Raw genomic sequence first — 63,864 nt, 5'->3', positions numbered from 1 at the left:
TTTTTGTACCAGTGATCGAACTCCAGACCTTGCGAGGCAGGCAGCAGAACCACTGAGCTAAATCCCCGGGCCTTGTGGCATCATTTTTAATAGCAGTATAGCATTCCATTGAGTGGAGCTGCCATGATTTGCTTAGCCCATGGCTTATTCCTTATTTAGATCATACAGGCACACACCTGTGATCCAAGGACTCTTCAAGGCTGAGCCAGGAGGATCAACAGCTAGAGCCCAGCCTGGGCAACTAAGCAATTTAACAAGATACTCTCAAAATAAGAAATTATAAAAGGACTGGGGATGTAGCTCCGAGTGAAGGTACTGGGTTTTAAACTATCTTTTCACTATTATAAAGATGAGCTGAACATATTATCTCTGATTATTTTGCTATGAGGGAAATCCTAGAAATGGAATTGCTATGCTCAGGGGACCCGTCCCTCCTCCTTCCAAGCCCACAGCTAGGATTTGGCCCTGTGGGTGGCCCTGATGCTGAAAGAAACTGCTTCCCCTCATCCAAGCCAGGCAGGGAAAGAATTGAGAGATCTCCGAGTGGACCATGGCCCTCAGATGACCGGATGGTGAGGGAAGGTGGGACCACCAGGGACTTCAGGACCTTCATCGCCTCTCAGCCTGCAGGAGATGGACCAGCCCCCTGGGTACTTCGTCTCCGTAGGACGAGGAGGATGGAGGCCCAGGATAACCACAGGGACAGGCTGTGGTGGAGGCGGGCAGGGCTGCTAATGCACTTTGCCAGTATCTTTGGTTTCTCCGATATCCAGCCAGACTATTAGCAGCTCCCCAAGGATGGCCTTGTTCTTCACATCATCCCCCATTTCCTATAAATGGGAAGTGGCTAGGGAGTAGGGCGTGTGTGTGTGTGTGTGTGTGTGTGTGTGTGTGTGTCAGGGGTGGGGAGAGGGAGCACTAGAAAGGATCATGGTGGTTTTCCTGCTGCTGACTTGTGAAAACTCGGAGAAGTTATTTGTCCCGAAGGACACAGCATCTCGGGGAGTAGTAAGGGTGTTGTGACCCTGAAGTCACTGGCGAGGTCAGACGAGGGTCTGCTCCCTCTGCCGAGTTTCTGGAGTGTTTGTGTGGTTGGGATTTGGGGCGATTGCCTCCAGTTCTCTATCTGAAAATAGTACCATCTCTCGGGTTGTCCTAAGTACTGAGTGAACTACAGTAATACTCAAGAAGCACTTAGAAACAGTGCAGGACACAATCAGTAATGGCTAATGATTATTATTGATTATCTACTAGTATTATGAGGGAGTTTCAGGGCAGAGGATCCCATAGCACCAAGTGGATCCACCTGGCTTGGCAGGGAGGTCATCTTCGCTGAGGACGGTGACCGGGCAGCTGCCCAAGTGCCAGGCCACTGGGCGGGGTGGGGATCTCATGACATGCGCTCTGGGGCCTGCTTCCTCTTCCGGGTCATGAGGCACATAGACCCTGGCAAGAAGTGGGGTCCAGGGGAGGAAGAGGAAGACACCCAGTCCCCGGAGGGGGGACAGCTGTCTCCAGCTCCCAGTGCTCCTTCCCAAGCCTGGAAAATACCAACGTCCACTCTCTGGGCTCTGTAATTTTCCAGCTGACCTGGAATTCCCCCTGACTCCTGCCCTTGTTCCTGAGGCAGAGGGGGTACTGGCTCGGGACTCCACCTGGTGGCTCTGCTGGCCAAAGACTGGGACGCCAGGTTCCCCAGCTGGAGGTCCGTCCTCCCAGGCCGGCCATGCCGAGCCAGTTTTCAAGTTCAGCTTGTTTAGTGACTCAGAAAGTGGATGCCTTTCTTCTCTTCTCTGCCTTCCCCTGCACCCACTCTCTCTTTCCCACACCATCAGGGCCTGTCTCCTCTCCCCTTCCCTGCTCTTTCTGCTCTGTTTCCCTCTGCCTCCCAGCTGGCCGTAGGCGCTTGTCGGGGGATCATGTGGCCAACTGCCTGTTCTCAGGGAGGCCCAGAAAATGGAAAGGACTTAGCTTGTGTCATACAGGCGGCGACACAAGGTCAGCACTGGAACCCATTGCCCCGATGCTCAGTCCCGACCTAAGGACAACTAAGTCCTCTTGGAGGCATCTTCCGGGATGGTGCAGTGCAGACTGGAGCCAGGACCGACCACCCATATCCAAATCCACAAATTCCAGTCCCTTATTTAACATGGTGTAGTGTTTGCATATCAATCTACACCCGAAGACTTGAAATCATCCTAGATTACTTATAATACCCAATGTGATGTAAATGCTGTGTAAATAGTTGTTATACTGTATTGTTTAGGGAATAAGACAAAACGTCTGTACATGTTCACACAGGGGCAAGTAAAACCACCATAGGCCTCCTACTTACGGAGCAGAGGCAAGGTAACATTTCCCTGACGCTGCTGGGCTGCCTGTATAGGACAGGCTCTGCCCCAGCAGACAGGACGTACACTGCGATTCGAGTCAGCAATCTGCTTCAGTCGGGTCTTTCTGCACCCTAATAAAAATCCACGGGAGAAGAAGACAAAGTGACCCCTCCCCACCACTCCAACCGTGTCCTCTGGCCAAAGACATCCTGTAAACAGGTAACTGTTGGCACCTGGGTCAACGGCTGAGGCAGGGAACACTTTTTGGCAACGCATCAGCCATTCTTCCCCATACACATCCTTAAGGAGAAAAAAAAATTCGAATTTGGCTTCAAAGTGTAGAAAGAGGGCCTGAGTTAGCTCTGGGTCGAAGAAGAGCAAGCAGTAGGGCAAGTACCCAAACGGGAAGAATGTGACGCGCCCCTGCTCTTCACGGACCGCCCTGCAAGGGAGGGCGCGGCTGAACCTGGAGGAGCTGCCCAGGGCTGGCGGGCGGGCAGGGGTCTCGGAAGGCAGCCGAGCGCGGGAGGGCGGGGAGGCGCGGAGGGAGGCCGAGCTTCTACCTAAATGTTTAGGTGGCAGTGGGAGCGGGCGGAGCACGGCCCCAGGTAATGATAGGGCGGCCTGAGAGCCACGCAGGGGGGGCTGGGCGTCACGGCCCCGGCTACAAAGGCAGCTCCGCGACCTCCCGCTTTCTTCCCTCGGGTACCAGCCCCACCCCTCCACCCGCTAGCTCGCGCGCGCAACCCCCCCATCCGTCTGCCTCGCCCCGCCCCCTCCCGGCGGCCCAGCGCGCATGCTCCCCCCCCCACCGCCCCGAGTAACCTGGAGATTTAAAAGCCGCTGGCCGGCGCGCGTGGGGGACCGCGGGGACGAGCTCGCCCGCGCCGGCCGGGGTGACAGCTGCGCGCGCCTCGGCCAGGTAGGAGTCCGCGCCTGCCCTCCCGGGGCCCGGGCTCGACTCGGTGCGGGGAGGGGGGCGCGTGCCTGGCGCCCTGCGGGACGGGCCGCGTCGTAGGGTCCCGGAGCGGCGCGCGAGGCGGAGGGCGCCCCAGGCGCGGTCCCCGCTCCGCCAGGCGGGGGCTGAGTGCCGGGTGCCGGCTCGGGTTCCCGCCGGGCTGCGCTTTCTTCCGTGGGGCGCGGGGGTCCCGGGCCGGGCGGCGGTGGGCGGGAGCGGCCCTCCCGGAGCCCGGCCGCGCGCTCCAGAGGAGGCTCCCGCATCGGAGTTTTCTTTGGAAAGTTGCATATATTTTCTTCCCGGAAAGGGGCAGGATGAGTCACCGCGGCGCGCACGGTCGGGTCTTCGGGGAGCCGGGCAGGGGCCCCGCCAGCTTTCGTGGGGAAAGAAGGGGACGCAGTCTTGGGGCGAGACTTCGACAGAGCCGGCGCTGGGGACGTGCTCCTGGGCCCTTCCCAGCCCCTGCCCGGTAGGGCAGGGGGCAGCGCGCCGCAGAGGGCCCCCACCCCCACCCCCGTCCCGAGCTCGGGCTCTCCGACGGCCGGCAGGCGTGAGGCGATGACCCGGCGCCCCGTGGCTTCCAGCCCCCAGGAGCCCGCAGGTGCCGCCCCTTCCTCGTCTCTGTCAGCCCGAATCTGTCTCCATCTTCCTGACACACTTTCTTGACCTACTCGGCCTTACTACCTGGCCAGGGGCCTTCCCTGGTGCTTCCTCTTTGCTCCGGGGCCAGAGTGGGGTGTGGAGGGGTTTGGCGTGGGGGACGCCCGGGGCGGACTTGCCAGGCCAGTCTCGGTGGAGCCCAGCTTTGCTGCCTGGAGTCTAGCTGGGCGTTGCCAGCAGCCCGGGTCCAGAGTGGCCCTTCCTGGCGTCCTGGGAGCTGAGGTCAGGGTGGGGAAGCCCTGAGGCTCTGCTTCGCTTTCCTGAAGTTCTGGGCAGATCTTTCAGAGCGCCAGCAGCCTTGATGTGGACACAGGCTGGAATGTGGAGGTGGAGGGTGCAGGCCTAGGAACTACAGGCCGGCAGGGAGTGTGAGAAAACCCCGGGAGCACCACCTTCTAGGGCATCGGTGGCGAACCTTTTAGAGCTGTCGAGCATACAGACGGCCCGCTGTGGCACGCGTGCCATAGGTTCGCCACCTCTGTCCTAGGGGACTCAATTTGAGGTCATAGGTCCTTCTGTTGGAACAATTCATCCTCTCATTCCTTTCCTATCTCCTCCTCCATGCCTGTCCTGGAGCCAGGACTCTGTTCTAAAAGTGCCTAGAAAATGGAGCTTGAGTCAGCCGGATGAGTCTGAAGATAAAAATACAGCTGTGGATGAATGTACAGCTGTGGAGACACAGGCCCCGGTCTAGAGTGTGTGTGCCGGGGCAGATTTCCTATGCACTCCTGGAGTGAATTCCCCTGCCCTTCCTGGCTCTGCGGCTAACCGTGTGGTCAGTGAGCCTGTGTGGTCCATGCCGGCCCTGTCCGGCCACTGGGTGGTGGAGGGGTGGTGTGCAGGTCCCGGGGGAGCTCTCAGCTTGGGCAGAGTCTGGACAGAAAAAGCAGAAAGGCAGCGAGGGCTGGTCAGAGCATTAGGGGAGTGAGGTTGACTAAGCACTCTGATCTGGACCGTTAGGACCTGATAACACATTGGGGATGGAAATGCAGGCTGTCAGAAAGATGGGTTTTATTTTGACTGATCCACTAGCTTGGCAAGTTGCTCAGCCTCTTCCAAGCCGCAATATAAATAATATTTGTAAACATATAACTATAATAAAGTAAAATTATAGCTTTAGTAAATAATTCATGTAGAACACTTAACTGTATGCCTGAAATGTAGTACATGCTCAATAAAAGTTAGCTAGCATTAACTGTGTTATTTTTTGTTTGTTTTTGTTTTTTGAGACAGAGTATGTAGTTAAGGCTGGCCTGGAACTTACTGTGTAGCCCAGATGGGCCTCAACCTTGAAGTGGTCCCTGGTTGCAGCCTCCGGAGTGCTAGGGTCACAGGCGTGCACCACCGTGCCTTGCATCGCTGACTGTATGATATCTCTCAGCTGTGATTGAATGCAAAGGAGCACCCAGCCTTCTGGGGCCCTGCTCTTAAAAAAAAAAAGTCTGTTCTAGACTTCTTGAAACCCTGTTTCCTCTTGTGGAAGTTCTTTGGCCTCTGTGTTACAACTTTTTTTTCTGTAAAATGAGGGAAATAGTACCTACCTCCCAGTATTTCGAGGATTAAATAAGCTGATGTAGGTAAACGACTGAGCAGCTGCTTGTAAAAAGAGCTTGATAAATGTCAGCTGCTGCTGTTTGGTGACAAGGGAGGCAGTCATTGTGGTTTAACTTAGAAACCAGTTCCTTCAAGAAGGCTTACACCACATATAACCACATGTAAGCTGTGAGTAACATCCTCAGTGGAGCTATGGTCCGGTTGAAGAACACCCCAGGACTGGACATCTGATTCTCTCCCCTGTCCCTGTCAATACCACAGAACCTGTTTTGTTTTGTAATTAGTCTGGAACCTGCTTCTCTGCTCACCTCCCAAGAGTGGCTGCTGCAGGTTGGAGGAGGACAGGGAGGGGTGATGGAGGTGAATGTATACCTGAAAGGTGAAGAGCCTTCTACGTGGAACGGTTACTCGGAGTCATTTTTAGGGAAACTATCTAGGGAGGGTGTCTTGAAGTGGAAACTTGGCTCCATCCTTCCGCTTGTCCTTCCTCTCCAGCCCTTGGGATCTTCTGTGCTGCCCTTAGGGTCCAGAAGAAAAACCCTGCCTCCCTTTCTTTGGCCAGTCAGTGGCCTGGTGGTTGGACAGCAAGGGTGAAGACTAGATCTCTTGGTACCAGGCCTGGTGTCTCAAATGCTGATGCCGCTTGACTCCCAGCAACAGAGCTGGAGTGTTGAGCTTTGTCCAGTGTATTAAGTGTCCCTGCTTGGGGGCAGGGACTGGTGACAGAGCCATCACGGGATGGTCCTGATCCCTGGCCAGAACTTCCTGTTTAATCCCGTTTTCTACTATGCAATCTGTGTTTCTCTCCCATGGGAGAAGTCCACAGTTTGCCACTGGCTCTGAATGACTATGGGGCTTCTGGATTTGAGATAGGGCTGCCCCGTTGTTGGCTTTGGGTTCTTTGTGAAATGGACACACTACTCACCTGGAAAGGTTATGATGTGGAGCAGATGGGGTATGCATATTTAGCAAAGTGCCTGCACGGACAGGCACTTCGGGTGTTTGCTCCCCTTTCCTTCTTTGTTACTTCCAGAGGTCACCTTCTCTGGGGGTCTGGGACAAGCCAACCGGAAGGGGGTTGCAGGCCATTTCTTGGTTTCAGTCCCCTGTCACTAGATCAGGCCAGACAGATCGTCTGGCCAAAGGGGGTGCCCTGGGGGAGCAGCTGCCCACAGCAGCTGTCCTCCCTCCCCAGTGTGTATCCTGTCAGCCCTCAGCCCCCCAAGTTCTCTGATCACAAGTGTACTCTGAGCTGGCAAATAGTGTCCAAGCTAGGAGCCCCTGGGCCATCCCTGGGGATGTGGCAATGTAGACTCCCACTCTGGCTTCTGTTGCTGGAGAGAGCTGGGGACCCGGGACCTCGAGTGTGGCCTTGTCTGTGCCTGGCCTCAGTGGCCAGTTCAGCTCCACCCATAGGTCTGCTGTTGAGCAGCCCACCTCCTTCAGGCCTGGGCAAGCCTGTGTGTCCTCCTTTCCAGGAGCCAAAGGGCTTTAGTTAGGGAGAAGGTGGTCAGGATGGACTACAAACCAGAGCCCGGAAGACGCTGTGCAATATCCAGCCCTGGGGGTGCCTGGCTCATGCAGGAGAGATTTGGAGGAGAAAGAGATGTGTACTTGACTGCTTGGGTCCCACGAAGCCCTAGAAGAGGTGCAGGACTTGAGCTGGACTCAGGTGCAAGGCAGAGGCCATTCAGGACAGGAAGTAACCAGGGCAGGTGACCACTTAGGAAGCAAAATCCAGCCCAGTGGATGAACCTCCCACCTGGGTTCAGGAAGGCATGGGGATTCATCTAGGACACAACAGCTGGGCCAAATCTGAGATTAGAACCCAGACCCATGGTTTTGGATCCCATAGTCATCCAGCACACCTGTCTGGGGAGGGGCTATTAGGAGGGGTAGATGAATTTGGAAATCCTAGCCTCCAGGGCTAGTTTTATAGACATCAGCCCTTTCTGCGTGCTGCTTACCTGCATATCTCTCAGGATCCAGGAAGCCCTGACCATGTCCCCACCTTGAGCCCCCACTCTGGATGTGTGTCTGAGCACCTTCGTCACCTCCTGGCACACTGATTGCATTTCCTCTCTTCTGCTAATGGGAGCTGTGACCAGTTATTTCTGTATCACCAGCATCTTCATAGTAGGCTTGAATGAAATTGGGGCTCAGTAAGAGCAGGTGGGTGGCTTTAAGTGCTCCTGGGTATTCCTTTCAGCAAGGCTGGTTGCATACTGAGGTTGCTTCTTCCAAGGGTGGGCCCGGTCAGGCTCCTTAGCAGTCTTTGCAGGGTCTACTCTATCCTTGGTCCCCAGGAAGTGACCGTTTGATTGAGTGACACTTCCAAAGAACTGACTGCTTAGATTAGAGATGAGGCTGGCCACACTCTTGAGGATGTCAGGGCTGATAACTCCCGAGGTCATCATGTCCGCAGCCCTGGCAGGCCCCCAGTCTGGCCCTCCGCCCTGGGCATTGCTGGGCTGCGGTTTGCCCCACACATGTAGGCCGTTGACACCTTTCCTGTGTACCTTACCTCCCGAGAGGGAGAGGGCTGGGACTGGCTGTGCATGGGCAGGGAGAGCTGCCTGGTCCAGCCTGGTGACTGCCAAGGGTCAAGTTCACCAGGAGGAGTGTGCTCAGGTTTCACTGAGCAGGGGTGGAGGAGGAGGAGGAGGAGGAGGAGGAGGAGGAGGAGGAGGAGGAGGAGGAGGAGGAGGAAGGGGGTGGAGAGAGCTCCCAGCCCCTGGAGTCTGAGCCCAGCTGCCCTTTCCTCTTCATAGTCTTCTTCCCCCAGCCCCAGAACACAGGAGTTTTTGATACTCTGAATTTATTGTGACCCAAGGAGAGAAAGAATTTAGTTACTAATTTCTTCCAGGAGCAAAGTCCAACTGTGGGAGTAGGGAAGAGGGCAGTTCTGTCCCCAGACACCCTGCTCACTGGCTCAGTTTCAGGCAACCCTTGGCACTCCATTGTGTGGGGTAGGTGCGGCTGGGAGCCCTTCTCCCCCAGGTTCCACTTGCCCTTCACTGGTGGGAGACCTGGAAGCCCCTTCCTAATGCCTCCAGGCCTTGGCAGTGAGCTCTCAGTGGGCCCCTGTCTGTGGAAAGCACTCCACCCACAGAACCTGAGACGTTATCTAGACTGGTTTTCATTTTACACCTGTGGAAACTGAGTCCCAGAGAGGTGAAACGGCTCGTCCAAGCCACACAGCTCTAGGTGTTGCTGAAGCAGGACTGCACTCTCCTGGCTCCTGGTTCAAAGTGCTTTCCAGAATTTTCAAATGGTTCCAAACTCTGTTTTGATTTGTGCAACCTTGGGCATGCTAATTCAGTTCCCTGGGACAGAAATTTTCATCCTTGTGAAGAAGAAATGTTGAGTGTCTACTTTGAGGGACAGCGTGCATTGTGTGGATTATTAGAAAGCAGTGAGGTCCTAACAGGTGCCAGCCATCTCCTGAGCAGTCACGCTGGATCACTGTCCCTGGGGGTGGGAGCCACCCTGTTTCATACCTGCAGGGCCTGCCCCACCCCACCCCTAACCCCTCTGGCAGGTCTGTGGCAGTGATCTCTCCTCACCTGTTGCGGCCAGCACCTGGGGAGGCCTTGGTGTTTCTCCTGCAACCTGGGTCTGAACTGGCAGCTTGTGTGGTGCACAGACACCGGGGCACCGGGGTAGTAGAAGCAGAGAGGAAAGTCAGAGTTAGCTCCTCAACCACTATGTTTGGAAAGGCGAGATCCCCCTCCCAGGAACCTTCACACTCATCCTGTGTCTCACACACTGTGCCTGTGAAGTTGGTGGGGAATCTTTGTTGGTTTGTTTTGTTTTTCTTGTGCTGGGGATAGAACCCAGGACCTTGGGCATGCCGGGCAAGCCTCCACCACCGAGCTCCACCCCCATCCCGAGGTCAGTGGTATTAATTGAAGTTTCCTTGGCTATGAAAATCACACCCACATCCAGTGAATGGAAGATTAAAACACTTGGAAGAGGACTGGGGATTTAGCTCAGTGGTTTCACCGCCTGCTTCGCAAGCGCAAGGACCCGAGTTCGATCCCCAGTACCAAAAAAAAACAAAACCAAAAAACGCTTGGAAGAGTGCCTAGCACGCACATAGTAAACGTCGCTGTCATCTGCTGTTATTAATTGTAGAGGAGTAAACTGGGGCTTGGGAGGTCAAGTAGCAAAGTCCTGCTTGCAGCCGTAAGTGGTAGAGCCGTGTGCAGACTGAGTCAGGCCAGCTCCCAGACCTGGGTGACTGTGGAACCTGCCCGGTTCAGAGGCCGAGGCTGGGGTGGAGGAGGGCTCCTGCTGCTCCCCTTGGTGACCCGGGGTGGCCGCTGTTTACCGAACCAAGTCTGCTTGGGGAGCCCAGGTGCCCAGAACGGAATGTGTCTGGGTTGGCTGTCCTGCAGGATGGCCAGGTGACCTTGGAGAGGTGTCTGCGTCAGCTTAGACTGGCCGGGACCATGGCCAAGGTGAGGGTCAGGCCAGCCGCGTCCCTCCCTGTCACTGGAGGGGCGGGGCGGGAGAGGCGGTGCCTGCAGCTGAGTCCCTGCCCTGCCCTGCCCTCCCCTGCTCGGCCAGCATTTGTTTCCTTTCCGAAGCTGACTGGGGCTCTTCCACGGGGCAACAAAAGCAACTTTCCTCCAAGCCACTGCCACCTGTTGGGTTTTCACACATTGGGGGTGAGTGGGGGGAGGCGGCCGTTGCCCTTTTCCCAGTATTTGTGGTGTGCCCCTCTGCCCCCCCAGGGCTGAGATCCTCTTTGCTGCCCGATGTGACAGGGCTCAGGAGCCAGAGGGAGTGGGGGCCAGCAGCAGCTGGAAGGGGAATTGAGTGGGAAGGGGCTGGTGCTGGCAGCCGGCAGAGAGTTTGATGGATTACTGTGCAGGCCGAGAGGTTTCTCCCTAATCCCCCTTTGTGTCCCGGCCTGCAGCCCCTCACTCTCTCTGACAAGCTGCTAAGCAGAGGGAAGAAAAGGCCGCTCAGCGGGGTGAACGCTTAAATCCCCAGCCTCCAGGCCTGCAGGAGGCAGAGCTAGGGAGCAGGTCTTAGGGTGGGGGCTGAGGCTGGGCCCCTAGTTCTTTCCCAGGAGTGCCTCAGAGGTGGAGAGGTCGCAAGGGATGGTGTCCTCCAGCCACGGGAGCCCCATGAGGTGTTGGGCCTGACATGTGTGCGAGTCATGGTTGCAGTTTGCTAAGGTGGGAGTGGTTAAAGCAGAGACCTCACTGCTTTGGAAATATTTGGGTCCCGAGAATCAAAGACCAGTGGGTGGGGAGCCCCAAGCCCGTGAGTCTCCTGCTTTGTCCCCTCCCAGCAGCCAGGTGCCAAGTGGAGAGGCGCTCCATAGGGTGGGGAATTTCAGCTTCCAGCTGAGGGGAGCCGAGCCTGCGTTCAGGCCCCCTGGCGGGTTGTTCTAGGGTGACCCAGGGCTCCTGTTGAGCCACCCTGAAGGGGAAGTGGGGCGTGGTCCCTGGCACTGAGGCCCAGGGAAGAGCAGTGGGGATTTGGTTGGCAAACTCTCACCTGAGAGGTCCTGGTCTATGCCCCAGCCCAGAGGGTCTGAGAGCCTGGCTTAGGAGGGAGCAGGGGGTCCATCCACGGCTGGCCGGGGTGGGGCAGCCTTGGTGGGGTGCTCGGGAAGCTGACAGGGTGAACCCACCCCTTTCTTCAGCTGAGTCACTGCTCCCAGAGGCCAGCCTCCCCTTGCCTGTCGACCACCTGGGGGAGAAGGGTGGAGGAGCACACTCCTCGAGCCTGTGAGAAAGCAGCGAGGCCTTTGTGAGTGTGGAGGGAGAATGCCGGTCCCGAGCTGAGGGTCAGGGCGGGGGCTTCATCCGTTTGAAGTGCCTGGGTGGGGTGTGGGCGCGTGAGGCCTGCATAAAGAGCCCATAGAATTGCAGCCTGACACTGGCCCGGGGCGGGGGCTGCCCCTGCCGCTCCCTATGGCCTCTTTCTGTCAGCAGGGAATCTGCTCCCCCAGCCCCACCGTGGCCGCCTGGCCAGGCCTGGCCTCGCGGGGTGGCAGGAGCCTCTTTGAAAGCCCTCAAAGGCCTCTTTATATGTCCCCGTGACCCTCCCTTCCCTCAGGGAGCTACCAGGGAATGGGCTCCGTCGCCTTTTCTCCGCCTCCTCCACTGTCTTTTGAGTTTTGCACAAAGTTCAGGCCAAGTTTGTTCCTGTTGCTCAGTTTCATTTCCCAAATTGCCTGCTCCGGGTCCAGTCTGAAGAGGGGGTGTCCGAGCCATCTCCACCTTCCAGCCCAAAGAGCCGCCACCGCTGAGGTTGAGCTAGGAATTTTCCTGGGTGGGGGTGAAATATAGCTCGCAACCTGCCAGATGTCACATACACTCAGTTTGTGTCTTCCAGAACTGAAGAATGAATTCTAAGGAACAACAGAGGTTAAGAATAGGGAAGATTGGGCCGGGGATTTAGCTCAGTGGTTTCGTCGCCTGCTGCACAAGCGCAAGGACCTGAGTTCGATCCCCAGTACCAAAAAAAAAAAAAATAGGGAAGATTTATTGAGAGGTAGCTGCTGAGAGACAGGAAGGGGCCTGAAAGTGGCTGCCACTGAGGCCATTTCTCCAACAGTGTATTATAGAGTAAAATTCTGAGGTGAGTACAACGTGGGTCACACTGTAATCAGTCAGTAAGATTACAAGTATAGCCGATTAGCTAATATTGATCTGAAAGAGAAGCGGGTCTCATAGCAGGGGTACATGGAAAGAACAAAGGCATTTTTGGGAAGGGATGGCCCAGATGCTCGGATCACCCAGCTGGGCGACTGATGTCTATCTGGACTTTACTGGACCAGATGACACCAATTATAGTGCAACTCCTAGTTGCTGTTGGGAGGCATACAGGCCTGGTCACTGCATCTTTATCTTGTGCCTTGGCCTTCTTCAGATGCACCTCCAGCCACAGTTCTGATGTCTTTATTTTTTCTGCTCTCTTCCTTGACAGCCCAGCCCCTCTCTGACTGTATATTCATTTCCATCTAACTTAGCTGCCTGCAGTAGGAGGCCACCTTAGGTCTTCTCCCATCTCTTACACACCTGCTCAGTGGCTCTGGTCCATTTGGTCATCAGGCAGATGTGTCCCGGGTCCTTTTACCTGCTGGGCCTGGTGCCCAAGCCTTGTGATGGAGCCCCAGCCCGCCCAGGGGGTGAGGAAGGCTGTTGCAGGGTGGAGTCCCAGGAAAGCTCCCGGAGGTCTTGGTTTTCTTCTGCTTTCTCACTGTTGGGCCGTCAAGGGGCCTGGAGAGGAGGGGAGCGGTTTGGAACTTGAGAGGGGCTTGCTCCCCTAGAAGGCTGCCGCTCTGCTCCTTAACTTTCCTAGAGGTCACCCCTCCACTTCCCTCCTCTTCCTGCCCCTCCTCTCCAGGTGAGCCTTCAGGCGGCTCTCCTGATTGAGCTTCTGTTTGCCAGCTACACAGAGTGCTCCGGGGGCACCGGGCAGGAGGATTTGAGTAGGGAGAGTTAGACCCTGTCCCCTGGCCCTTGCTTCTGCTCCAGAAGTCAGAGGAGGGGAGCTCCCCAGATCTGGCATGGAGGAGTGGCCACTGGGATCTGTCACTCTCAAGCGTGGATGAGAAGTGCACCTTGGGGCTTAGGACCAGCCGAGTCAGGGAAAGTGGCACCGAACCACTTCTTGTTCCAGGGCCTCCCTGAGTCTGGGGACCAGGCCCTGGAGGGAAGGGCTGGTGGCTGGAGTTGGCATCATGGGAGTCCAACCCCACCCTGGGCACCTGGAATGGGCAGTGGGGGAGACTGAGGCATGGGGGATAAGACAGTGGGGCTTAGGAGGACGGGGAACTCCTCAGGTTGGGCTGGGCTGGGAATGCTAAAAGGTAGGGGTGGCAAGAGTGCTTGGACCCCCAGGACAGAGTGGACTGGAAAAGAGGGGGAGTACGGGCTCCACAACCTAAGAACAGAGGGGCGGTGGGCGGGCGAGCGAGCGAGCGGGCTGCTTCCTTCCCAACTCCTTAACTCCTTTCAATGAATACTTCCTTGGCCCAGCCCCCAGTTACCTGGCTGAGGGCCTCCCGGACCGGGGAGGCTGCTCCACAGTTCCGGGGTTGTGGGAGGATGGGGAAATTCCTCTCCCCGCCTTAGAAGGTCTTGCTCCTGCTAGAGAGAACTGAGGAGCCTGGGGAAGGCAGGTGCCATGACTGATGGACGCTGGAGAGCTGCAATTAATTTTAAACAAGGTTGCCTGGACTTGGAGAACAAGGGCAGGTCATGGGTGAGGCTGGGCTGCCAAAGTCTCTGTTTGCCCAGGGAGGACCTGGTCCCTTGAGTACTCACAGCAGGTGAGTGTCCGGCCTCCCACACTGAGGGTGGGGAGTGGAGTGGGCTGGATGCCTTTGCCCCAGAACCCCTCCCTCCAGGCTGCGCAGCCCCACCCTGGGGTCTCTCCTTTCCCTCAGGGACCCTGGGAGATGTGGCAGTGGGGAAAGGTCACCTTGAACCCAGGGCAGGCCAGCTCAGACTAAGGTCTGGTCCCGGAACCTCCCTCTTGGGACGGTGGGTCCCAGAGACCCTCCCCTTTCCAAAGGGTGGGGATTTGGGGAGAAGTCCCCTCTGCTGGTCTAGGGACTGCCAAGCCGCACAAGGTGGCCCTGGAACACCTGCAGCTGCTTTGTAATCCTCAGGGCCCCTGGGCTGAGTGCTCCTTGGAAAGATAAAGAAGTGCAGGTGCCTGCCTCTGCTTGAGATGCTTCGGTTGGCCTCGGATGAGTGAGGGGTGGTGTCGAGGGGCACCAGAGCCAGCCCTTGGCCTCTGTGGTCCGTGCAGAGGACCAGCTGGTGTTCGGCATGCCTGGGATGAGGGGGAGGAAGAGGAAGGCTCCGCAGCTCTGAGTGGTGCGAAGTTCTGTCCTCCGCTGTCCCTCCTCTTTTTCCTCTACCTCCTCCCCTCCTCCTTCGCTCCTCCTCTTCTCCTCTACTTTATTTTAGTTTTGGGTTCTTGAAGCGGGGTCTCAGTGTAGCCCTGCTGGCCTCCAGCCCCATCCCTCTGCCTCCGTCTCCAAGTGCTTGAGTGATTACGGGCCTGGGCCACCATGCCGACCCTTCCCCACCTCTTCTGATAGTTGACTTGATTTTCCCTGGTTTGTTTTTCATTTTTGTTTCTGTGTTTTTGTACTGACAATTGAACTCGGCCCAGCACCTTTACACTAAGGTATATTCCCAGCTGTAAAAAATTGTTTTTTAACTTTCATCTTGAGACAGTCTCACTGGGCAGCTAAGTTACGAAGAAGGCCGTGCTGGGATTTACAGTCCTCTTGCCTCAGCCTCCTACAGCGCCGAGATGACGGATGTGCACCATCACACCCGGCTGAGTTTCCCTTTCGTAGTCGCCTCTCAGCAGAGCTCACTGCAGTGGGAGCCGCTGTCAGGAAGCGAGACCCGGAGGCCGCTGCTGGGCCCAGCAGTGTGGGCTTTGCTGCCTGTGCGGACCTCTCTGCCGAGAATGGAAGCCTGTGGGGATGTGGGGCAACGGAAAGGCCGCCCAGGACGTGGCGGGGTCATTGGCTGGGCGGTGCAGTTTGAAGCCCCTGTGAGACCCGGACCTGGGACTCCCCCACTGCTCTGAGAGAGTTGCAGTGGCCTGTGGGGAACCCTCTTCCCCCCTGAATGCTGGGCTCGGGGAGAAGCTCTCAGGGGAGGTCTTCAGACCTAGGTCACCAAGGGTTTCAGGGACAGATTGAACCCAGCCTGGCAGAGTGCAGCGTTTTCCTCCCTTCGCCTCTGTCCCTGCCCTGGGCTGGGGGTTGTGGCACAACAGCTCAGGAGCAGGAGGTGGGAGTCGGAATCGGAAGTGTCACTCGCAGCAAAGGGGAACTGAGCCAGGCCGGGCAGAGGCCTCTGGATAGCCAGGCCTGCGCAACAGGGGATTTAGTCGGTTAGATTTTGGCTTTCCCTACTCACAGGCGAGGGCAATTGCAGAGATATTCCAGTGCAGAAAGTAGCTGGCATCTGTTTGGTTCTGGGGTGTGCTGAGGTTTAAAAGTCATATTTACCTCATTAATTATGTCAGCCTTCAGCTAATATTAACCTGCATTTCCTGACTGGGCAGCCAGGGGTGGCACCGAGGGGCTTGGGCCACATCACTGGGCTGTGAATGAGCAAATTCAGGGCAGGTCCTGGAGACCTGGCCCCAGGACTTAACGCTCCGTGCGCCTGTCATTGTCCTGCCCTTTCAGGATCCCAGCGACAAGATGTGTCCCCACCGAGGTGCTGTGCGGCCAAGGGCGTTTAGCACGGGCTGAGACACCGGACCTGCACCACAGAAGGGCTGGTGCAGGGAGATGGGTGCCTGGCTGAATCCTAGGCCTTTGGTGGCAGCAAGAAGGAGAGGCCTCTGCAGCAGCATCTGGAGCAGGGCTGAGAGCAAGCAGCTGTGGAGTGCGCGCCTGTGACCGGCCGCCATGGGCCAGAGGCTGTGGGGGAGCCGCCTGCTGCGGCATCGGAAGGCCCAGCTCCTGCTGGTCAACCTGCTGACCTTCGGCCTGGAGGTGTGCCTGGCTGCCGGCATCACCTACGTCCCGCCCCTGCTGCTGGAAGTGGGCGTGGAGGAGAGGTTCATGACTATGGTGCTGGGTGAGTCTCTCCATCTGCCTCTGGCTGCCCTGGTTCTGTGCACCCGGGATGTAGGCAGGCAGCTCCAAAGGGGAAGTGGCTGCTGGCCCAGGGCTGACCCTGGGCTGCGGGGTGCTCTGGAGAGAGGAGCTCAGGGACATCATACGGGGTTCCTCTGAGCCCTGGGTACTGCCGGGCTCCCGGCACTGGAGACACTGGAGAAACTGCTCCTGCCCTCTGTCTGCCTTGTCTGTCATTCACCCCTCACAATGCCCCCATGGGTGATTCATCTTACAGGGTAGGAAATGGGCCTGTGAGGAGTTGGGTGAGTAGTCAGCCCTGGTTTGTGGCTGCTGATTAGCAGAGCTGGCACTTGACCAGGGTCTCCCTGCCAGGGCTCTCATCCCCTGGCACAGGGCAGGGTGGACTCAGTGTGCAGGCAATTTGGGCAAAGCTCCAGGGGACAAGTGGCTGCCGCTGTGTGCCTCCTCCCAGCCCCGGAAGAGGGGCCCTGCTGGGATGCACTCTGGAGTCCGCTGGACCGGACACCCTGCCTCCTGTCCTGCCTAGCTCTTCCCCTCTGCACGAGTGTCATTTCTGTCACTGCTCAGGTGCTCTGTGCCTCAACTTCCCCGTCACACTGAGAGCCAGAGAGTCCGGTGAGACTGTGCCCGGGTCTTCTAGTGCAGAGCCGCCCCAGCATGACGTGGCCGCCTCCGCCTCTGTTTCCGTCCTTCCCGGGGAGCAGCTCCCCTTGCCTCTACCTCTTCTCTGTCCCAGCCCTGACGCTGTCTACGTGCCCTTCCTGCAGGCATCGGGCCCGTGCTGGGGCTGGTCTCTGTGCCACTGCTGGGCTCGGCCAGTGACCAGTGGCGTGGACGCTACGGCCGCCGGAGGCCGTTCATCTGGGTGCTGTCTCTGGGCGTGCTGCTCAGCCTCTTCCTCATCCCGAGGGCAGGCTGGCTGGCAGGGCTGCTCTGCCCGGACGCGCGGCCCCTGGAGCTGGCCCTGCTCATCCTGGGCGTGGGGCTCCTGGACTTCTGCGGCCAGGTGTGCTTCACACCGCTGGAGGCCCTGCTTTCTGACCTCTTCCGGGACCCAGACCACTGCCGCCAGGCCTTCTCGGTCTACGCCTTCATGGTCAGCCTGGGCGGCTGCCTGGGCTACCTCCTGCCCGCCGTGGACTGGGACGCCAGCGCCCTGGGCCCCTACCTGGGCTCCCGGGAGGAGTGCCTCTTCGGGCTGCTCTCGCTCATCTTCCTGACCTGCTTGGCGGCCACGCTGTTTGTGGCGGAGGAGGCTGTACTGGGCCCCGCGGAGGTGGCAGAAGGCCGGTCGGTGCCCTCAGGGCCACACTGCTGCCCAAGCCGTGCCCGCCTGGCCTTCCGGAGCCTGGATGCCCTGTCTCCTCGGCTGCACCAGCTGTGTTGCCGCATGCCCCGCACGCTGCGCAGGCTCTTTGTGGCCGAGCTGTGTAGCTGGATGGCGCTCATGACTTTCACACTGTTTTACACGGACTTCGTGGGCGAGGGACTGTATCAGGGCGAGCCCAGAGCCGAGCCAGGCACCGAGGCCCGGAGACACTACGACGAAGGTAAGGCCTCCAGCCCACACAGGGTCCACCAGGGGACAGTCCAGGGTTGGGTTAGCCTGAGCCCCAACTTCTCCATCAGGAGAGTCAGTGGGACCCCATCTGCAGATGGCTGCTGCTCTGAGTTCAGTCAGACTCATGGCCCCATTTTGACAGAAGGAAAAGCTGAGCTCATTCCAGGTCCAAAGGGAGTGGAGGAGTCTAAGCTGGACTTCAGGTCTGGCTGGCTCCAGCTTCAGGCTGGCCCCTGCCTCCCTGCTGACTTTCCTGATAACCTCCGGAAGTGCTCTAGAGCTCTGTCTTTCCTTGTTTCTGTTTGTGGTGCAGGGGGCCAAAACCAGGGCCCTGCACCTCCCTGGCAGGCGCTGTCCTACTGGCTGCACCCCTAGCCCCAGAACCATCTTGAAGCCTGCACTGTCTTTGTGCTCCCTCCCAGCCTGCTGTCCCCAAAGCTCACACCCCCTGAGAACAGCTTTCCCTGCCCTTCGGCATCTGCTGAGGGTCCAGACGACCCTCGGCTCCCACCGCTGCAGGTGGAGTGGACAGGGCTGGGGCCAGGCACTCGGGCTGCAGTCCCAGCTCCCAATGCCACTGGCAGGACCCTGACCCACCTCCCACCCCCAGGTGTGCGGATGGGCAGCCTGGGGCTCTTCCTGCAGTGCGCTACCTCCCTGCTCTTCTCTCTCGGCATGGACCGGCTGGTGCAGCGCTTTGGCACCAGGGCCATCTACCTGGCCAGCGTGGTAGCCTTCCCCGTGGCCGCCGGTGCCACGTGTCTGTCCCGCAGTGTGGCCGTGGTGACAGCCTCGGCCGCCCTCACCGGGTTCACCTTCTCAGCCCTGCAGATCCTGCCCTACACTCTGGCCTCCCTCTACCACCGAGAGAAGCAGGTATGAGACGCCGTGCTCGAGCCCGCTGCTGGCCAGTGGGGAGAGGGGCCTTTCTCTGCTCCAGGGAAGCTCGTCTTAGTCGGGGGCCAGAGGCTTGGGCTGCGGAAGGAGAGTGCCCTTCCGATTAGTCTGGAGTGACCTCCTGGCTAGGATGTCGAAGCTCGGTGGGTGACGGCAGGAAGCTCAGAGTCCTTCGCCAGAGGCACCCGTGGCTGTGCCCGGCTGTGTGCCTCGAGGCAGGCGAGGGCCTGGGTGGACTGACTTGGGGCCACCCGGCTTCCGCGATGGCACTGGGAATGGTGTGGCCACTCCTGTCCTGGGCAGGGAGTGCTGACGTCACCACCCCTGTCCTCTTGGTCTGAATGGGGATGGCCTCCTCCAAGCCCCCCATTCTTCTAACCCTTCCTTCTTTCCCTGCCTCCCTCCTTTGCCCTGCCCCTCGGTAGATAACTGAGCCTGACATTGTGTCATGTCTGGGCACAGGGCGTGGTGTATCGGGCCTCCTTCCTGCTCAGCCCCAGGCTGCCCACTCCTGCAGGGATCCCCTTCTGTGGGAAACCTCCCGCCCCAGGTAGCGTGGTCACTGTTGTCCCCTCCACTGACCTCACTGTGAGGGGCTGCGTGTAGAACCCCCCAGAGCTCCCCGAGAGTGGGCAGACCTGTCCCTTCCCTGGCAGGATGTGAGTTGGTCGGCCGTGAACCCCGTAGCTGGCAGGCTGGTCTGCTCAGGTGTGGGTAAGGGAGCCTCGCCCCTGAGGCCCCTGCGGGTGGGTGCCTTCATCACTGCTTCTCTCCTGCTGCTCTGGGGTGGCAGCTTGGGGCCCAGGCCCCAGCACGCAGTCGTGCCAGGGGACAGGTGGAGACTGGTCCTTTTCTGTCCCCAGGGCCTCACCAGGCTTCAGCCTGACAGGACCTTCTGGGGGCGGCAGTCGGAGAGGAGAGGCCCGCGAGGCCCGTTCCGATGGCGGCTGCCAGTGGACTTGGCCTTGCATGCCGCCCGCTTGTCCTGTGCCACTTGTTGAGCTGAGCGATGAGCTGGAGGCTTTCTTGGTATCAAGCTGGCGCCCGGCCATGGCTCCCGCCTCGCTAAGGCAGCCGACTCAAGAAGCCTTCTGTGCTAGACGCTGCCTGGCACCGGGGACAGTGTGCATAAGGCCTGGCCTTGTCCTTCAGGAGGAGCCCTGCTCACTGAGGCAGGCATTGTGGGGCGGGTCGAGCGGATGGGGTCTCTGATCTAAGCAGACTGCAGGGAGGAAGGGAGAGGGGCCACAGCATTAGGCCCAAGACTGGGGCAGTAACTGCAGCCAGCCTGGGACTCTGGAGGGCCAGGGCCTCTCCCTGGCAGTCGATGAGGATTTCTGACGGCGCGTGGAGGACCGACACACGGGGGCGAGGACAGGGAGAGCCGGGTAGGGTTTGGGCCACCAAGAACCCTCCTTTGGATTTTGTCCTCTGTTCTATGACTCCTCCCACGACGGGATGGAACCCCAGCCTTCACACTGGGCTCCACCCTCGGCCCTTTTTTATTTTTTAGTTTGAGATAGGTTTCACTAAGTCATTACGTAGCCCAGGGTGGGCTCGAAACGGGATTCTTATGCTCCAGCCTCCCAGAAGGAGTGCTGGGTTCAGAGGTGTGCGCCACCGCATCTGGCAGTTCCGGTTTCTGATTTGTCCCTCCCTGTCCCGCCGTGGTCTCCCACTCCGGAGGAGGGGCTGCCTGGACTGGCCCCAGCCCCAGCCCCAGCCCCAGCAGGCTATCCCGCGTTCCTGACCACCGCCTCCTCCTCCTTCAGCCAGGCCCGGGCTCCTCCAGCCGGAAGCACGTGGGCAGGCCGGTCCCAGGGGCTGGCTGCACCCCTGTCCTCACCCTTTCTCTCCCCCAGGTGTTCCTGCCCAAATACCGAGGGGACCCTGGAGGGGGCAGCAGTGAGGACAGCCTGGCGGCCAGCTTTCTGCCCGGGCCCGTGTCTGCAGCCCCCTTCGCCAACGGCCTCGTGGGCGCGGGCAGCAACGTGCTGCCCGGCCCTCCCGCGCTCTGCGGCGCCGCGGCCCGTGACGTCTCCATGCGAGTGGTGATGGGCGAGCCGAGCGACGCCAGGGCCGTCCCGGGCCGGGGCATCTGCCTGGACCTCGCCATCCTGGACAGCGCCTTCCTGCTGTCCCAGGTGGCTCCGTCGCTGTTCATGGGCTCCATCGTCCAGCTCAGCCAATCTGTCACTGCCTATATGGTGTCGGCTGCAGGCTTGGGTCTAGTGGCCATTTACTTTGCTACACGAGTAGTATTTGACAAGAGCGATTTGGCCAAATATTCAGTGTAGAGCGATCTCAACACAGGGAGGCCCTGCCTCAGGGGGCCCCAGCCGGAGGCCGGGTGGCCTACCCGGCCTCCCCGCTGCCAGAGTGGTGTCGCTCTCTGCTGCCACCCCGTGGCAATGTGGTGCATAGCCTCACCCATAGTGGTCTGAGGCTTCCCTGGCCTCTTCCCAGTCTCCAGGGCTGGCCGGCAGCTTCCCGGCAGGTTTTCGCTCTGGACTTCTTCAGGGACCTAAGGGCGAGCATGTGATTAGCTCCTTGCCCTGGAATGCGGGACTCCGTAGGTGGGTCACCAGGCTCAGGGTTAGAGCCAGCACCTAGTTGAGATAGCCTCAGAAAAGTGTCTGGGCAGCTGAATAAACTCAGCCACCTGGTCTCCCACCTTCAAGGCCCCTTGTCCTGCAGCCCTCCAGGTGTTGCTCTTTCTTGGGAGTTTCTAGCTGAAACTGTCCGCCACGGGATGGAAGGTATGAAACCTACTTGCAGGAAGAGCCCATGTGGTCCACAGCACTGTCTCTCTGCTGATTCCTCTGCCTCCACCTTTTATTAGGACACGGCTGGTGGTCTCTGGGTTGCCATCATGAGGACACAGGACTTTAAGTATTTAACTTATTTATTTAGCAAAGCAGAAGGGAAAGAAATCCATTCCCGGCTCCTCTGTGTTGGTGCCTAGGAGGTGGGTAGAATGAGAGCCTCAATAACTAGGTCCCCCAAAAAGCTGATCATTGGCAGAATCCTGTTCTTTTGGGGTGACAGGTCTGGTCCCCCAAACTGCCTAGCCTGGGACCTTGGGAGCTCTGCTTACCTGAGGTGAGAGCCCAGATGTCCTTACCCAGAGCTGGGGACTTCGAGTGTTGGCGTCCCCAACCCGATGCCCCTGGCTCCCCTCTGCCCCATGTAGGGCTGGGCTGATGAAGATGCTGCCCGTCCACTCCACCCCAGCTCTCGCCACTGGCTCCTCAGCCCGTCTGGGAACATCGCAGGACCAGAAGCATATTGAGGTCGCTTGAGCCTCTGACCGCCTCCGCCCCGGGCAGATCTGTGCTGGGCGGATCTGTGCTGGGCGGATCTGTGCTCGGGAATCCCACTCCGACTCAGGAGCACCCTGCCGAGCCGAGGAGCTCCTAGCGCTCTCGCTCAGGGTTTAAGTGCCGTTTGCAATAATGTTATGTCTTATTTATTTAGCGGAGTAAATATTTTATACTGTACGTGAGCAATCAGAGTATAATGTTTATGGTGATGAAATTAAAGGCTTCTTATATGTTTAATTGCATGTGTTTGTCTTTTCTAAGGGGGAAAAACCAGATCTCCCTCAAATCATCTTCAACTCCCTATTCCTGGGGACCTTAGCTTTTGGTAACCTCAGTTCCCAGATCCTACCACCAGATGGAGCCCTAGCACAGCACCCTCGGTGATTGTGTGGACTGGGAAATTCTTTGGGAATGGGATGAGGAGACAGGAAGAATTCCCAGTGCAGAAGAGCAGGGATGTTTTCTTTTTCAGAGGGCTCACAGAAGAAGATGGAGCAAACGCCCATCACCAGCCACAGCAGAATAGAGAACACGCCTTGCAGGTGTCTGGTGAAGATTTCACCACCACTCTGTCTTGGTCCCACGCTGTACACTGGCCCACATCTTCCCCATTTCCCAACCCTCCGTACGCAGGTCAGGGTTAGAGTCTCCCCTGCCTTGTCATCTCCCTGATTTCTCCAGCCTTCCCAGAACTTCAATTCCAGAGTAGTTCAATATAGTTAACAGCTGGCCAGGGCTCATTTTGATAAAGGGGAAATAATCAAACTCCAACCTGTTAGGTGTCAGGTATGCTGAGTACATGTCCCCCAGAATCAAAGGATGGTAAGGAACAAATGGAGGTTAAGAGTAGGAAATATTTATTGAGAGAGAGAGAGAGAGAGAGAGAGAGAGAGAGAGAGCTCCTGAGAGGAGGGGACCCAAAAGTGGGTTACGAATGAGCAACTTCTCAAAGGAAGTTTCATAGAACAAAATCACGAGGTGGGTACAACATGGGCCAAGACTATGATCAATAAGATTACAAGCCTAGGGCCGGAGATGTAGCTCAGTGGCACCGTGCCTGCCTTGCAAGCACAAGGTCCTGAGTTTGATCCCTGGTACCAAAAAAAAAGATTACAAGTCTGCCCACGTAGGTAATATTGATCCAATGGGGAAGCAGGTCATGTAGCAGGTGTGCATGGCAAGAACAAGGGCCTTCTTTAGGAAGGGATGGATCAGGAGTCTTCAGGTCATCCACCCAGGTGACTGAGGTCTGTCTGTCTAGATTTTATTGGGCCAGGTGATACCAGTTATCTTACCCCTCGGGGAGCCATGTAGGCCTGGTCATGCCATCTTTATCTTGTGCCCTGGCCTTTACCAGATGCGCCTCTGGCCACAGTTGTGATGTGTTCTCATCCCCTGCACTGACTTCCTCAAGGGCCTAGCCCTGTCTGACTGCCTAGAACATTGCTACCTAACTTAGCTGTCTATAATAATTTGACTCTTTAAAACTATTCTACATGTTATTTAACTTTTATGAAAAATTTCAAACATACACAGTTGTGAGATTGCTATCCTGAGCCCAGTTTTACAGTTAGTTAACATGCTACCTTTTTTTTTCCGGTTCACCTATTTCCTCCCTCCTCCCCCTCGGCTTCCTGCTCCCCGCCTTCTTTGGGCATTTTTAAAGCAAGTGCCAAACAACTTTATGTCACCTATAAATGCTTAAGTGTGTCTCTAAGAAACAAGTTATAACACAAGGGTATCCAACAAAATGTGCAACAATCAGTTTTTCAGTGCTTGTACAGTTTTCCCCAGTTGACAAAAGAACAGTCTTTTTTTCCTGTTAGTTTCATTCAGGACCCAAATGAGATAGACAAACTGTCTTTAGTTGCTGTGTCTAAGTTTCTCTAAGTTCCTATCAGCCCCCACATCTCTACCACTCTCTCTGCCGGGTGTCAAAATCAGGACCTTGCACCTGCTCTCCCATGAGCTCCACCACTGACCCACATCCCCAGCCCACCCCTACTTTATTTTTTATTTTTTAATTTATTTTTTGGTACATGGGATCGAACTCGGGTCCTTGCGTTTGCGAGGCAAGTGGTGGAACCACTGAGCTAAATCCCCGGCCTGACCTTTTTTTTTTTTTTTTAATGCCATTCATTTGTGAGCATTTTTTCCACAGAATTAAACACACCCTGTATTTAGCAGACTGTACCCTCAGTGTTTCGGTTTGTTTTGTCTTGGTACCGGGCTCTCTGCAGTACCAAGGGGCACTCTGGCCTGAGCTACATCTCCAGCTGGTTTATTCATTGATTTATCTGGGACAAGTTCTTGCTCAGATCCCCAGCCTGGCTTCAGATTTGCAATCCTGCTGTTCAGCTTGCCTGACTGGGATCCCAGGTCTGCACCACCACACCCAGTTTATCTGCTTTGCTCTGCAATCTGCAGCAGTTGAGATGTGATAACTGATCTGGCTGCGAACTAATAACAACATTGCTAAGTACAATTTAAGATTTCTTTGTGGTCAGCTTTGTCCTTAGGATATTTCCAATTAGGGATTTTTTTTTTCTTTTATCATGGTTTTTTGTTGGTTTTTGGGATCCAGCTTGGGACCTTCCACTTTCAAGGCAGGCAGCCGCAGAACCACTGGGCTAAAATCCCCAGCCTGTTGTTTTTTGGAGACAAGGTCTCACTAAGTTGCCCAGACTGGACTCAAACTTGCCTCACTCATCCTGCCTTAGCCTCCTGAGTTCTGGGATCACAGGCATGCGCTGCCATGCCTGGCTAATAATGTTTAATACCTACAGAAGCAGAGACTGGGACACTGAATTCCAGCATGCCGGTCACCCGGGTTGGTAGGGTTCACCAGTGGCTCCACACTTCTTCACAACTTCAAAGCGAAGCTCAGGCATCAGATTTCAATAGGAAGTTTTCCAGAATTTATCTCTAAAAGATAAAGTCTTTTTAAAAGGCAACATTTCCATTATCACATTAAAAAATAATTCCTTAATATAAACAATCATCCAGTTACTGTATTTTCCACTCTTGTAGTGTGTTTGTTTTGGTATTTTTTTCCAGATTGAGACCAATGTAAATTTTATACATTGCAGTAGGTTGATATCTCTTACATCTCTCATAATCCATAGATACCGCCTCAATTTTAGTTGGGTTTTTTTTTCTTTAAATTTGTTAAATAAACTGTGTGACTTATCCTGTAGACCATCTGCATTCCTATGGTCATAGTTTTTGTTTTTATTGTCCTTGTGTTTTCTGTAAATTGGTATCTAAAGTCATGGACCAAATCAGATTTCATTCGTTTTTGCAAAAATACTTAATAGTATGCATGTATTGTCTGGTGTTTGTTTTCAATGATTTAATGCATGTTTTGCTTTCTTTTTCTTTTTTTCTGAAATGGAGTTTCACTGTGTTGCTCAGGCTGGCATTGGCTCTGGCCTCCAATTCCTGGGCTCAAGCCATCCTCCTGTCTCAGCCTCCTGAGTACCTCAGACTGCAGGTGCCCATTTCTGTGCCTGGTTCATGTCTGTTTTGTTAGTGGTGGTGGTATGTGCTTTGCTTTGTTTTTTGAGGTGCTGGGGATCGAACCCAGCAGGGTCTTGTGCATGTTAAACATGAGTTCTACCACGGAACTGCATCCCTAGCTCTTCATTTATTTATTTATTCATTCATTTATTTATTTTGGTACTGGGGATCGAACTTGGGACCTTGTGCTTGCGAGGCAGGCGGTGGAACCACTGAGCTAAATCCCCGGCCCAGCTCTTTATTTTATTTTATTTTTCTCCAGCTCTGTATTTTTTGATGTTGGTAATCAATGATATCTTTACTTATGTTCATTACAGATTGATTCTCCCTTATCCAAAATGCATGGGACCAAAGCTGTTTCTGATTTGGGATCTGGAATATTGGCATATCTATAATGAGGTATCTAGAGGGTAGGACCCAATTTTAAGCACAAAATTCATTCACATTTTATGTGTACCTTATACATATAGCCTGCAATTAACTTTATGCAATATTGTAAATAAGTTTTTGCATCAAACAAAGGTTTCATGGTGTGAAATTTTTTATTCATGGGATCATGTTGGTGCTCAACAAATTCAGATCAAAAACTTTCAGATTTTTGGGTTAGGGATGATCAACCTGTATTTCCTAGTGTTGTAAAGTGATGATACTCTGTCATTTCTTTAAGAAGTGCTTGACTTTTTCCATCACTAGCTTAAAAAATCAGTTCCCTAGATTTCCTAATGATGACTTTTCTCCTTTGGGGTCATGATGTAGTCATGGACTTATATATATTTGTTGTGTCTCAGTCCTTTGCAGTTGTTACCATTATTCAAATTCAAATTATCTGCCAGGCATCGTGGTGCACACCTGTAATTCCAGCACTGGAGAGGCTAAGGCAGGAGGATCGCCACAAGTTCGAGGCCAGCCTGGGCTACATAGCGAGACCCTGTCTCAAAAAACAAAAACAAAAAAACCCTTCAAATTATCTCCATTTCTGGCCAGCGGGAGCTTCTTCATGTTGATTTCGGAATCTTTTTGACACCTCCCTCCATGGTCTTGGCCAGCCTCTTTGCTTCCTGTCATGGGTGAGTGTGGAGGATCGTCTTGTAAAGCCGAAGTGAGCTAATTCTTCTAAGGGACTTTGCTTGCTTCTCTTGGAAATGGAGACTGTGAATACCATTTCAGGCATGGAGGGCATTGTGATTGAGAGGGCACCTTTTCAATGGACAAAACTAGAAACAGTTTCAAAATGTAAATTGTGGGTTTGTATTGGTACTTCCAGTGCACGCTCAGGGCTGTCAGTCTGGTTTCTACACGTGTTCTTTCTGTGTGTTTTCTCCCATGTTTGAACAGACTGGTGGCCTGGCCCGGAGGCTTCGGTGTGCATGCATGCACGCGTTGAGGGTGATGGGGGAAGTAAAACGAACAGACAGAGACATTAACCTCCGCCTGCCCGAGCTCCTAGGGGTGCTTACTTCCTCCTTGCCCAAACCTTGTCAGGCCAGAGCCTAAACAGGACAAGCAGAGGATGCTGGGAGGCCTCTGGAACAGGAAGCTCAGGGGCACATTTCCAGCACATGTTAGTTGGGGCCAGCTAACCCGGCCCTCCTGGTAATTGGAGCCTGCATCTCGTGGGGTAGCTCGGGGGCATGGCATTTGCCTGGCAGACTCCTGCACTGCTTGAGCCCTGTCCAGTCTGACTCTTGCCCTCAAGGACCACTGCATTTGGGTAGAAAAGAAAACATGTGTGAATCTAATGTACATAGATCTGCCGTGCAGGTTATAAGTGGAAAATTTAGAACATGAAGCACAGATACTAACAGAATGTAGAGGGCCAGGTGTGGTGGTACACACGTGTAACCCTTGCACTCAGGAGGCTGAGGCAGGGGGATCGCCATGAGTTTGAGGCCAGCCTGAGCTACCCAGTAAGTTCAAGGCCAGACTGAAGTACATAAGCAGAGCAGCTCAAAAAGCCTGTCTCAACCGGTACAGCCCTCCTCTCCCGTGCTGTCTCTCAAGGACAGAATGGAGCACTGGTCCTGGCTTGTGCTTGGAGCCGGGAGAAAGAAGGGCCGGGCTGGGGCCCTGTGGGCAGTAGGTATCCCATTCTGCGTCCATTCCTAGATCTTCCTTTCTGGCCCCTGCAGCACCAGTTACAGTGAGATGGGCCATCTGATCTCCTTTACTTCTTTTGCTACTAGGCAAAAAGCCCTGGTTTCCGGGGCCAGATTCGGTTACAGCCGCCTGGCAGTTACGGGCTGCTTAGAGCCGGGACTTTGACATCCAGCGCCGTCACTGGTTCTCCACACTCGTGACGGCAGCTTGACAGCGCTGGGACAGAATTGCCTGACCTCAGCCTGCCCAGACTCGAACTTGACCTTGCATGGCTGGCTCTCCTGCTGTGTGTACAAATGAGGCCCTTCATGGATCAGCTCACACAGATCAGCACTGTAGCAATTTGTAGTCCCTGCCTAGCGCACTCCTTCTCATCAAATATTTGTCCCCTTTCTCTGTGCCTGGTGAAAGAGTCACCAGCAGCTGCGGGTCCTGTAGAGGTTGAGACCGAGAACACTGCCCCTGCCGGCCCCTCTCAGTATTACAGCGAGGTCCCCTCCTAATGAAGTAGGTCCCCCACGTTTTTTGAAACCGTTTTTTAACCCCCAATGGGATAGCATTTGGAGGTGACGAGGTCCTGAGGGTGAAGCCCTCTTGGATGGAATTAGTCCCTGTATGAGGCCCAGAGAGCTGCCCTGCCCCTTGGCTTTGTGCGGACGCAGTGAGAAGATAGTGTTGTCTGTGAAGAAGGAAGCAGCCCTCACCGAGGCCGAGCTTTGGCCTTGGACTTCAGCCTCCAGAACTGTGAGAAATCGCTTCCTGTTGTTCATTAACCATCCAGTTGCCTGCCGTGGTACTGCATGCACGGTTGTGCTCCCAGCACTCTGGAGGCTGAGGTGGGAGGTCACAAGTTCAAGCTCAGCCTGGGCAACTTAGTGACTTAATGAGGTCCTGTCTCAAAATAAAAATTTTTTAAAAGCTGGGGATGTAGTTCAGTGTGAATGCCCTGCGTTCAATCCTCAGTATTAGGCCCCCCAAAAAGTGGAGGTGAGGAGTGTACAAGAAACTTCTTCATTATCTTTGCAGCTTTTCTGTAAATCTCATATCATTGCAAATTTTTTTAAAGCAAAGGACTTTTGAGAATTCCTCTTGCCCGGCTGCACAACCAACCAGTCAGTCTTTGGACCACAGGGCAGACACAGATGGGGTAAGAAGAGGTGGGAGGAGATGCAGTCCTCCTCCGAGTCCTCAGTGTTCTGGTGGAAAACAGATCACATGGAAGTGATCGGTGATGTCTAATGTACAAGGCATCCGGGAAACACAGGAGCACAGAGCTGAGGGGCAGGGAGAGAAACCACTGCTGTTTTAAAAATAGGAATATTAGGGCCGGGGATTCAGCTCAGTGGTTTTCTCGCCGGGACCAAAAAAAAAATTGGAATAATAATAATTTTATTTATGAAACGAGTTCAGTTTTTTTTTTCACTTCATGAATTCTTGAATGATGTGAGCGGCATTTTCTCAGTCTCTGCTTTTGACATAAAGAAAGCCACCAAGTCATTGGTTCTGTGCATTCGGAATCCCCCCACTGTGGACCGTTGCATCACAGACCTCGCTGTCTGCATGCTTCCGGCCATCCCTCTGCCGTCCCCAGGCCGGGGCCTTGCTGTCCTATGGCTGAGCATCGTGCCAAAGCACCTGGCTCCATGCACTTCTTCCACCTCCCACCCTGGGCCCCTGGGCCCCGAAACCCTGCTCCAGCCACCATGAGCTGCTTCCCTACATGCAAGCGAGTTTTGCTCCCTGCCACTTTCTCTTTGTGGAAAGCCCTCTGCTTCTTCTCCGCCCACCGAAGCAGTGGCCGTTCCCCAGCTCTCAGCTCACACGGGTCCTTCTCAAGCTCCCTGGCCTTAGCCTTGGCCTTTCCCTCTTCGGTCGCCCATCACAGACGACTATGGTGCCCGTGTACATCAGGCAGAAACTGAATCCACTGGACCATATATGGGTCTCTTTCCTGGGCTGCGACAGGGTGAAGATGCAGTTGCTGTCTTCCTGGACGGCCTAAGCAGGGCTTGGAGTTAGGCAGATGTGGTCACAGAATGTTCAGCAGTGCTGTGGTGGGGGTCAGGGCCAGGGTAGACGTAGAGGGTCCCCAGGCTGGTCTGGGACGGGCCGGGGCTGGGACTCAGAGAAGGCTTTCTAGAGGTAAAAACGAGACCTAAAGCCCAAGCAGGAGTTTGCAGTTTGTTCCCCGCCAAGATCTTCCCAGGCAAAAGCTGCATCTTCTTGTTGTTGTTTTTTGTTTTGTTTTGTTTTTCTGATCCTGCCTCAGCCTCTCCAGTGCTGGGACTACAGGCATGTGGCACCACACCCAGGTTATATTTGTTATTGTGCTGCCCCAAATCTAGCTCTGTGCCCACACATAATAGGTGTTCAATATATTGGCTTATCTGGCTATGTTTGTCATTGAGAAACAAAATGAATAGCAGATGAAATACTGAGCAAGTGGACAACCTTGGTTTAACATTCCAGCTGCTTCTAATATCAGCGGCTGGGCTGAAGACAGTGTATTTGTCTTTGCACAACACAGTTTATTGCAGGACTCTTCTTTTTGTTTTGTTTTTGGTACCTTTAGACTCAGTTTTGACTCAGTACTCACCTTTTTTTTTTTTTGGTACCAGGGATCGAACTTGGGTCCTTGCGCTTTTGAGGCAGGCAGCGGAACAGTACTCACCTTTTATCTATGGAAGGTACATCCCGAGAGGGGTGCTTGAAACTGTAGATAATGCTGAACTCTATATAGTATAATATATTTGTTTCCTATGCATAGACACCTAAGAAGAAGTTTAATTTGTGAATTGGGCAAAAGCCAGGTGTGGTGGCACATGCCAGTAATCTCAGCACTCTAAGAAGCTGAAGCAGGAGAATTGGAATTTTAAAACCTGGGTAATTTAGTGAATTAGTGACACTCTGTCTCAAAATTTAAAAAAAATTTTTTTTAAAGGTTTGGGGATATAGTCCAGTGCAAAGGTCCTGGGTTCTAAAATAAAATGGCAGGGCCAGGGATTTAGCTCAGTAGTTTCACCACCTGCTGCACAAGTGCAAAGACCCGAGTTCGATCCCTGGTACCAAAATAAATAAATAAAATAAAATAAAATAAAATAAAATGGGAATAAATAGATAAATGAGGCCAAGTAAGAGATAAACAACCATAGCTATTATTAAAATGCAACAATTATAACAATATACTGTCATAAAAGTTACAAATGAGACCTGGGCAGGTAGCATATACACCGTGGATACTCTGAACTGATTCCTGTCTCAGGCAGGATGGAACAGGATGGCACAAGATTTCATCACATTCCTCAGGACGGTGATTAAAAACATGAATTGTGTACTTCAGGAATTTTCCATTAATACTTTTGAATTGTGGTTGACTGGGTAACACACCATAGAAAGTGAAACCATGGATAAGGGAACTATTGTACTGTGTGAGTGGTGAGTAGTTTCACATTTTTTTAGATGAGTTTGTGGTTTTTTGTTTCAGTATGTTAAAGAATTATTTAATTTATGAGCATCTATGATTTCCATGGTGATATTTCCTAAAAATGCCTTTAAATTTTTCTTATTTAAGAAAAAAAAGAATTAAAGTTGTGAAGGGAAAGAAATCATGTGGAATGGGCAGGAGCTGCAGGGAGGAAGCATCAGAGAAAGATGTATTTATGTCCAGGAGTTCAAAGGGTCGCCCACGCAATGGCTCTCGTTCACAGCAGGGCCAGGCCTTTCACGCCACCATCACCTACTTCTAAGGATGTGACGGTTGATTTTCTGGTTCATTCTGACTGGGCTGTGAGTTGGTCAGACACCAGGTCAAACCTATTCTGGCTGTTGCAGTGAGGGTGCTCCTGGACAACATCAAGGTTTAAATTGGTGCACTGTGTAAAGCAGACTGCCCTCCTCAGTGTGGAGGGCCACGTCTCCTCAGCTGAAGGCCGGGCTGCCTTGGGGGGACACTGTTTTTTTCCTCGGTCTTGTGCTGCTGGCCTTCCCTGGAACCGCACCACGGCTCTCCTGGGTTTCAGCTTTCAGACTCGCCCTGCAGATCTGGAATCTGTCAGCCTCCACGGCGGTGTGGTCCAGTTCTTCACAGTGAGGCTCTCCTCACACAGTATAGGTTCTCTTCCTCCTGGGAACCCTGACAGGAGGCACCAAGTGGCCCTGGGTCTACTGACACCAAGTAAATCATCAACCTGTAGATGCCAGAGCTGGGGATCAACCGAGCCCCTCAGTTTCCAGAGGGGAGAAAGGTCCAAGCTGAAAGGTTCTTCCCACTGCACATTCCGCTGACCTCCCTTCCTAGCAGAGGCTTGGAATCACCTTTATTGGAGACCAGATTTAGAAAGAAGACTTCATATGCAAATAGTCTTGGGAAAACAATGCATTGACATGACTTCACATGAAAACATGTAATTGGATGGAAGGTTTTCCAAAGAGCATTTTAATTAAGATATGGAGTCTCCCTGTGTTGTCCGGGTGGGTCTCAAACTGATGGACTCAAGCAATTCTCCTGCCTCAGCTTCCTGAATAGCTCAGACTACAGGTATACATCACTGTGCCCAGCTGAAGAACTTTTTTTTGATACCAGGAATCGAACTCAGGACCTTGCGCTTGCCAGGCAGGTGCCGCACCACTGAGCTAAATCCCAGGCCCTGAGGATTTTTTTTTCAATGAGGAAAGGTAGGGGAGGGATGCAGGGTGAGGAAACAGGTGGTTCCTATGCCCTTAGCCCTATCCGTGAGTTTCAGACACAGACTACACACAGAGCTGTGTAGTTCTCAAAAGCAAAGGAGAGAGGCATCTGGCAGGATGGAGACAGAGCTTGGGAGCAGCTGCTGCTCTGTCTGTTTCATACCTGGAAGTTGAACTGTGCCCATCAAGGCGGACGGCTGCCCAGAGCTGGCCCCATCCTTAATTCCACTGAGCTCGTGGAAATTTCCATACATACAGGCTCCTAGCAGTAGCATTTGTGTCATTTTAAAAGCAGCATTCTACTGGTGCTATAGCTTGGTGGCAGTGCAATTGCCCAGCAAGTGCAATCAATCCCCAGCACTGCAGGACAGAAAAAAACCCAGTTTTCTGTGTGCTGCCCCTTCCGGGGTCCACGGTGGGGTGTTTGGAGCAGCAAAGCAACCAGCAACCTCTTTTTAAACCTTATGTGTTCTTTTCCCTTTCGGTTCTTGCTTCTATTAAGCCTATGATAAAAATAAAACTTATGATTGAGTTTTCATTTGGGGTCAGTAGCTTGCAAGAGAAAACCATGTTCTGCCCCATCCGGCCGTTCGTGTCATTGTTCTTCCTGCTGAGAGCAAGGACAGCAGGCAAGATGTTGAGGGCCGACTGAAGGCCTGGCAGTGCTCTCTTCTGTAACTGGGAAGCGGGATCTATCTAGTTTGGGTGGCACAGTTGGCAATGGGCACGCATCGAGTGCTCTGAAATGGAAGTGTCATGGAGACACTTAGGAGGAGAAATCTTGGAGAACATTGGAAATTCAACTCCAGATTCACAGGAGAGGTTGGGGTCAGAGATGAAAAGCCTTCAGCATGTGGTGTGAGAGAATGTGTCCCTGATGTGGAGTGTGTTTAGAGACAAATGCCAATGACAGAGAGCTGGGGAAGCTGAGACAGAATTCCTCCTTCTGAGCTGGTGGGAGAGAAGCCAAGGAGAGACAAGAGCCAGCGGACAGAAAGCAGGAGAATTACAAAGACCAAGAGAGAAGAGTGATTTCAGGAAGGTGACAGGAAGGGATATCAGGGAGGTCAGGGAGGTTTCCCTAAGGAGGGGACACAGATGGTCTGCCAAGGGGCGTCAGGTCTGCAATGAGGGTGGCCGCGGGCTTTGCTAGGGAAGACTCAGTGGTGGGGACAGTAGACGAAGAGTGAACGAATGCAAGGTAAGAGTGTGGAGACAGTAAATCCAAACCTTTTATTTTATGGGGCTAAGGTTTTGCTATGTTGCTTAGGTTGGCCTTGAACTTCTGGCCTCAAGTGGTCTTCCTGCCTCAGCCTCCCAGGAAAGCTTGACTACAAGCGTGCACAACCATGCCCAACTTTAAACCACTATTGTTTGAAGTTGGATACTGAACGGAAGGAAAGAGGGGAAAAGACAGGTTGATGATTTGAGGGGAGTTTCCTGGGGTGGGTACGACTGGAACATGCTTACCAGCAGAAGGCTGGGGAGGGAAAGTGAGTGAACCAAGGCTCAGTGGGAGGCAGCAGGGCAGGAGCTCGCTGGGCACCGGTGTACCCGGCAGTCAGTGCCTCTGCACTTCCTTGGCCTGGATGACCTTCCCTCGCAGCCTTTGCTGAGCCGCTGGGGGCAGGGAGAGCTGGCGCTGGCGGCGAAGGTCAGCGAGTGAGACATACGCGCAGTTGTCTGCAGGGCTTGTCCACAGGCTTGGAGAAAATAAGAAACTTGAAGTCAGCGTAGAGAGTGCCATGACCAGCACTGGGCACAGTGGGACACACTGGAGTTCCCGAACAGTGCAGGCCAGGGCTTGGAGGGATCCCTACAGTAGGTGACAGCTAAACTGAGACAGGACGTAGGAAGCAGCAGCTGAGAAGGAGGCCGAGGAGGCGCTCCAGCTCAGCACCGCCCGGGCGCCCTCCCAGCCTCCTCTAAGTCCTAGACACCTGAACCCAGGGGCTTATACTGCCCTTGCACTTAGCTATACCCCCAGCTCTTTTTATTTTGTTATTTTATTATTTTATTTTGAGATGGGATCTCATTGTTGCCCAGGCTAGGGCCAGGGATTTAGCTCAGTGGTTCCGTTGCTCGCCTTGCAAGCACAAGGACCCGAGTTCGATCCCTGGTACCAAAAAAAAAAAGAAAAAGAAAAAAAGTTCCCCAGGCTGGCCTGAAAGTTTTGATCCTCCTGCCTCAGGCTCCCAAGTAGCTGGTATTACTACGCCATCTTCTTGCCCAACTAGAAATATAAAATCTCAGGTCCAAGGAACACTAACGTGGTTAAATTCTCCAGAAGCCATTGGCAGGGTTAAGGTGTAGAGGTAAATAGAGAAGGGAAAAAGTAAGCACTAGAGGAAAAACAAGGGGTAGAAAACAAGGGGGAGGGCTGGGAAGGTCGGTAGGAGGAAGCAAAGAGACAAAAATAGAGTGTCCACACAGTGGGGAGGGATCTAAATCCAAACAAAATATATCCTCTGTTGAGATCTTGTCTTTGGACTCTCCCCCCTGGGAGGACCCCTGCTTGGGGGTCTCCCTTGAATCTGGTTCAGACACAGTTTATCAGTTGCATGCTTCACCACTGCATTTTCCGAGAAGCAGGGAGAAGCTGAAAGAAAGAAGAAAAATGTTTTTTCCCACTTTATACCCTAACCTAAACAAATTTTCTTCCCTCGAGAGTCAGAAGGAGGAAGTGGGTGGCTGTGTCCCAGTCCTGAACTAGGCAGACAGCTCACAAGCTAAGTACTCTGGCAAAAGCTCATTTTGTTTTGCTGCTAGATAAAGAAAATAAAGAAGAAAAAGGTGGCAATCCACATTTTTGAATTAGGACCAAGTCCTGCAAGCTCCACCTCTTTCAGGAAACATTTCTCAATGCAGTGGGAGGTGGTAATTTTACTCTCTCCCGATCCCGCAGTTTCCTGACTCTACATTAAACCCTGTTCAGAGCTGCGATCCAGAGAGAAGGTGAAAGAATTCTGCCAAGATGGGGGTTGTGGATCACCACGTGACAGCTCCTGAGGGGACTGATGTTGCTGGTCGAAGACTGAAAATTCCTAGAAAAAAGAACAAATTCTTTTGAGTTTCTTCAATGGTAGTGAGGTAGGATTTTTTTTTTTTTTTTTTTTTAAAGATGGGTAGAAAAGAGACAAGAAAAATCTTAATTTAAAATTCGGACTTTTAAGAAAAACTGCAGCTTCCTGACACGAAAATTACTCAAGCCTTTTTCCCCTTCCGGAAACTCACTCCAAAAAAATTCTTAAGCATCTTAAAGTACAGCAAACTTGTGAATTGGGCTCTGGACCAGTGCTTTTCACCTGTAAATTGCACTTCCTCCCAAAGAAAGCAGGCAGCACATCTCAGCTTCAAACACAAACACAATAAAACTTTGGTTTGTGAGCCTAATTCATTCCGGAAACATGCTCATAATCCAAAGCGTTTGATATCAAAGTGAATTTCCCCATAGGAAATAATGGAAACTCAGGTGATTTGTTTCACAACCCAAAAATGTTCATAGAAAAATTATTGCAATACTGTAATATAATACAAAATGATAAAGAAAAATGAACAGATTAACCTGTGTTACCTTTGATGATCTTCGCAGCTGGTGTGAGGGAGACGAGGGAGGAGGGTTATTCTGTAGGACGACTTTCGCCATCACTAACGGAATCACTGCTGTCTATTGGCTCAACGGAAATTTTTTCTTTTTGTGCAAATTTAACAAAGAATCTATCCAATGACACTTGTTTTTGCCTCCTTGTGAGGGTTTCACAGAAATGTCACATTGCATCGTCGTTGATCACTTGCACTACTACAGACTTATTCAGGTGGTGCTTTTCTACAAAATTTTGCAGTTTTCTACACCTCCCTAATCTCATTTGAAGGGAGGGATTCCTCCACCTTTGTCAGCTCCTCCTCAGCGGACGAGATCTCCATAACCTCTTGCTGTTGGGAGACCATCACCCACAATCCTAGAGAAAGACGGGTGGCGGAGAAAGGGAGAGAGGAGGGGAATTGGGGGAGGGGAGGAGAGGGGAGGGGGAGAGAACTATTGGCTCATTTGTGATCATGTGAAGTTTGGCGTCATGTATGACTTGTATTGCAAGACATCGCTAGTTTGTTTTTTTTTGGTACCGGGGATTGAATTCAGGACCTTGTGCTTTCAAGGCAGGCGCTGGAACCACTGAGCTAAATCCCTGGCCCAGGACATCGCTTGTTTATTAAGTTAAAATTTATTAGAAATGTTTGTTCATCTTGCGGAACACACACAGAACAGGTTACTCAAAATTCAAGGTTTTACTGTCAGTCCCTGACTTATAAACAAGTTCTATTCTAGGAGAACGTTTGTAAATTGGATTAGTTTTTATGTCTGACAACGTGCGTCTCATACAACTTTGACACAAATATACAATATAAAGCACAACAAAGACATACACAAAAACTCTGTAAAGAAGCTATTTTACTTTTACAGTTACCTTAAAATGGTAAGGTAGGCCGGGGATTTAGTTCAGTGGTTTCGCCACCTGCTGCGCAAGCGCAAGGACTGAGTTCGATCCCCAGCACAAAAAAAAAATGGTAGACAGGTGGACTACTACTGTGATTTGTTCACATTTACACATGTTCGTAATGCGCGGTCTGCTCATGCCTGTGAAAGTTCACAACTTGGAGACTTACTGCATGTGGCTTGCATTCTAACATAGCCCACTGGATGGGTAGGCTGGCACTCAGGAGCCATATACCCTAGACCACCCCTCCTGAAGAAGACATCCTCAAAACCACATACACCCCCAGCCCCAGACCATAATGTGTTTTTCTCTGGAGAGCCCTGACACTGTTTTGAGTATATGCTTTTAAAATTCTATCTAATAAACCTCTTTATGGCTCTTGCTGATGTTCCTAAATTCTTTTTCTGTGATGGAAGTCAATGAACCTACAACCTACCCCTTAAATGGGGTGACTTGGGGTCCTCATTTCATCTCGGGGGACCTCCTCAGACCCCATCCAGTGACAGTAACAGGTAGTATCAGATCCTATCACTGCTCAGCCTTTTGTTTAAGATCAAGTGTAGGATGCTGTCATACTTCGGTGGCTCTTGAATTTTTTTTTTTTTTTTGGTACCAGGGATTGAACTCAGGGCCATGTGCTTTTGAGGCAGGTGGCTACACCACTGAGCTAAATCCCTGGCCCCTGAATTTTTAATTGAAGAAGAAAAATTTTCTAGCCAGTGATTATAAGACACACAAGAGGTAAAAATAAAATACTTTTGGCTTAAAATTCAGACCAATATGTATCCTGCAAGAAGTTGGTTCAACCACCCAAAATCTTCGACACTGACATAAGACCTGGATTTCACGAGCTTTTGTCAATTAGGGGCCATCTCTTCCAAAGGACCGTTAGAAATAGTGCTGTCTATGGCCATGGCACCTTGAATGTGCCCAATCTCCAATCTCATCAGAAGTAGAGTGCTAAGTCCTCTTTTGCTAGTATATACTTTTTTGGGGGGAGGTACCAGGGATCGAACTCAGGTCCTTGCGCTTGTGAGGCAAGTGCCAGAACCACTGAGGTAAATCCCTGGCCCTATACTTTTTTAAAGGTTCAGAGAAGTGAGTTAAAAATATTAATGGAAGAAAGAAGTAAATTGAGTGTGGAAGGTTGAGGAACTGGACACCTGTAATCCCAGCACTCTGGGAGGCTGAGGCAGGAGGATTGCAAATCTGAGCTCAGCCTGAGCAGTTAGCAATTTCAGGAGACTGTCTCAAAATCAAAAAGGTACTTCTGTTTTCTTTTTTTTTTTTTTTTGGTACCAGGGATCAAACTCGGGACCTTGTGCTTGCAAAGCAGGCGCCAGAACCACTGAGCTAAATCCCCGGCTCAAAATCAAAAAGAGCTGGGATGTAGCTCAGTCCAAAGAAGGAAGGAAGGAAGGAAGGAAGGACGGACAGAAGGAAGGAAGGAAGGGAGGGCAGGAAGCAGGGAGGGAAAGGAAGACTGGGTATAGAGACCAAAGATTCAAAGATTTTCTGAGCTGTGTGTGTGACGGGTCATAAAGTGTGTTGGATAGTTGCTATGCCCTAGGCCTTAACTTGCAGTAATTCGAGTCCTTGTCAGGTCCTCTCCGGGAAAATGATGTGTACAAGATCACAGGTGTGGATGACCCACATCGCTATGAACTTACCTCACAGTCCAGAGGCCAGAAGTACCTTGGTTGAGGGCCTTTCTAATGAGATTGTCTCTGCACCCTGAATATTGTCTAGGTTTTATTATTGAGAATGAAACTTCCTCACCCAGAATAAGTGTCATGGCAAAAGATATTTCTGACCACATTTTGTTGGTTGTATTTGGCCAATTTTAGTGCCTTGACCGGTAGTAGTGAAGTTTGCAAATGCTTCCAGATTTAACACACAGCTAGCCAGCATTTTATTTTCAAGGATTACTTTTCTTCTATCCAAGATTTCAGCCCACATGAATGTAATGTCTATAGGACTACTTATCAAGAGCTCAGGGCTTTTGTACTGAGCTATATATCTCCAGCAGGGTCTTACTAAATTGCCCAGGCTGGACTAGAACTTGTGATCCTACTGTCCAGCCTCCCAGAGTGCTAGGATTACAGGCATGGGCCACCATGCCTGGCTTCAATTAACCACTTTTTTCCTATCCATTACAGGTAGGTTACAAGTATGTGTCTTGTTTATGTCTAAGGATGTTGAAAATAAAAAGATATCATAAAGATTTTCTCAGGAGCATCAAATTTTGAATTTAAGGAGAGCCAGAGGTAAGGACCCAGGACTATAGACAGGCAAGTTAGGTAGAAAGTCACAGGCAGCTAGGAAGAGACTGGCCCCAAGACAGAGTCAGGATGACTAGGCCTTGGTCAGATAAGCAGGAGCCTGAGGTCGAGGGTTAACAGGAGCCAGATAGACAATTAAGTCCTGGGATGTAACAAGGAAGGTTCTGGGCCTGGTGGCGCACACCTGTGATCCTAGCACTTGGGAGACAGAGGCAGGAGGATTGCTGTGATTTTGAGGCCAGCCTGAACTACATAGTGAGACCCTGTCTCAAAACAAAACAAGGTTGTTGAATGAATAAATAAAATGAACAAATTTAAAAAGAACAAGAAAAAACAAGCAAGGTAACAAGCAAGGTGATGGATGCTCACTCTAACAACCTCTGCTCCTACCTATCTGGAAAATGCTTTCTCCCTTTCACTTTGTTCTTTTAATAAACCACTCAGGATAGAGGCCAAGCGGCACCTGCAGACATACACTTGCTACGTGCCTGACTCCTCATAGCCCATTTCTAATTTAAGTGAGTTTGTTTTAGTCCTATGGCTTGACTTCAGTTTGACTCCAAGTGGTCTGAGCCCTGGTCATTTTCTGGTATGAAAACCCCTAAACAGAGTCCCTGTGGCAACCCACTTTGGGAGGAGCTATTTGTCTCTTCTTACTAAACATTGCTCCTGTCTACCCCCTTTGCCCTCAACTTCATTCTTCCACTTGGTGAAACATGGATCCAGGCTGTCCTGCTGAACGGCCAACCTCTATTCATTTACATTTTAGTAAAGTTTACAATTTTATCTGGGACAGCCCTGAGTAGCTAAGGCTAATACTGGGCATCTATCTCTCTGGTGGGAAAATGACCGAACGAGCTAAAAAAGCAGTCTTTCTGGTTGACCAACATCATCATCATTGTGAGGTCTGTAAAAACAGAACCATCTGTTGTGTGAAGAACCATGGAGAGATTATGTATTTACAGACTCCGGAGTGGGAAAAACAGGCACATTAATCAACTCGCCCACCCCCAGGTCTCTAATTCCAAATCCACTCTTCTGGTTTCTCTGCTGTCAACATGTATTAGGGGGTAAAAAGGAGTCTGTTTAAAAGCAGACAGACTTGCTATGACTAATTTAAGAGCTCCCAAAGCAGGCTCTTTTCCAAAAATACATTGTAATTGACAATACAGTAGGCTCGGTGTGAAGAGGAGGCACAACTCTTGGCCTGAGGCTGGATCTGAGGTTTCCTGCTAGTTCGGGCACAGCATGGAAGTCCGTAGGTCTTCACAGTCCTTAACTGTTCTTGGTCTAGAACTTTACATTTCTCAATAAACAAACGTTCTCGAAGGGTATTTTTTAAATGTCTACTTTAATCTTATTTCCTCTTTTTGGTTTCTAAGAGTCATTGCAGGGAAATGGGAGGCATTGCAGGGAAAACTTTATATAGGGCAGGGTCAGGATTGCTAGTGCTTTTCAGATACTTCGTAGTCCTTTGAAAGTGTGTGTGTGTGTGTGTGTGTGTGTGTGTGTGTGTGTGTATGCATGTGTACATAGTGCTGGGGTTGAAACCCATCCTTGAGAATGTTAGGCAAGTGCTTTACCTCTGAGTTACATCTCGGCCCTTCCAAAACATGTATTTCTTAATAAAAATGTTTACAAGTTTTAGTAAAGTTATTTTTGAAAAGTTATTATCTTTTGGTAAAGTTGCTTTTACTGGAATAGCTACCTGTATTAGCTATCATTGTATATAAAAATTTTTTTGAGACGTCTCACCATATAGTTTAGGCTGGCCTTGAATTCATTATGTAGCCCTGGCTGGCCTCGAACTTCGGTGATCTTCCTGCCTCAGCCTCCCGGGTGCTGGGTTTACAGGTGTGCACTACCCACATGCACGAATTTACTCTGAATTATAGAGGTCTTTGGAAAACATAGGAAGTAGATTGTCTTCCAAATACCAAAAGGATGATAGGATCACATTTCACTTAGTGAGTTCAATTAACTTTAACCACGAATTCAACTGTGGGAGAGAGGGGATAAACACAAAGAACTATCAGTATCTTTTACTGAGTCCCTATTATGCGCCAGGTAATGCACTGAAGCACTTACGTTTTGTATTTCATTTAATCCTCTCAACAATGCCTCACATTATCATCTTCATTTTACATGACCTCAAGTTCAGAGGTCAATCAACTCACTGAAGGTTACAAACCTGGCAAATGGCCAGGGACAACCAGTAATTCAGATACTGGCCCATCCAGCTTCCAGAGAAATCGAATACACAATCTATTTCTTGAGGGTTTTGTTTAGCAGTTCCAGCTTAGTGATTCTACATCCCTTCTGCTGCTAAATTGTTTAAGTAGCTTCTTGTAGTAAGTGTGACCTTAAGAAAAAGTCTTTAAGAATTATGTTAAGGAGAAACTGTGAGCTAGAAACTCGGCTAGCTGATTTATGTACCTTATCCTTTCTTTAATCATTGCAACTCTAGGAGACTGAGTGCTCTTCTATCATTTTATAGATGAACTTGTGTTTCAGACAGGTTAAGAAAGTCGCTTAAAGTCCTCCAGTTAGTGGGCGGCAGAGCCACGACTGAATTCCGGGTTTCCATCTCCAGCACCAGAGTTTCCATTTGTCGGCAGCCGGGCCGAGAGCTACTGAGAGCTAGCAGGTCGTGGGTGTCCTGGATCTAGCACGTCCACGGGAAACCCTTGAGGCCAACAGCATCTCGGGCCACGCAGCGAGGGAGATGGTGGGCCGCTGGCGGTGGGAGGTACCGCCTCGCAGCTGAGGTCGGCAGCAAAGGAGCGCCCTCCCGGCCCCGACTGGCTGCGGGGCGACCGTCCTCTTCCCTGGGTTCGGGGACCCCGAAGCCCGGCTTTGATCCCATAGGTTCCTACGGGCGCCTTCTGGACGCAGAAGCAACTGCACAAGTGGGGAGAGAGAAAGTAGGGAACCCCAGGGGGCGCCGTCGCTGCGCGGAAGCCCGCACCCCAGGCCCCCCAGAAACGGGGTGGCGGCCGTCTCGACTCGCGGAGCCCCTGGGAGCCACGGCCCCACCCCCGTCCCGGAAGTGACGCGCGCCGGCTACGGAGTCTGGGAGGGGCCCCTCCGCGGCCGGGGGGTTTGAGAGTGGCGGCGGCCGCGGAGCGACGGCCAGGCCGGACTGCGGCCACGAACACGCCCCGAGCGCGCGCCTGGCGGGTAGCGGCCCGACGACCCGCGCCGCCGCTGCCACCGCCGCCGCGTACGGGGGCGGAAGGCGGGCGCGCGAGGAGTTGTTCGCGGCGGCGGGAGATGCAGGCGGCTGCGGGCACCCGGCGGGCTCGGCTCGGCCGCCGCCGTCTTCTCCGGCTCTGCCGCGGGAGTCGCCGCGGCTGCCGCGCCGCCCTCGAGTTCCCAGCGTGAGGAGGAGCTGCAGGCGGGCAGAAGCATCGCGTTGGAGGCCGGGACCGAGAGGGAGCCCCGCGCGCGGCCTGGGTGAGCGGCCACCCGCCCCGGGCCCGGGCGCGGGGGCGAGGGGCTCGCGGTGCAACCGGAAGCGCGCGGCCGCGGGGCGGGCCGGGCGCGCTCCCTGGGGACCCGCCTCTGGCAGCCGCGTGCCGCTCCGCGCAGGTGGAGGCGGGGGCGCGCCGCCCCGCTGTCCCCGTCCCCGGGGTCCCGCGAGGTCCCTGGGGCCCGCGGTGGCGGTGGTGGCGGCGGCGGTTTTTGTGGCGTGGGTGGTTCAGAGGGGAGCGCCTCGACTTTGTGTAATGACGGGAAGTTGGGAAATGAAAGTACAGTCGCTGAGGGTTCGCCAAGGCCCTTGAGGTTGCGCCTCTGCCCCCGGACTCTGAGCTCCTCTGGGGCGCACGGTCACCAGTGTTTCTTCCTCTCCCGAACTCGCCGTTCATCCGGTGTCAAGTTTCATTTCTTTTTCCACTTCTCGCCAGCAGCCTCCTCCACCTTTACTTTCTGCTCGAGGGCACAACTGCGGCCGGGCCGAGCGCGACTTCATTCCTACCTAGCAGATCAGTTGGAAACATGCAGCCTTTGGGGGCGGAATGTTAACAGGCACTGGCAGGAGCGGAGCGGAGCGGAGCGGAGGGGTGTTATGGACAAAAGTCGTCCAGAGATACACGGTTGGCGTTTCCCCAGCTATTGCTCCTTGACGTTTAGGGCATTTAAAGATTCCGGAGCTTTGTCCTGTGCGGGAGAAGGTCTACGCCCCACCCCACCCCACCCCACCCCACCCTGCGTGGAAAACTTCGTGCTTCTGCACTTAAGGCTGGCAGTGATGTTGTTGTTAAAATGTATGATTCAGTTTTTCTCCTTCAGGAACTCTCTCCTCTTTGGTTTTATTTAAATATTAAAACTTTGTAACTGGAGTCCTTCACATTCTTTGGGAAATAGTCTCAAGTGTTTTTGTAATTTAACTGTACTTTGGGGTTGGGGTTGTAGCTCAGTGGTACCGTGCTTGTGCAGGACCCTGGGTTTGATTCCCAGCATCAGGAAAAAGAAAGAGACAGGAAAAAGAAACATACACCATTTAATATTTTCTATAATGTTGTGCAGCAGTTAGTTATGCCTAGTTGTTTTTCGATAACGATGATTATGTTGATAAGCTAGTTTTGATTCATTTTGTAATAAGGTTTCATTTAAACAGCATGCTGAAGAAATGAGAGGTTTTTTCAGGTCTTAGTTACTGTCTCTGAAAAGTAGTTGGGCCATAGGTCACCACAGCAACTGGACTGTGTGTATTATAAACATGTTTAGCATGAAAGAGGTTCGTTTAATGGCGTCTTCCTTTCTCTCACAAGTTACAACATGGCTCCCTTCTCCTTTTCGGGGGTGTAATAGGGTTGGAGGGTCGGGGCATTGAATCTGGGGCCTGGAGAATGTAGGCCAGCGCTGTACCCCTGAACTACTCTCCCAGCCCTTTCAGGCTAGCTTAGGAATTGATTTTTCTTTGAAGTGTTAAAGTAGAATCGGCTGTTTTCAGAATTTAATTCCTCAAAAATCAGATTCCTTCGTTTACATTAGTTAAGTATTTTTCTCCATTATATTTTTTTTAAATTTGCCAAAACTAATTGTAGTAAACTTGGGATTTGTGAGAGGGAAAATCAAGTGTTTTCTGATACAGTATACATGTTGGCTTATATGTAATGAGAATAAAAAGTGTGTATTTTTAACTCTTTTACATTTGGAATGTTAAATTATTATCTCCTGGAATTTTTTTCCTTTAGTTCTCTTTTATGGCTGAGGAAATCATTGAAATACATTACTACTAAATTGAAGAGTTTCAACTTAGCTGCATACTCAGGAGTTCACCAGCTTTTCAGTTGAGAGAAAAGCTGATATTGAATTGGGAACCTAGTACACACTCCTGTAATCCCAGCACTGGGGTAGGCCGAGGCAGGAGGGTTGCTGTGAGTTTGAGGCCAGCCTGGATTGCCTAGTGAGTTCAAGGCCAACCTGAACAACACAGCAAGACTCATTCCTAAACAAACAAATAAATAAATAAATTGGGGCTAAGAGCATAGCTGTACAGTAGAGTGCATTTTAGAGTTTCGGGGTTTTTTTTTCCTCTCGTACCGGAGATTGAACTCAGGACCTTACACTTTCAAGGCAGGAGCAGTGCCACTGAGCTAAATCCCTGACCCTTAAAGTGCATGTTAGCATGTTCTCATTCTCTTTCTTTTTTTTTTTTGGAGACAGGGTTTCACCATGTTGTTCAGATTGGCCTTGAACTCACTATGCAGCCCAGGTTGCTCTCAAACTCGCAGTGATCCTCCTGCTTCAGACTCCCAAGTGCTGGGACTATAGGCGTGCGCCCCCATGCCCGTGTGTTAGCATGTGAAGCTCTGGCACCACACACACACAAACAGTGGACACCCCCAAAAATAAAAAATAGTGGGCTATCCTTTTGAAGTATCCACTGAAGAATTCCATTTTATGCCTTTGTTACGTTTTCTCAAAAGAAAATTCATTTCCAGTACCCCAGGCAAAGCTACAGTACCCTTTTTCTTTTCCTGGCAGCAGCCTTCTCTGCTAGACGAACTGTTCTGTGCCAGAGGCAGTGCTGTTGTCCACAGCTGTCAGGGTTGTCCCCAGGTCACCTGCACACGACTCCATCCATGCTGCTGCACCACCCTGGAGGTGCCCATGCTTTGATCTGAGCTCTTGTTTGCTCAGGACGGCACACGTGTGAGCTTTGTGGAGATGTTAATATTTTCTGCTTTGTCTTTTCAATTCTGCAGCTTTGCTGTTTGAAAGCTGTAGGACCCAAACATACTCTACAGGATAGGTGTTAAGATTCCAAGATTTGGGTTTCAGAATTTTTCCAAAAACAAATGGAATTGCGATCATGTTTTCAATAGTCTGGGGATCTCAAGTCTCTGTCTGTCTTCCATCACCCTTCACACCCATACATTCCTCCCCTGCCCCACAAATGTCCTTGATTGTTGGAAATGTGGAAATTGACCTCTGACTAAGGCCGTGTTTACCGAGGAGTAGTTTTAATGGGCTTCGATTAGCAAATAATTGTTTAAATGGGAAAATTATGTAGTAAAAATAATTTGCCGTGACTAGATATTGTCAGAGAAAAGGTCCATCTGGTAAACTCAGGAAAATGACAGGAAACTAAACTTGCCCCACATTTAATGGTGTCATGATAGCCACTACTTTAACCCCGTTGAGGCTAGGATATTGAATTCTAGTGGGCATAGTTATTTAGCATTAAGTAGCTCTTTATTTGTGTATTATCATTTAGCATCTAAAATACTTTCAAATCAACAGGTTTACTTTCATCCTAGTAAAGAAGTTTCCCTGGTAAATGGAGTGTAGGGCTAATGAAGGACGCTCGGCTTCTGGGCAGCTCTCCTTTCTAGTCTTACTGTTTTCCCATCTACTTTTGAGTGACAGCATCTCTGTGATCTGCCTCAAAGTGATAACTGAAGATTACTGGGAGACATTTCATGTGCTTCAGAAAAGCTACAGAAACCTAGCTGTTTTCCACTAGAGTTCCTTATCTCTGCCCTTTTTTTTTTTTTCTTTTTGATACCAGGGATTGAACTCGGGACCTTGGGGTTGCGAGGCAGGCAGCGTTAAACATCTTTATAGAGATGTAATTCAAACACCTTGAAATTCACATGCAGAGTATACAGTTCAGTGGTTTTTAGTATATGTACATAGTTGTACAGCTACCACCACACAATCTAACTTCAGAATATTTTCAGCTGCCCAAAAAGAAACCTTGTATTCATTAGCTGTTGCTCCCCATTTCCTTCCCCACTCCCTCCTCCACCCTGTCCCTTAACAACATTGATCTACTTTGTCTGTGGACCGGCCTAGTCTGGACATTTCATATCAGTGGGGTCATGCACTACGTGGTCTTTTGTGGCTGGCTTCTTGCATAAACTCCAAGGTCCATCCATGTATCAGTACATCATTCCTTTTTATGACTGAATGATACCCCACTTTATGAATAACACCACATTTATTTATGGAGATTTGAGTTGTTTCTACTTGTTAGATATGATGAATAATTCTGCTGTGGACATTCCTGTATAAGTTTTTGTATGGACATTTATTTTTCATTCTCCTGGGTATATACCTAGGAGTGGAGCTGCTGGTTCATATGGTAAACTGATGTGGCTGATGTTTCTACCATCAGTGTGTGAGGGCTTCAATTTCTCCACACCTTTGCCAACACTTGTTATTGTCTTGTCTTTTTTATTATTACCATCTAGAAGGTATAAGTGGGTTCTTGTGTGGCTTAGCTTTTCATTTCCCTAAGGACTAATGATGTTGAGCATCTTTTCATGGATTTATGGGCTATTTACATATCTTTGGAGAAACATCTTTTCACTTCCTTTGCTGTTAAATTTTTTTTTCAAGTTGTAAGAGTTCTTTATGTATGTCAGATGTAAGTTCCTTTTGAGATGCATGATTTGAAAGTATTTTCTCCCATTTTGGGGACAGTCTTCTCACTTGATGTGTTGTTTGCAGCACAAGTTACCTGTTTATGTAGCTCCCTCCATCCAACCCAGGGCCTTGTGCACACTAGACTAGACAAGCACTCTGCCGCTGAGCTACATCCCAGCCCTATAGTGTTTTCATGGAATTGATTTAATTTGGTTTCTTTTAAACTCTATTTTGATCCATTGAGATCATATTCTTACAGAAAGGAAGGTTTTTGTTTTCTTTTTATGTATGAAGATATTCAGTGTAGATTTCTTAGGATGAGCTTATATCTATTTGGCCAGAACTTCTGCCTTTAAAGAATTCTTTCTAGTAGATTGAGTATTTTGGAGTTCTATGAGGAAAATACTCTTGTGAGAGCATTTCCTTGCTGCTCCATTGCCAAAGGGGTTATCAACCCAGGTGATTTTGACCCCCAGGGGACACCTGGCAGAGACTGGAGTCATTTTTAACTGTCTCATTTGGGCAGGGGGTGTTGCTGGTGTCCAGGGGGTAGAGACCAGGTGTGCTGTTGAACAAATTACAGTGCACAGGACAAAGTCCAAAACAGTTATCTGACCTTAACAGTTAGTAATGCTGAAGTTGAGAAACTCTAGCCTGAAAGGGGAGATCTGGAAACTTCAGGTATTGAAGGATTTTTCAGTTCCTGTCTTACTAATCAAATAAGGGATAAGGGTTGCTAATCAAATAGAAGGAGAATCTAATGTAGATAGAATCCCTGTAGACAAAACTGTAACAGAACTTGTAAATTAAATCAGGGAACGTTTTATTGAGTTCTCAGAGCTGCCAATTTGTATGTAAATTACACTTATGGTGATGTATACTATTTGGAGGAGAAATACCAGTTGGAAAAAAGTAGTTTTGATTATTCCCTACACCTCAGCCTCTAGGCCACCCTGAGACACATATCGGCAAACTGGGCTGATTTAGGTAGGTACATATTGAAATGGTGGTCTTCCGGGAGAATATGACAATGAGACTTTAAGGTAAAATTTAATACTATTTTCTAGTAGTTTGTACTCTCAATGTGCGCCTGTAGTTTATGGAACTAGCTTTATCTTCCTTGCCAAGTTCCTTGTTGCCTAAGATCCCTGTAGCAGTGTGGCATGCTTAAGATCTTGGACTCTGGACCCAGATTGCCTGAACTTAAATCTCAGCTTCACCATTTGCTTGTGTGACCTTGGACAAGTTACTTTCCCTATTTACCAGTCAGTTTTTTCATATGTAAAAACAAGTTGGAAAAGTATCTCTCTTACAGGATAGGAGTGTTGTGGATAAGAAATGAATCAGTACACTTAGAGCATGTAAAACAGTGCCTGACACGGTGTTAAATTCATTAATAATCACATATCTATGTTTTTCCAGCCCACTGCTATGGACAGTGCCATCACCCTGTGGCAGTTCCTTCTTCAGCTCCTGCAGGAGCCTCAGAATGAGCACATGATCTGCTGGACCTCTAACAATGGGGAGTTCAAGCTTCTGCAGGCAGAAGAGGTGGCTCGTCTTTGGGGGATTCGCAAGAACAAGCCCAACATGAATTACGACAAACTCAGCCGAGCCCTCAGATACTATTATGTGAAGGTAATGCACATCCTGATCTCGGTGTTACACGGAGAACCTCAGGACAAACACTGTTCCTTCTTACAGGTTCTAATGTCTGGGTTTATTATAATCCAGTTTATTTTAAAGCTTCAGTAGTTTGGAGTTAGGACATAAGATGTAAATGTTCCAGTTGTATTTCTGTAAACGCTTGCTCAGTAACCTACTCTCATCACATTTTAGTTCTCACTGCAGCTGTCTTTATAAGAAAAAGTACAAGATAGGGATACAGAACAGGCATGATGAGACGCTTAAGGATAAATATTCTTGTGTATGTCATAATTTACTTGGTTGTTTTCTTTTGTTTTGATTTTTTGTTTTTTGAGACGGACTCACTGTGTAGTTCAGGCTGATCTTGAATTCATATGTAGCCCAGGCCAGCCTTGAATTTACAGTGATCCTCCTGCCTCAGGCTTTTTAGTGAAGGAATGACAGGCCTGTGCCACCACATCCAACTGGTATGGTATTATTTTGAATACATCCTTGGGCATCAAGGAAAATAAAGGCTCCAAGGGGAAGACTTGGGGTAGGAAGCTGAGCTCTTTCTTTTGCCTTCAGGTAACCAATCTTACAAGCTTTTCTGTATGGAGCTGAGAAGAAAGTCAAGCTGGGAAGCAAAATAATGGATAAGTAGGGCTGGGGACGTAGCTCAGTGGCCCTGCGCCTGCCTGGCAAATGCAAGGTCCTGAGCTTGATCACCGGTACCAAAAAGAAAGAGAGGATACATAACAGGAAGTAGGGAGAATCTCCCCTTCTCAAAGGGGAAGGGGGAATCAAGAAGTGGAGGGAAAGGATGAGGGATGAGGAAAAGGAATCGGGATGTGTTATGTACATGTACCAACTTCCCACAAGGAATGGAAACATTCTGTACTGCACACTTGTACTGATAAACTGAGGGAAGAAAGCAAATGAACAAACAAACAAAAAACCCCTCTTTTCCTTGCCCAGGAGTGTGAAACCCAGCTGGGCAACATAGCAGATGATCTAAAAATAAATGAATGGGTGTAGAGATGGATGGATGGATAAGTAAATAAATAGATGAATCAACAACAACAACAAATCAAGCTGAGTGTGATGGTACATGGCTGTGATCCCAGCATTCTAGGAGGCTGAGATAGGAGGATAGGAAGTTCAATCCCAGCCTGGTCAACTTAGCGACTTAGTGAGGCCCTGTCTCAAAATAAAATACCAAAAAGGGGGCTGGAGATGTAGCTCAATACTCAGGCTCTCATTCTATCCACAGTACCACCAAAAAAGAGAGAGAGAGAGAGAAATCAACCAGAATTTCTGATGAAAGTGGGAACCTGAACAATTGTAATGTTCTAAATTCCTTTTTGCATGTGCCTTGTGCAGGTACAGATTCCCTATGATAAATGTTATCATTATGTATATCTAGAATATACCAATAAATGTTTCGCTAAAGAAACAAAAACCAAACAAACAAATTCTTTTTTACTTGGGATGCTTATGGCTTGTACCTTTGGCGTTACTTAAGATTGCAGTTCAGTGAGTTCTGACTTAATATAGATATTTGGTTGACAGAGTCCAGCAATTAAAATTCTCAGCTTTATTTTGTTTTAAATATAGTCCCGGGGATAGAATGTAGGACATTGCAAATGCTGCAGAAGTGTTCTCACACTGAGCTATATCACCATCCTCAGACTATTCATTTTTATGTTACAGATTAGTTCACTTGCTAATTTGAATGTTCTTGCTTTAACTTTTCCATAATAGGGACCGTTTAGCTCGATGAATGTAGCTGACTTTGAAGTTTGTAAGTATGCTATGCCTACTTCTCAAATAGCCTCATTATGTAGGGTTTTTCATGAGCTGTGGGATGTAAGTTTACAAAAAAGTATATGAATGTTTATTTTCTTTACCTATAGAATATCATCAAAAAAGTGAATGGTCAGAAGTTTGTGTACAAGTTTGTCTCTTATCCAAAGATTCTGAAAATGGATCCAATGACAGTGGGCAAGATTGAGGGAGATGTTGAAGCTCTGAACTGCAGTGATGTTGGCAGCACTTCCAAAGATATGGAGAACGGGCCCAAAGAGAGACCTCAGCCCGGTGCCAAGACCTCCAGCCGCAATGACTACATCCACTCTGGCTTGTACTCCTCATTTACTCTCAACTCTTTGAGCACCTCCAGTAAAAAGCTCTTCAAGTCAATAAAGGTGGAGAATCCTGCTGAGAAACTGGCAGAGAAGAAATCTCAGGAACCAACACCATCTGTCATCAGATTTGTGACAACACCTTCCAAGAAACCACCCCCTCAACCTGTCGCTGCCACCACTTCAACTGACCCAGCTATGTCTTCATCTTCCGAAGAAACCATCCAAGCATTAGAGACGCTGGTTTCCCCAAAGCTGCCTTCCTTGGAGGACCCAGCCTCTGCGTCCACCATGGCTGCCAGTTTTACTCCCACTCCTCCCGTTCCAGCTGCGCCCCCTCCCTCAAAGGAGCCTCCCAGGACACCCTCTCCTCCACTGAGTTCCAACCCAGACATCGACACAGACATTGACTCGGTGGCTTCCCAGCCAATGGAGCTTCCAGAGAACTTGTCTCTGGAGCCCAAAGACGAGGGTTCACCTTTGCCAGAAAAGGACAAAGTGAATCATTCATCACGATCCAAGAAGCCCAAAGGGTTAGAACTGGCACCTGCCCTTGTGATCACAGGCAGTGACCCAAGCCCGCTGGGAATACTGAGCCCTTCTCTTCCTACAGCTTCTCTTACACCAGCGCTGTTTTCGCAGGTAGCTCGCGTGCTTTTAGTCCTCTGCTTGTATCCATTCACCTTTTAAAGCAGATCTAGAATTTACACTTGTTATGTAGGTTTGTTTTAGAAAGGTTAAAGGTAACCCGTGAAAGCCTAATTCCTCACCTCAGGATTGCCAAAATAAAAGGTTTGGAGTATTGTCTTTAAAAATGCATTTTTCTAAAGTAAATAAATATTCTGGTTTTTCTACTTTTTCCTAAAGAAGTTCTCCCCAACCCCCAGCAGTGCTGTTAGAAAACAGTGAGTCCCCAGAACTTTAAAACAAAGGACAGATGCGGTGTTGAAGAACAGGATGGGTTAGTTGCAGTAGATACTCATTAACTTGCCCATCTTGCAGAACATTTTAATAGAGCGCTCCAGATGGGCTCATTATTAGAGGTAGAACATGAATTGACTCAGCTTCCCATTATTCCTCTGTCCCTGAATTCAAGTTGGTTTTTCTGTTTTCCAAGGACCCTATAAAAGTTGGGTTAAAAAGTTGTTATTTTGACCTTTATCTTTCTTACGATATAAAGCGATGTCTTAAGTTTTTCATCATGGTAACACTTTAGTCTTAGAGATATTCAGAGTGGAGAATAACACAGTATCTGGGCTCAGTTTGTACAGAGATGTATTTGCAGCCTGACTGTTCGTACTGTTGCAAGGATAAAGCAGAACCCTGTTAGTGAGTGCGAGGATGTTTTTGTGTATTGCAGACACCCATCCTCTTGACGCCAAGCCCCTTGCTCTCCAGCATCCACTTTTGGAGCACTCTCAGCCCCGTTGCTCCCCTGAGTCCAGCCAGACTGCAAGGTGCTAACACACTTTTCCAGGTAATTCCATCACAGTCTGTCTTGGGTGGTCGGGGGAGGTTAAATGAGGAAGCAGCCAGAATGTCAGTGTCCTGCTCTTTTGTTTAATCATTATGCAACTATATTTAATAAATATTTTTTGGATTTTATTTTTTAATTTCTAAATGTTAATTTTCTTGCTGGCAGACAGCTTGGATAAATATATGCAGCCAAGTTTCCTTTTCATAGTTGACTGGTACACGTGACCAGGAATTGTTCCTTGGTAGCTAGATTTCGAGCTCACCCACATTTGTCATCCTTTGAAACACTGGAAAGCCTTTGTTTACAACCGTGTGTGTGTGTGTGTGTGTGCGTGCGTGTGTTGTGTGTGTGTGCGTGCGTGTGATATGAGTGTGGTGGCTACTTCGGAGGCTGAGGCAGGAGAGTCACTTGGGCCCAGAAGTTTGGGGCTTGCGCGGGCAGTGTAATCAGTCCCCATCTCATAAACAAAGCAATATATATATGCTCCTCAGTTTGAAATGTGCTTATGTATTAGCCCCGTCATAAGTTGAAACTATTGTTGACATGTGTTTAATGTACCTAACTTACAGAATATCCTTGCTGAGCAGCACAATATGTTGTAGTGTTAGTTGTTTTCCTTGTGATGCAGTGGTAGACTAGAAGCTGCCATTCTCTGTTGCACAAGAATATCCTGTGCATATTGTCATCTTGGGAAAGGGGGAAATTCAAAGCACGGTGTCTACTGAATGCATGGGACTTTAGCACTATCATAAGTTGAGGCAGCGTGAGTCAGTGACCGACTCTATGTGCCTATCCAAATGCATACAGACAAATGGCCATGGAGGACACGTTCTAAGAAAGGCATTCACTGCTGGGTGACTTGGAAGTTTGTGTGGGCAGACTTATATGATCTAGCCCACTACACACCTGGAGTATCTAGTGTGTGTGTGTGTGTGTGTGTGTGTGTGTGTGTGTGTGTGTGAACGCAAGGGAAAACAACGCAGTCAGGAGACAGGGTACACAAGACAACCACAAGGTGTATGAAGGTGGCAAGCACTATATCACATAACAGTAAACTTTTTTTTTTGGTACCTGGGATCAAACTCGGGACCTTGCACTTGTGAGGCAGGTGGCGGAACCACTGAGCTAAATCCCTGGCCCAACAGTAAACTTTTTATAAGTAGGAGTACACTCCAAAGTAACAATTAAAAAAATATGATGTAGGGCCAAGGATTTAGCTCAGTGGTTCTGGTGCCTGCCTTGCAAGCGCAAGGTCCTGAGTTCGATTCCCAGTACCAAAAAAAAAAAAAGATGTAGGGGCTGGAAATGTAGCTTAGTGGCACAGTGCCTGCCTGGCAAGTGTGAGTTTGATTCCCGGTACCAAAACAACAACAACAAATACGATGTGGTAGCCAGGCATGGTAATGCACACCTGTAACCCCAGTAATTTGGGTTGCTGAGGCAGCAGGATCACATATTGAAGCCTAGTCTGGGCCACTTAGTGACTTAGCCAGACCCTGTCTTGAGAAATTAGAAAAAGGGCTGGGGATGTATCTCAGTGTGAGGGTCCTGGGTTCAATCCCCAGTACTCCTGGGGTGGGGCAGGGGTTTATATTCGTATTATCCCTCCCTTTGGTGGTGTGGAGATTGACTTTAGGACCTTATGTTTGCTAGGCATCCGGTCCATTGAGCTACACTCTTTCCTCATCCACTGTTTTTTGTTAAAAAATTCCTAAATTACTGAATGGGAAGAATTGAGAATTTTCCATATTTCATTTTTATATTTTTCTTTGCTCTCCCCAACAGATAATTGAGAGATGGCGTGATCTGAGACCTTAGGCAAAGTCATGCTCCTGTAGCTTTAGCTGGACTTTCTCATGCAGGGTCTCAGAATGCATAATGGGGAAGCCTTTTCTGGAATGAGCACCTCCACCTGACCTTTCTGAACCTCTCTTTGAGGGTCAGAACTTCCTTTACAGTTGAATACCACTCTAGTGCATGTTGCCATTTACTGGGCTTCCTGCAGCCTTCATTGAGGCTAACTGACCCTGTGTACCAGATACAACAGAAGGTAAAGGATCATTCTTTGTTCCCACTCCATTGAGGTCGGTTGGAGAGAGTTAATATGTAATATCTCAGGGCAAATAACATTTTTTTTTTTTGGTACTGGGGATCAAACTCGGATCCTTCCACTTGCAAGGCAGGTGGTGGAACCACTGAGCTAAATCCCCAGCCTAAATAACATTTTTTAAAGTTTCTGTTACCTCCATCATACTCTTCCATCACTAATGGTGACTGCGTTTGTCCTTTGAGCCACTACCGAAGGCTGTCGTATTTTGCCTCAGGTGATATAGTAATACAGAAAGTGAAAGTTGGAATCGAGTAACGGGATGATAATGTGTTCTCCTTTCTCTCCCAGTTTCCTTCTGTACTGAACAGTCATGGGCCGTTCACCCTGTCTGGCCTGGATGGACCTTCCACTCCTGGGCCGTTTTCCCCAGACCTGCAGAAGATATAATCTATGCACTTGTGGCCTGAGAGACCTGAGGAGCACACAAATGGAGAGACAGTCACCCCAGTGGCGTTGGAGTGAGAAGTTGGAGTGAGAAGCTATGATTTTTGCCATTTCCCACTGAAACAACTTTTTCAGGATTCTCTTCGAATAGGTTTCAAGTTAGACTGTGTGAAATGCCTTAATTGGAGTCCACCTCCACATCCCTTTCTTCTTTTTTATGTTAAGCTAAGTGCTAAAGTAATTTTGGTGGGGTTTAACAGCTGTGCTTTGCAAAAGTGATTAAGAACAAAGTTACTCCTTCTGACTATCAGGATCCTTTGGCTAGGAGAAAACTGTGCTTAGAGTTTATTATTTTAAGAAATACTAGTTAAATGAAATTGGCTGTGTCTTTAGGACTGAGTGTGCTCTTTTGAATGAGTAAAAGTGAGCTGTTTATAAGCAGGGGGAGAAAAATAATCCATTCCTATTCATACAAAATAAGATTGGAGCAGTACCATTTGTGCAGACTGTTTTGCCGTGAACTGCAGCATGTAGAAGCAGTTCCACGGAAGGCATCTGTTCACAAGGTTGCAGGGGTCTCCTAGCTGTGCTTTAGATCTCATCTTCACCTTTCAGGAGCACCACGTGGAGTTCATCTGTTTCAGCATAAGAGCTTTAAGCCTGGGATTTGAGGTGGCCCTTAGACCATCTGGGAGACAAGCACAGAAAGGCCACCTTCCCTCTGGTGATTCTATACCTACGGAGCACAACATCATCAGGGATGACTTTTAGCAGGATGGACTTCGTTTTGAGAATTGGAAGCTTCTCTAAGTAAAAGGTTGAGTTGAATACCTTGGAACAACATTAAGGGCTTGTCCCAGTTAGAAGATTCCCTGGTTGAGGGACCCTTTCTCATTTCTGTTCCTTTTACCCCATTTTCTGCTGTATGTTTATCACCTTTCCTTCTAAATCTGAAGCTGTTAGAGGTTGTAACAGTATTAAAATGTCAGTAGGAAGGTGGAATGCAGAGTGAAACCTTCAGTCAGTAATGAGACGTGTGCTTGTGTCTTTCAGTGTTTTCTTTTTATTAGGATCAGTTCATTTGGTAATATTTATACATAGGAATTGGATTGTTTTAATTAGCATTAGAAAATGTACGCCTTTATCTCTGTATTACCAGATTTATAAATTTTTGTTTATTTTTTTGAGACAGGGTCTTACTATGTAGTTCAGGCTGGCCTTGAACTCACTGTGTAGCCTAGGCTGCCTTCGAACTCGTGGTAATCTTCCTGCCTCAGCCTTCTGAGTGCTGAGATTATAGGCGTGCGCCACCACACCCGGCTCACATTTATAAAATATTACCATATGGTAATCTGTGCGAGGTGCAGACAAATCTTTCGACCTCCCAGACTGAATTGGTACCAGTGACACATTGGATCCTTTGAAAAATTTGGCTTTTAAGTCCAGGCCTAAATTATATGCTGTCATTACCACCATGCCACTGAACTAGTTTTTGTTTAAGTTACAAAGAGGTTTATTTGGCTCACTTTCAGCTTTGGAAGCTGAAAGTCCAAAATCAGCTCCATCTTGTTAGCCTCTCTGAGGGTCTTCTGCCTGTGCCCGTCAGCGTGCGGACGGCATCTCTGGGCGGTAGGTTGCACGACTTTTAACCCTATAACTGAGTCACGAGCTAAGCAGCATGAAGGGGTAAGGATTTGAGGGCTTGAAATGACACTGATACAAATCAGCGTCTCCTAGATACACAGTATTCACTTTAAATTTACTTGCAGACAGTGCAGAGAAGCTCCTGGGTAAGGCATTTCAGCTGAATCGTTAGTTGTGGAGGGGCTGCTCAGTGAGCTGCCTTTGGATGGCAGTATTGGAGACCTGTTACTGGTTCAGTTGTGGTTGTCAGCTGCAGGTTCTCTTCCCAAGATGTGCAATAGTAGTGTTGAGAGGAAGTGTTCAGTAGTGATGGGAACAGACATATTGAACTGCTTTTTCCCCTGTTGAATTATTTAGTTTGCATGCCTTTTTGAAATTAGATCCCTCAGCAGCACTTTGTAATAGTTTTATTAGGTTAACATTTTGTACAGTAAGTAAATATTGATGGCTGATTTAACTGGATGTTTTAAATTCTGAAAGCACAAAAGTATTTTTATCTCTTTGAATTAAAGGAAGAAAGCCATTGGTTTGTTCTTACAGATGATATATTTAATGGTTTACTGTCTCAGTTTAGAAGTACTTTGGAACCAAGGGCACTGTTAAAACTCAGTCAGAGCAACTTCCTGGGATGCGGGTTTAGAGTCCTTTTTCTATAAGCCTGTAGCCAAAAGCCTCTCAGAGGTGTGAGGCCTTAGGAGGTGATGATCTGCTTTTTCTTTGAGATCAGCTAATTAGGGTAAGCGTACGCCTGTGTGTGTGTGTGTGTGTGTGTGTGTGTGTGTGTGTGTGTGTGTGTGTGTCCATGTCCGTGTCCCTTTTTTAAGTCAATTTACAACCTTAGTCAATGTATGAGGCAAACAGTTCCATTTGTGGATTACGTCCTTCCTGGAAAAGCTTCAGCTTCATATTCTTTTGAACATCCATAGACTTCCTGTTAGCTTCAGAAGGTGAATACCTTGTACAGCCTGTACTTGCCAGGGAAATTACCCTGGGTGCCTGCAGCCGGTGTCTGGCCGCATCACTCGCCAGGGTGAGCTGTTGGGCAGAGGCCACCTGAGGTGAAGGAGGGAGCAGGCTGTGTGACGTCTTGAGATCTCTCCTGTGAGCTTGTAGTTTTTCTTCCGTTTCGGCTGCTCTCCACTCAGCCAGGTGCTAGAAATTGCTTAACCAGGAGGACCTTCAGGGGCAGGGAGACAGCCAGCACACCACGCCCTGTGGCCGTTTTTCAGTCCTCACCTTGAAGTCAAGAAGGGATGTGCTCAGAGCCGGGGCCAGTGAACCACTGCAGGACTCCACCGTGGGGTGGCTTTTCACATGAGTTATAAAATGTATTTTTCTCCTTCATATGCTGATTTTTAAAAATTAAAATCTCAAGTCTGACTTCAGTAGTCTTAAAAAAAGGTTTACCATACTGCTTTTATGATGTTCTAAAAGGCATGTTTTGTGATTCAACAAAGTTAGGAATTTCCATTAAGAAAAGTATATATAATTTAAAAATCCAGAGGCCCCCGAAAGATCAGGCTTAATCTTCTTAAGAGTTAAAATATAGGGTCCGAGGATTTAGCTCAGTGTTTCTGCTGCCTGCCTCACAAGCTCAAGGTCCTGAGTTCAATCCCTGGTACCCCCTAGCCCCCCAAAAGAGTTAAAATATAGGGCCTGGGGATTTAGCTCAGTGGTTCTAGCCCCTGCCTTGCAAGCACAAGGTCCCGAGTTTGATCCCTGGTACAAAAAAAAAAAAAAAAAAAAAGAGTTAAAATATAGGTTTACCTTTTCCCCACATTTTGACAGTTTATATATAAGTACAATTTTTTTCCTTCAAATTTTGATGGGAAAAGTACGCCTATGAGACTTACTGGATTTTAACTGGAGAATTCTTTGAAGATCTACATATGAAATTAGAGATAAAAACCCTGAGGCTGGATGGCTGTTGCTTGAAGCAGGGATGTGGAGGCTGGAGCTGCCTCGCTCCTGCGTCCCGCATCGCACTACAGGTGTCTGGTCCAGCAGTGTTGCTGCATCCTGATGGCGGAATCTGATGATGAGTCTGAAGTTCTCAGAAAGCAGCTTTGTTTCTGGTGATTTGAGCACCTTTAAAGGCACCCAGTGGTGTTTCAAGAAAGCATCCCCAGCCTTTTAGAACACACACCTTGAAGTATAAAAGTTTTTGAACAGAAAAACTTTCCCTGTTTCAAGTTCACATGTACTTAAGTTGTTCATACTGCTTTTAAAGTAACACATGCAATTCAGAATGCACACACAGACGAAGTGTGGCGTGTGAAGTCAGCCTGGCAAGGCCAGTGCGCCTTGCAGCACACGTTCACTCCATTAGGGTCCTGGACTCCGAATCTTCGGTTGGATCTTGGCAAAGGTGTAGGATTCTTTTTTTGTGTGATATATGGGAAAATCCCAGAAGAGGTTGTCATCAGTTTTTGAAATTTGGACTAATTCTTTTCATAAGTTGCCAAATGACCCATTACCAAATGTTTTCCAGATCTCCATGCATATTATTTTTAAGAGCCTGTTGTCTCTGTCATCTTTGTGTTAGGTGTGACTTTTTATCTTGCTATTCTGCTTATAGACTTAACCTTATATTTTGCCAAGAAATTCAGAATATTTCACGTTGCTTTATGCTAAAATATACAACTTCCACTTTTTTTGCTGTAAGTTTAAATTTTGGGGGGTGACATTTCAGCATCTGAAGGAATACTTTTCTTGATAGCCTGTTTTTTATCCCTTTATTTACTATATGTTTTATTTACCTATGCCAGAATCCTTCAGTGTGGGAGCAAGTGTGGGATGAAGCCAGTCTCTGAGCTCCGGGGAATCCCCAAACCAGCAGGAACATTAGCAAGTATTCCTCCTGGGGTTGGTATCTGGGAGTACGCCGGGAGATGCTGTTTCTGACGGGTTGATCCACAGCAGTAAATGAAGTGGAAGTCACCACAACTGGCTTTCTTCAGCAGGTAGTCTGACCAGAGAATGATTTCTGTGGAAAGTATTTAGTTAGTCATCTTCTGAAATGTTTTGTTTTTCTTTTCAACGCTGGCATTGCCTGAAATGAGGTGCCCTGTTTGTTGCTCCTCTCGGGTCACTGGAACTCTGCTTCCTGAAGGTGAAATTTTAGTCTGGGAGTGTAGAATCCCTGTGGGTGGTGTTGTATTAAACAAGAGAAGGAGTCCGATCTCACTTCTTGTGGTTGGTGGAACCTGTACTATCGCAGTCGTGCTTTGACCTGTAAGTGCAACAGGTCTGAGAGGTGAATTGCTGGTAGCGTGAGTGTCCTCCAGCTGCTGGCTCTTAGGCTGTGGGGTTCTTTAAGCTGCTTTTCTGAAACAAGTGTAACGTGGATATCCTGTCAGAAAGTAGCCATTTTTAGGGTGCTGGTTCATACTTAGCCATTGTGAAAGACAAATCTAAAGGGTTTGTGTGACAGGGGATGTTGGCTTTAAACTTTCTACAGACACCCAAGGACATTCAGGATATTGTTACCAATTTATTTTGTGGCACTGGGGATGGAAGCCAGCGCCCTGCACATATTAGGGGAGCACTGCACCATAATTTAAAATGAAACCTTTAGGGCTGGGAGGTAGCTCAGTGGTGCTCCCTGCCTGCAAGTGCAAGGTCCTGAGTTCAGTTCCCGGTACCAAAAAAAAAAAGAAAGAAAGAAACCTTTAACAAGGAGATTCATAAGGGTTACAAACCGAGTGAGTCTGTTAAATGGTAATCTTTGAGTGTAATAGATACCAGGAAGTTTTTATGGGATTTAAATATATACTTTGACATATTTCATTGGGAGACTAGCTCATTTCTAAGTCATTCTGTTGTACTGGCTGAGTACATATATGTGCTTGTATATTGACTGAGAGAGTGCATGTGTTTATGTTTGTTTTTCAGAGGGAACATATCCATCCTCTACACTAGGATGGCTCTTAGGCTATTTTATACTAAAACTAAAAATTTTGCTGCACTTTGCAGTTGCTACTTTTTAAAGATTAATGCCTTGCACATTTCAGTTTGTAAATGTATAGAATGATAGGCCTTAAAACTAACAGCTTTAGAAGTACAGCACTTAAATGTGATGCATTCTGAAAAGTCATCCAAAACTATTCTATTATGTTCATGTGTTAGTGAGCAAATAAGGATGGCCTTTCTTTAAATTTCTATATTTTCATTTGCTTTTATGTAAAATCTTTATTAGATTGGGTTAAGTTTTTCAGAGAGGAGGTTTATACTAGAAGCAGTATTTCTGAAATACAGAAATGTGACCATGTATTATTACAGTAGAGGGGGATTTCTGGCTTTGTGACTTAATTTACCCTTTTAAACTGTACATAAGTTGTATTAGCAGAAGCCTGAAGGAAGATTATCTGGGGCTAAGTGGTCTTCTCAGGTTTGCCCTGTTTCCCATCTCATAAAGGCCCGGTCCATTCTCATCCCTTCCAAAGAATATGAGCCATGCGCTGGCCGGCCTGGGATCATTCTGGACAGGGTGGCAATGCCACATACTGGTGTTAAGTCACTTAGCACTTTTCTTGGGCACCATTATTAGCACTGTTTTGTTAATAACTGGAAGCACTTAATTATTTTGTTTAATTTCAACTTGAGGATATTGAGGGTCAGGGAAGTAAAACTTCTTTCTCATTTATGTTTTGGGGAACTTCAGAGTGTTTGGGAAAAGGATAAATGGATTACCCAATGATCCGTTCTTCTGAGCTCAGTAAGGTATGTTCTTTTGGCTAGAGTGTTTTACAATCCTTTATAAGCTTTTAATACTGTGTTTTATAGAAATTTATGATTTTAAAAGATTTGCAATTGATAGGTTACACTGAAATTGAAAAGTACCCAATGAATGAGGGTTTTTTTCCCTTTTCCTCTTTAAACATTGTTGCTTATTGCTTGTAATGTAGGGGACCCACACAGTTCCTTCTGAGACATTTCAGTTTCTTGTTGTTTGGGGCAGTATTACCTGTGGCCTTTGTATATACATTCATTGCTTACATTCATCCTTTATGTAATAGAGTAGCATGTTTCAGGAACCTCCCTGCTCAGTATTAGTGAAATTAACTAAGATGCATATATGTAAAGATAGAAAAGACATTAATGCAATTAACCTTTTATCTTCTGGAGGCCTATATTTGATTTGGCCCTGAGTCTTTTCCAGTCACAGTCATATCAATGTTTTCACTTTGGCCTTCTAGCAGTTTCATTATCTTTGTGGGTACGGAGGATTAATTTAAATGAGTTTCTTAAAATTATGCCCTTTACTCACCAAATAATCAAATTAGCCTTGAAAGAGAAGTGTGTAACATACATACTTTCTTTTTTGTTTTGTTTGTTTGTTTGTTTGTTTTGAGCCTGGGTCTCACTGTGTTGACCAAGCTGGCCTCAAACTCCTGGGCTCAAGCCATCCTGTCTCAGCCTCCTGAGTGGCTGAGGTTGCAGGTATGCACCACCATGCCCAGCTTAAATTTACATTTTGAAGAATAAACTAGTAATTTTCCTTTTCATATAGCAAGACCCTGTCTCAAAAAAACAAAACAGGGCCGGGGATTTAGCTCAGTGGTTTCGCTGCCTGCTGCGCAAGCGCAAGGACCCGAGTTCAATCCCCGGTACCAAAAGAACAAAACAAGACAAAAAAAAACCCAAAACAAGACAAAAAACCTCAAACAAATGAAAAATTAAGATCTTAAATAACAATCTTTTTTTTTTGGTACTGGGGATCAAACTTGGGACCTTGCGCTTATGAGGCAGGCACCAGAACCACTGAGCTAAATCCCCGGCCCAAAATAACAAACTTTTGATTTTCATTTAGCTAATCTGTAATTCAGAAAAAAAAGCATAGGTCTACCATGGGACTCTTGCATGAGTCTCCACTTTAGCACAGGGGAGCAGTATTATTTCCTGTGCATGAACTTGTCCCCATGCTCAGCTCAATTGAGAAGGCAGTTACTTCCTTGTTTATTTTATTGAAATCTGTATCTCATAATGTCTAGAATCAATCACTTTATAAGTATTTAGATACAGTGCAAGTGCACACCTATCCAAAAGGATGATTGTGTTTTTAATAACGTGTCTTAATTTCAGTTCACTTTATTTAGAAAGACCTTCAAAATATCAAAATCACCACTTTTCCCTTTTCCTGAAAAAGCAAATTAAAATGGTATCTGCTGACAGTTATTGAAATTCACATTAATTGTCAACACAGCTGGACAGAAACTGCCATATGTAGCTCATTGGGGAACAAAGGGATGTTGTTTTGTTTTGGTTTGGTTTTTTTGGTACCGGGGTTCGAACTCTGGTCCTTGCACTTGGCGAAGTGCAGCAAAACCACTGAGCTAAATCCCCGGCCCAAAAGGGATGTTGTTTTAAGATAAGGTTGATGGTAGGATGTTTATAGCTAGGCCTGAGTTTTTCCTGTGTGTGTGGCAGAGAAATTCCATAGTTTAGGTCAGTGAGGGAAAGGATATGCTGGCACTTTGAGGGATTTATTATATGCTGCTTTTAAAAGAAAAACGCGTGGTTCACACTCAGGGCATCTCCAGACATTGTAAGGGGTTGCTCTGAATAACCAGTTGGGTGATTATTTTTTCTATCACTTCCCAAGTTTTATGCAAAAAAAATTTTGTTAAATTCTGTAATGGTGATATGTGTCTTTTAAGAAAAATGATGCATTTTTAAAAACTTTTATGTAAGATCTGACAGGAATTTGCTTTGTATAATGCAAGAGCCAAGCCGGCTTTAAAAAAGCACTATAGCAGATTTACTGTAAGTTCAGAATTATACAGATATGTCAGTAGATATATGTGCACCTAGACAGGGACAACAATTGTATTTTTTTAAATAAATATTTTTACCAAAATGCTTTTCTTGGTGGGTTGTTTGTTTCGCTTCCCTCACATCCGTTGAAACAGTGTTTTGGGTTGCATTTTCATCTGTGCTAGCTGTGGTCAGGAAAGAACTCCGCTGTCCCAGAGGCCGTTGTTGACACCTGGTCCTCTCGGTGATTGTATCCACATCGGAATATTTAAAGCCCAGCTTGGGACGCTGGGTGAGAGGGCCAGTTGTAAAATGATCTTTGGCATAAAAGGAACTGAACGAGAACTGACTGACTAGAAAAACTAGTAATCGTGTAAAATCTCATTATTTTAAATGGGTCTTAAAAAATATTTAGTCAGGGCTGGGGATTTAGCTCAGTGTTGCCGCCGCCTGCCTCGAAAGCGCAAGGACCCGAGTTCGATCTCTGGTACCCAAAAAAAAAAATTTAATCGGATGGTTTATTGTATCTTTCGAAAGGAGCAGCTTTTGCTTATTTCCCTTCTAGCACTGTTTCTTCGTATGGTTTTTTGAGATCTAAAATTGGAGTCTTCAGTTTATTTATCAAATGGATCTCTTTAGCTGGGTGTGTGGCGAATGTCTGTAGTCCCAGCACTCGGAGGCTGAGGCAGGAGGATCACCATGAGTTTGAGGCCAGCCTGGGCTACACAGTGAGTTCAAGGCTGCCTGAACTTCGTAGCGAGACCCTATCTCAAAAAAGAGAGGAAAAAAAGCAAAACAAATGGACCTTTTCAGAACTGGGTTGAAATAATCTATAGGGAAAAGTGGGATTAATGGGCGGCAAAACCT

At 49.3% G+C, this 63,864-nt stretch overlaps 2 protein-coding genes across 7 annotated transcripts; both read left to right on the top strand.

Annotated features, from left to right (window-relative positions):
* The first annotated feature begins 3,150 nt into the window (after positions 1-3,150).
* Positions 3,151-22,135, top strand: Slc45a3 (solute carrier family 45 member 3). Of its 4 annotated transcripts, none has more exons than XM_021242344.2 (5): positions 3,151-3,255; positions 15,698-16,094; positions 16,885-17,667; positions 18,502-18,554; positions 20,438-22,135. In XM_021242344.2, exons 2-5 carry the CDS (start codon positions 15,923-15,925, stop codon positions 20,870-20,872), a joined length of 1,443 nt encoding a protein of 480 aa, XP_021098003.2. In that variant the 5' UTR covers positions 3,151-3,255; positions 15,698-15,922; the 3' UTR covers positions 20,873-22,135. The 4 variants fall into 4 exon arrangements, with proteins under 4 accessions (XP_021098003.2, XP_004862146.2, XP_004862147.2 ...); XM_004862089.3 differs by having other exon boundaries at positions 18,289-18,554; XM_004862090.4 differs by lacking the exon at positions 3,151-3,255 and adding an exon at positions 8,215-10,178 and having other exon boundaries at positions 18,289-18,554.
* A 20,156-nt stretch (positions 22,136-42,291) lies between these two features.
* Positions 42,292-63,100, top strand: Elk4 (ETS transcription factor ELK4). 3 transcript variants are annotated; one of them, XM_004862093.4, is made up of 5 exons: positions 42,292-42,431; positions 48,279-48,494; positions 50,399-51,268; positions 51,987-52,103; positions 54,502-63,100. In XM_004862093.4, the coding sequence occupies exons 2-5, from the start codon at positions 48,288-48,290 to the stop codon at positions 54,598-54,600; spliced, it is 1,293 nt and encodes a 430-aa protein (XP_004862150.1). In that variant the 5' UTR covers positions 42,292-42,431; positions 48,279-48,287; the 3' UTR covers positions 54,601-63,100. The 3 variants fall into 3 exon arrangements, with proteins under 3 accessions (XP_004862150.1, XP_021097887.1, XP_087050119.1); XM_021242228.2 differs by lacking the exon at positions 42,292-42,431 and adding an exon at positions 42,653-42,700; XM_087193993.1 differs by lacking the exon at positions 42,292-42,431 and adding an exon at positions 42,881-43,072.
* The last annotated feature ends 764 nt before the right edge of the window (positions 63,101-63,864 follow it).

The sequence above is a fragment of the Heterocephalus glaber genome, unplaced genomic scaffold (assembly GCF_053883595.1).
Source record: "Heterocephalus glaber isolate CG9 unplaced genomic scaffold, H.glaber_assembly_v1.0 deba00001600, whole genome shotgun sequence".
Classification (NCBI taxonomy): domain Eukaryota; kingdom Metazoa; phylum Chordata; class Mammalia; order Rodentia; family Bathyergidae; genus Heterocephalus; species Heterocephalus glaber.
The sequence above is the reverse complement of the archived record's forward strand: the minus strand, read 5'-3'. Positions and strand labels throughout refer to the sequence as shown.

Bases quoted from the DNA above. Each gene is read 5' to 3' on its own strand.
- Slc45a3 (XM_004862089.3), top strand. From the start codon at position 15,923: ATGGGCCAGAGGCTGTGGGGGAGCCGCCTGCTGCGGCATCGGAAGGCC. The intron at 17,668-18,288 runs GTAAGGCCTCCA...TCCCACCCCCAG, and splicing joins CCGGAGACACTACGACGAAG to GTGTGCGGATGGGCAGCCTG. The intron at 18,555-20,437 runs GTATGAGACGCC...TCTCTCCCCCAG, and splicing joins TCTACCACCGAGAGAAGCAG to GTGTTCCTGCCCAAATACCG.
- Elk4 (XM_087193993.1), top strand. From the start codon at position 42,995: ATGTTAACAGGCACTGGCAGGAGCGGAGCGGAGCGGAGCGGAGGGGTG. The intron at 48,495-50,398 runs GTAATGCACATC...CTTTACCTATAG, and splicing joins TCAGATACTATTATGTGAAG to AATATCATCAAAAAAGTGAA. The intron at 51,269-51,986 runs GTAGCTCGCGTG...TGTGTATTGCAG, and splicing joins CACCAGCGCTGTTTTCGCAG to ACACCCATCCTCTTGACGCC.